This window comes from Euprymna scolopes, chromosome 29 (genome assembly GCF_053919585.1).
Source record: "Euprymna scolopes isolate OS-2025 chromosome 29, ASM5391958v1, whole genome shotgun sequence".
Lineage (NCBI taxonomy): Eukaryota > Metazoa > Mollusca > Cephalopoda > Sepiida > Sepiolidae > Euprymna > Euprymna scolopes.
In genome coordinates, this window is record NC_136510.1 from 76,552,908 (window position 1) to 76,624,996 (window position 72,089).

Sequence of the window (72,089 nt, forward strand, 5' to 3'; positions counted from 1 at the left end):
AAGCTGAGCGACAAAAAGTCTCCCCAGGTTTCCAGTACTCTTCACCTCTTTCGACAACATTTGCAAATAAATTTGCATTATCGCAACAGCTGATTGTCATTGATTTCTCATTGGCAGCAGCTATTGGTCTTCGCTGGGATTTGAGTGGCAATAAGCTTCCCCAATGTCCCAGTTCTCTTCGCACTTATCTGGCGGAGGTTTGGCCAGTTCCTCGGTCTTTCCTTCTTGACTCTACTTGGTTATTTAGTCTCTCTTTGGCGGGAGGAGGGGCAGTGATGTGGTAATGGGAGGATGGGGTGGGGTTAGAGAACTTATAAATATGAGGTTCTTGGTTCTATATAGCGCTTCGTGTTTTGCCTTTGCTGCTGTTCGTCTGGTCTGCGCTTGTTGCCCCTTTGTGTAAGTTTCCACATTCAAGGATTTTCCTTAATATTTCAGCAGCTTTCATTATTCTTGTTCATTGTATTTTTTCCAGTAATTCCTTTGATTCCAATTTCTCCCATTCTTTTTTCAAAATTTTTCGGGATTGTTCCTAGTGCTCCTACTATTATAGGTATTATTTTGATTTTCTTCATCTTCCATATCCCTTTCAGCTCTTTGGCTCGCTCTGTGTATCTGGTCTATTTCTCCTTTTCTTTGATATTCACCCTGTGGTCAGCTGGAACAGCAAAGTCTACGATTTGACAAGATTTTTCTTTGTTGTAAATTATTACGACACCCGAGAACGGACTCATAATGGAATGTTATTATAGAAGCAACCCTAAATATAGATACGGAGGTTATCGGAAACGAATGGAAAACTATGGGACTTTTCCAGTGACTACCATACGACAGAACAAAGAATTACGAACCAAGCAGGACTGATACTCAAGAAAGGCTGGCTATCAAAACTGGAATTAATAGAAATGCAGCGAAAAATAAATGAGGAAACTGAGGAAACTGAAACCACCCGTGTAGAAACCCTACAAGTGGAGGCCCCACCATAGAAAGAGGACCTGCGAAGACTGGGCCCTACAAATGTGGAATAATGAAATGGAGCTTACAGAGGATGAAACAAAGTATATGAAAAAAATAATGAAGCATGAAAAAACAAAGCGTCCATCCTTAAGAAACCAAGAGCAGAAGAAATTAAAAACGGAAACGGAGAAGGTTAATAAGCTCTTCCCACACATCACTACAGATACAATCATAGACTTGAACAATTTAATATACATAGGCGCCAAGATGGTAAGTATGAAGTTCAAATCAGAAAAGCAATCGGGAAAAGATGTACAGAAAAAAAAAACCTGGATAGGAAATGAGGCTAGAAACCCAAATCAACAAACATAAAAAAAAGTCAAAACGATAAATAAGAAGAAAGCGACATGGATGAGATGGAAATTGAAAATGTGGCTAGCATGGAGATGAAAGATCGTGGCTATGGCTTAGAGCTGGGTATCTAGCTAAAAGTATTGAAGCTTTTGTTTAAAACAAAAACTTCAATACTCAGCACAAAAGCATTAGGAACGCGACTATGCAAAAAAGGGTTCTATGAGAAGTTGTTGCTGCAGAATTTGTGGAAAGGTTTCAGAATCAATTGCGCACCTTGCAGCAGGGTGTAATGGATTGGCTCAGAGGGAGTACTGCAAAAGACATGGTCGCATGGGGTTCCGAATATACAAATAGGATCCTGAATAGAAGTGTGCGTTCTATCTCAACCATTAACAGTGGACCAGAGGTCATCTCGTCAGCATCAGACAAGGCCAAACTATTTGCAAAGAACTTTGCAGCTAATTCTACCCTATGCGACGAAGGCTATAAACTCCCCATATTTCCTCCTATAACACACAACACGCTAGGTAACATACAAATATCTGTGCATGAGGTCGGCAAGCTAATCAAGAACCTTGATTCCAGTAAAGCAACTGGCCCTGACGACATCCCAATTATAGTGTTAAAAAAAGCTTCAACCAGAACTTGCTCCCATACTTACGAAACTGTTTAAGCGTTACGAAACTGTTTAAGCAGTATGTCCTGTATTAAAGAATTCAGGTGATAAGTCATCTCCCTCTCAGTACAGACCAATAAGTCTCCTGTGTGTTATGAGTAAATTACTGGAATCCATATTAAATAGAGAAATAGTCAACCACCTCAGCAGAAATAAGCTTCTTAGTGACACACAATATGGTTTCCGCTCTGCAAGAAATACCGCAGATGTGTTAACGGTTATATCTCACAGGATTAGTGAATCTCTTGACAAAGGCTTCCTTTCTAGGGCAATTACTCTTGACATATCAAAGGCCTTCGGCAAGGTATGGCATAAGGGCCTACTTCACAAGATTTCCAGCTACGGTATAACTGGAAATGTTTTCTCAATCATTAAATCATTTCTCTCAGATAGGCTCATAAGAGTAGTGGTCGATGAACAAAAATCAGAAGCCTGCAGTATTAATGCTGGAGTCCCTCAAGGGTCAATCCTGGGCCCAACTCTCTTCCTGATCTACATCAATGATCTCTCTAAACACATACTTAAATCATTCGTTGACATATATGCTGATGACACGACCATCTACGACAACACATCAAAGGCTGTAAATGACAAAGTTCTCCCTGATTATCTCTCCTCTGATCTCGAGCGCGTGGTTCAGCGGGGGAAGACGTGGCTGGTTACCTTTAATGCATCTAAAACCAAACTCCTATCTTTACATCATCAACGCTCTGATTTCCATCGCAGGTGCTCGTCTGAACTCCAATCTCTGATCCCCCCTCGCCAATCTTTCACGAAAAACACCCGTCTAGCTGAATCCACTGTCAAAAATTTTCCCCACTCTTTGTCTGTGCCTAAATCAAAACGCAGATTTCATGAACAAAGCTTCTTTCTTAGAACTGCACACCTGTGGAACTCTGTTCTGTCTGCCTGCTTCCCACCTGACTACAACCTGGATGTCTTCAAGTCCAACGTCAACAAATTCCTAATGAACCGCCACCTCAAGTAAACACTTCAATAAATCTCCACACTAACGTACTGTACTTGCAATAACCCTTATCCCTGAGTGGCTTCCTGGCCTTGATAAGTGGTGACCACCGTGTAAAAAAAAAAGAATATACTGGGAGATTTGTAAGAAGATTGGGATGAAGGGACCTGGAAAGTGGTTCGAGAAGGTTCAGAAGCACAGGCATGACGGGGAAGAATTAGATGACTACAGGCCCATAACTTTGCTGAACACAGAGTTGAAGATTTTGGCCAGGATCGTAGCCAATCTGCTGCAAGGTTTTATAGGCGATCTGGTCGAACTTGAGAAAGAATTACGATATGAAGGGGAGATGGATCCAAAACAATCTACACCTGATCCGCACAGTGAGGGATAGAAGATGACATGGAAGCCGCATTGATCTCCAGCTAGTGGTCTGGGGTACAGTCAAAGGTCGCTGTTGCAGTCGCCTCTTGGCAGCAAAGGAAATATCCTTTAAAGGGTAGAGTGGAAGCGTGCGCATCTTACGTCTTTCCTCACATACTCTACTGGCTAGCCAAACTTTCCTCTGCCTGTGAAACACCTAAAAGCCCTCCGTCGTCGCCTATCCAAGATACTCTGGAACGAGGGGAGGCATTGGATGCGCAAACAGGTCTGTATTCAACGTCCTTGTGATGGGGGCTTGGGAATGGCCTTCCTGGGTCGAACCCTGAGGGAGGAGTCTGTGTGGTCGAGGCTGCCTTTCCCGACTGCGTCCTCGACCAAACGGTCGAGGCACAACGAAGGGCACGGGGCGACATACAGTTTCTCAGAGAATGCTGAGCCGCACTCAAGAGGCTACCTAGGTCCACCGAGCTTTCGAAGGCTTCAAGAAAGCAACTATATAAGGAATTAGTCGGGGGCGCCGATGAACCGCTCGTCGGGCGTCTGGGGTTGTCAGAGGATGAGCGCCAGGCGTGGGGATAATCAACAACTCCGAATTCTCCCTGACCTGGCGACTCTCCCGAAGCATCATACAACACAGTACCAAACTAATAAGTTCGTCTGAGTGTCCCCGCTGCGGGACCTCAACAGAAGAAACATCAGAACATGTTTTTTTCGATTGCAGTGAACTCCGTCAGTACTGGACGTATGTCAACAAGGTGACAGCGAGCATCTTATCCCACTAAACATGCCCCTGGTCGTGCACAATGCCAGGCTGCTGTGGAACGGGGAGAAATAATTGGTGTTTCTCGCGATCGTGGCCATAGCCAGAATGGTTGTGTGAACGTTGAGACTGAATGAGAAGTGTTCGGTTGAATCTTGGGCAGATCATTAACTTACGCGTTCTTCAAACACCAATTGAAGGTCAAGATCAGGACTGATAAGAAGCGATTACATCCTGCGGCTTTCGAAAGACGATGGATTAACACCGCGAGCCTACAAAGAGGAGCCAAGCTAGAGTATTTTTACCCTGCCTAGGCATGGTGCACGCGATTCCTAGTCTTGCTGGACCCTAGGTCTAGTAAAGATTTGATTTGGAAACAATAATTAGAAGTGATTGTTGCGAGTGAGAACTCAGCTAAGGATACCCATTAGACAAGTAAAAAGGGTTCAGTGACCAGGATGACTACAGATCCCCTCCTCCTCATTTTTTGAGTTGGTCTTGTACCTAATTGTTTATTTTTTTGACTAATATTTGTAATTTTACATTTGCAGAAAATAAATGATAAAAAGTTCAGTGTAGTATCTGTTCTGATGCTACACTTCGTCTTTTCTGTCCTCGGTCAGTGGAGGAGAGGTTCATGACTGAGACAAATTTTATTTTTGTTCCTATCCAGAGTGGCCCAGTTTTGGTGAGCCGAATTTCCCACACATTAAAAACCACCCTTGTGTCTAACTTATTCCAGTAAACGGGAATATTCGTACGTATACAGCTATTTTATTATTATTGGTCACTGAGGTTCTGTCGTTTTTATTCAAGGTATTTTTAGGTTTATTAAGGTTTTTAAAGGTGTATTTTAGGTTTTCAAAAGAAAATTTTATAACTTAATTTTTAGGTCCCATAGATCTTTAGATTTAAAGTAAATATATATGATCATTAAATATATATGTGTGTGTATGCATATATATATATATATATATATATATATATATATATATATATTAAATTTATTTATACAAACATTGACGGCTATATATGTGCACACATGTTTCTGTAATCACCCACGTTGGGGAGATTACGTCTTCAGACCAATAATTACCCTCGGAAACTGAAATTTCAAGATACAAAAACATTTTCTTATATCGTTTACAAAATTAGAATCTTGTCATAGAATAGGGGTTCCTCACAGGCTTTTATCATTTCTTATCTTAACTTCGGTAAGGGACAATTTTTATTTTTTTGAATTCTTTTTTATATTCTTTTTATAACCCTTAACGTATCTCTTCTTTTGTTTTGCCTTGTAAATTACTTGAGAAGTCCGACACTATGTCGTCTATAGCCAGCGGTCAGACTTTAGGTACTCCGCATATTCCCAACGATATATATATATATATATATATATATATATATATATATATACTAGCTGTACCTTGCCACGCGTTGCTGTATAAATAGAATAAAAAACGCATGTATCTAATATGTTTAAATTTTCAATACTTGTGAGTACACAATAATCTTGGTGGTTCCAGATTCAGTGCAAATGAAGAGATTGCCGACTCTAGAACACGCAACATATAATTGCCCATGTGAGAAACAATCAGTGTGTAAATATAAGCCACACAATTCTAATTCTTGTCCCTGTGCTTTGTTGATCGTGATAGCAAATGCCAGTCTAATTGGGAATTGCAATTTCTTGAATTGAAATGGCATGTCTGTAGGAATCATAGGAATGCGCAGAATCAGGGCATCCTCATCTTTGAAAGGCCCCGTCAAAATTGTGGCTTCTATTAGGTTATATTTTACTGAAAGACGTGTCATTACAAAGCTTAGGCTGGTTAATATTTCGCAACAGGATGATTGGCATGCCAATTTTCAATTGCAGTACATGTGGTGGCATCCCTGGCAAATCTAACGAATTCAAAAATTCTGTTGAATAGTTGACTGCTTCGTCTGCTTTAACAACAGTGTCGACGGAGTTGTATGTGACAAACTCACCAGGAATGTTCAACTGAATAGTACTGTTGAGTTCATGAACATCTTTGTTCTTGGGTGCAAGAATAGCTCGTTCACTCAGCCAACTGGGATTCTTGTAGTAAATTTGGATGCCCAGAAATACATTTTTAATCAATTCTTCTTTTGTTGTCACTAAATTACAGAAGGTTTGTGGCAATGAAATTCGCCCTGGGGTAAGATTAGCCGACACTTTTCAATTCCCAATTTCCAGCAATTGATTTGAAAATAACTCTGCTGATTGATCGGTTTGCTGCTGGACACGCATATTTCTAATCAAATGTAATGTTCTCACGTGTCGCCAAAAAGTGGAATATTTTAGGCAAGCGTTTATTTCATCTGCTGGTGTTGATCGAGGAATTATAGATAATGTTTGCCTGAAATCTCCAGCTAGCAATATTACTGCATTCACAAAGAGTCGGTCATTTTCACGCAAATCTTGCAATGATCTATCAAGAGCCTCTAGTTATTTTTGTGTGCCATTGTGCATTCATCCCAAACAATAAGTTTACATTTCTGCAATAACTTTCCCATACTCGGTGTTTTGGAAATGTTGCACAATGGAGTTTCCATAAATTGCATTTTTAATGGTAATTTTAAAGCCGAATGAGCAGTTCTTCCACCTGGCAGTAATGTTGCACTATTCCAGATGATGCAGGAGCTAAGATTATGTCATAATGTGATCGAATGCTTGCCAAAATTAATTTAATTAAAGTTTTACCAGTTCCTCCTGGCGCATCTAAGAAAAAAAATTTCTCTCACCCCATTATTGACAGTCTACATTACTTTGTTGTAAATGTCTTTTTGCTTAGGGTTTAGGTTTTTAATATTTAAATGAATGTACAACAAAAGATCATCTGTGTTGTAAGTTTGTTTCCGATGCAATTCTACATCAAACAAAGTCACAGCAGATCGATTCGATGATGTCATTCCCAATTGAGTAAGAATTTTGTTTGCAATTTCTAAGCACAAATTTTCAATCCGTATCAATGCCTCATTATAGATTTCTGCTGTAATATCCAGGTAGGTATTTGCATTTTCATTGCTTCTTCGGTGTAAAATGTCTTCGGCCATGTGTGATTTATATTTCTCCCATAACTCTATTGGAGATGAAGGGAGGCAAGTTATCAATATGATGGCCAACAATGCACGAATTTGAATCGGATGCGACGTGTAGCATGCATCATTAATGCATTCATCTCAGTGTCTGTCATTCTCCAATAAATTCAGAGCTTGACATGCACTGCGAAAAGTGGCATGTGTAACACTACTGACAATTTTTATTGTTGAAAAGACGTTGGACCAGGGACATTTACCAACAGCATGCGAAGAAAAAAAAACATTCGTCTTGTTTGGAATGAATAGTATACAGTCGGCCTATTGTGATTTCTTTGAACATTCCAGGGTGTCCGTCTACTATATCTTATATCTTCTCGTTTGCGTCGTTCAAATAATTTTCTACTCCTATTCCATATGTAATACATGGACACTTCCGAATAGAACAGTGTTGATGCAAATGAGTCATTTTGACATAACGTGAAAAAAAGCCGTTATTGTTGTCGCCGGTGGATTAAGAGATATTTGTTGCACATTCGAAGCTGTAAAATAAACGCGTTGTCTAGTTTCTAAATGTACTGATAAGTGAACAATAGCCGAACTTCGTTCATGTATGCGAAATGAAAGCTTCATTACTCCTTATATATCTTCCAGCTTGACTGTGAAAATTCATCGATATGTATGCTTGCATTCCTATCATTTCCTTGAGATTCCAAACCAAAAACTGCCATATCACTGCCTTTATTCATATGCTTTCAAATGTATTTGATGGACTTAACTGAGTTACAGTGTTCCACATTAATGTGTGATTTGTAGGCTTTTGATAGCAAAGATGAATATGGAACAACCCACCGGTTATCTACTTCAATGTCACCATTTCGCATTTGTATTATTGATGATTTACCGTCATTTTCTACTGACCTTCTTCTGTATAAAGGACATCCATCATTTCCTGTAACTGGCCGTGGATATCGCTAAGAACATTTTCCATCTTTTATGCATGGTGAATTTGGATTCAATATACCACAAGGTCCATGTAACATATTTTTTGTCACAACTTCATGCAAATCTTTATCAATGCTAGCATCAGGTACTTCAGCATATATTACAATGTCGATTTCATTTGGACTATAGAGCCAGATTAGTATGTGTGAGTCTGATAATCCCCTCTTTTGCCATTCCGCCGAATACATCCAGCAGCACACAGACCCAAATACTTTATGTTTAACAATGAAATCTATTAGCGATTTCAACTTTTGTCTGAAAACACGTGCTGTAATAATATGCCTATCCACTGATGATTGTCCAGGAAGTAATAGTTGTTGTATATCATCCTAAACAGGGTTGCATGTGAATGTAATGAATAGGTCGGGGCGGCCATACTGACGAACATATGCAAATGCATCTTGAGTGAACTCATGCATATGACGTAGACTACCTAAACATGAAGATGGCAAAATCGTTAGTCTTCCAACGCTGCTTGTATTACCATCAATTTCAACTTCATTTCGCAAATGAACATATTCTTCAGCGCGAAGGTTTGGACTGATTCAAACGTATGAATAGCAAACGTTCAGATTCCGTTTTTGCGTACATGTCTACGATGTATTGAGGGAACAAATAGCGGCATTTCAGAATGTAATTGGTTTCATTTTCCCGAATCATTAATCGGTATGAATAATAGTTCATTGCGCTGCATTTTTTATTTGTTTCTTCACCAGTAACTGGATTTATCATGTTAATATTGAAATGATATCCATCAGCACCATCCCAAAAAATGATTGGATATTGCAGAGCATCGTAGCATCGATGAGTTTCTGCAATGTTTGTCAATTGATCATTTCTCTTATGAAGAACAATATCCCTAGGTTGAAATTGATTTCCAACTACAACAATTGCCACTTCATCTATAGTTGGAGCATTGAATATTCGCGCGTGTTCTCCAGCAGGAGCTTTGTCAGCACGAATAACAATCTTGTGTGTATCCGATGGCATCATTTCAATTGCAGTTTTGAATAAACGCACTAAATTGTTTTTATTATGGAGCAGCTCTTGCAATTCAGAAACAATAGATGTTCTTGTGGCAGTTGAAATTCCACAGCGTACATTCAGTCCATCATTGTTATCACATTACATTTGTAGGAATTTATGTTGACCATCTGGGAAAGGAAGCACAGATCCAACTTTATGGTAAATTCGTCTTTTTACTTTAAAAGTTGGCATGAATTCAGCTGTAATGATTTCTGCACCAAACGACGTCATTTGGAAGCATGAGTTGTATTTCCTGATGTTCGATAGAAAATGCTTTGATTCAGCAGTATATCCAGCAAGCAAAGATTTTAATGGTTCTGGTGGTTCCTCAAGTTGAGGTAGTTTCATTTTTCCGTTGCCACAACACAATCCTTTAGTTTCTCCCTAAAATTTCAGAGCCTTGCAATAGGGACACACTCCAGTCATAGTGCCGATGTGAACATGGCGACTCCAACTATAATTATCATCAGAGTTTTTTGTTTTTGTTAAATCGGAAATAATTTTGCACTAATGAAAAAAAGAATGAACAAAATAAATCCGGTATAAACCGGAAGTTCATTTGTGTATTTTTTATTTTATAATTTTTAATTTATTTTTTAAGCGAGGAAAAAAGGAATGGAAAATAAGTTTTGTTTTTTTTTAAACAGGAAACAGTGAGGTGCGTGTATTTTTCTAAAAACATATATAAAGAATGGGAAATAAAAGTTGGAAATAAAATAATAAAATTAATTCATTTTTTTATTTAAGCAAAAAAACAATAATGGAAACAATGTTAGTGGCGCAAGTGTTTTATTTGAAGTTACTGCTAATGGGGAAAAGCGCATGTAAACAAAAAACAATGAATTCCTTATCAAGGCCCGAGGGCCACTCAGGGATAAGGGTTATCGCGTGTACAGTAATCAATGAGATAGTATTGTATTAATCATTAGTATTAGGGGTTTTGATAGAGTGTCTTACTTAAGGGGGCGGTTTGTCAGGAGTTTGTTTATGTTGGACTTGAAGACGTCCAAGTTGTAGTCAGGTGGGAAACAGGCAAGCGGCAGAGAGTTCCACTGGCGTGCAGTTCTAAGAAAGAAGCTTTGCTCATGGGATCTACGTTTGGATTTAGGCACAGATAAAGAGTGGGGAAAATTATTGACAGTAGTTTCAGCCAGACCGGTGTTTTTCGTGAAAGACTGGCGAGGGGGGGGGTACTGCTGCCACATCTGGGCAAGAGCTTATAAAAACAGCCTATCCTGCCTTGACAGAGTACAAAATAGACTTCGTGGTTTAGTGGGGGATGCCCTTTTCTCTTCCCTGCAGCCTCTCTCCCACAGAAGAGACGTTGCAAGCCTATCTTTTTTTATCATGGCAGGTGCACGTCTGAGCTCTAATCCCTCAGCTCCCCTCGCCAATCTTTCACGAAAAATCACATGAGTACTTATTGGTAGAGGATGCAGAACTGCCATTGTTGAACTCGACAGACAATAAAAAAATGAAGATGATGATGATGATGATGATGATGATGATGATGATGATGATGATGATGATGATGATGATGATGATGAAGAAATATGAAGAATAAGAAGGACACCAACAACAAGCTAAAGAATAAGGTGGAAGACGGCAATAAAAAATATGAAGAAGAATGAAATGAAAAAGAAGATGACGAAGAAGATGATGAGGAGGAGGAGCAGGAGTAGGAGCAGGAGAAGGAGGAGAAACTGAAGGAGAAAGAGGAGGAGAGAGAGGAAGATGAAAATTATGAAAATGGAAAAGAAGGAAAGGAAATCATAAAGAGAAGAAGAAGAAGAAAAAGAAGGAAAAAAAGAAGAAAAAGAAGAAGGAGAAGAAGAAGAAGAAGAAAACGAGAAGAAACAATAGGAGAAAAGGGAGAAAAAGAAGAAAAAGTAGAAAAAGAAGAAGAAGAAACAGGAGAAGAAGAAGAAGAAGAAGAAGAAGAATAAGAAGAAGAAGAAACAAAAGTAGAAAAAGAAGAAGAAGAAACAGAAGAAGAAGAAGAAGAAGAAGAAGAGGGGCGATAATGATGAAAAATGTGAAAAAGTAGGTGAAGAAAAAGAAAAGTTGTGTATGTGCATTTTTTTTTCATAACTTCTTGTGTGTGCGTGCTTCTGAGGGGATATACAACTGCAGGTATCCATGCGATATATCAATACGTCTTGACAATATATCGTTTCTCGAGGCCACACCATACGATACACCATACGACCCACCATACGGTCTTTCTTCACGATTCGCCTCGTTTATGCGATCTCCATCTGTAAGATTTCCAGTATCCTACTAAATGTCAAATCGTCAATTTCCGAATAAAAGTTCCGGACATGAATTTACGACCTGTCTTACGCAAGGTTATTACCCCTGAGTATTTGAGCTCCGATAGAACCGGAGACCACAACATGGGGTCCGCCGGTGAAGTGCGTGCAGGTGAACAACGGAGTGAGGCGGCGAGGGCGTTTGGCAACGGGTACTGACACCGGCTTCATAATGACGCGTTCATTCTGTAAGATTATCGTGTCTCCTCTTACCCCACGAGTTCCGTATCTCGCTGTATTCAAGTCATAAAGCAATATCTCGCGTTTAGAATGGCGTGCTGCTCAAATTTATTCAATTCTGAGCCTTTTATGTCGACGGTCATAACGCCAAAACGCGGGAATCGATGTTGCACGAGATCAGTTTTAAGATTCATGATTTAAACATGATACTTCTTTAAATAAAAGTTTGAATTCCATTGGTCCATATCAATTATATATATATATATATATATATATATATATATATATATATATATATATATATATATATATATATATATATATATATATATATATTTGTTTACCGATCTTGGGGAAAGAATTCCAACTAAGTGCTCGATTACAAAGAAAAAAACTTCTTTTCGATATAAGAGCTTAATATTTATTTATTTAAACGTAGAGAAGGTCAGAAATACATTGGTACCGCCCTTATGTTAGGCTATAAACCGACGGTATCAATGTTTTTCTCACTTTCTGTACGTTTAAATTAATTTTTTTTTTCTGACCTTCTGTACGTTTAAATTAAATTATATATATATATATATATATATATATATATAAATGCACGTTTAAATTAATATATATATATATTAATATATATATAATATATATATTTATATATATAGAGAGAGATAGATAGATAGATATAGACAGATAGATAGATAGATAGATAGATAGATAGATAGATAGATAGATATCGATGGATGTTTGTGTGTATCATGTTTTTGACTGGCAGTTCTCATCTGGTTTGATCACCTTTTTCCCTTTTTGTTTTGTTTTGGAATTCTGTGTTTTTATTGATATTTGATCGTCCCTGATGAGCAACCAAATAAATAAAAAGTCAATAGATTTCGCTATGCATTGCGAAACACGCGAAAGATATCGAAGAAGAAAATATAGAAATTCGCCGAAGAAATATCAAAATAAACAAAAATTATGATTTGGAAGTGATTCTTTCCTTTGGTAATTGTTGAAGTAAATACTTAAAATAGATACATAAAATTGTATGTAGGTACATGAAAGAATATATATGTGTGTGTGTGTGTGTGTGTGTGTGTGTGTGTGTGTGTGTGTGTGTGTGTGTGTGTAATGTTATATAGAAGTATAGAGGCGTCCGCGTTTCATCTCCACAGAGAATCGCCAGAATAAGAACATAGATTTTCTGTTTCTGTTTGTTTTATACATTCACGTGATGTTTAGTTTAGCTAACTAATCCATTAGATACGTTCTTATTTTTATACCATGTTTTCATGGAAATTGCTCCAGACAAGGCATGAAGCCATTTGATGTAAGGAGCAAAAAATATTATTTCTAGGGCAATACTTGCCAATAATAAATGGTAGATGGAATAGATTCTAATTCAGAAAACAGCAATTCTTCCCTTTTTGTCAGAAACATCACTCATCGAATGTGAGGACAAAATAACAAAATACGAATCAGCTGCCGAAAGATCGAGTTAACAAGAACCCCTTGAGATTCGAACCAAAAATGTCCGGACATCTTTTCTCAGTTCTTCATCCTTACATTTTCATAATTTTCTACCCTTTCTTTCATCGATGTTTTCATTAACCAATGACCGAGCTTCTCTCAAATAAGAGCGCGGTTAAACTTTGCCGGATATCTTTTTCTTTTGTTTTGTTTGAGTGGTGAATTTTGTGAATGTGGGTTGAGCTTATTTTAGCATGTACGTGATTGGAATAATTGCCTTTCTAATTATATGTCATTTATTGCGATTTAAAAACTAAACTAAAAAACATCTTATTTAATTTGATTTATTTACTAGCGGGGAAGGGGGCTGGCTTCGCTTGGGCGTAAAATATTCTTAAATATGATATTTTAATTAGTCCAGATTTCGTATATATTATTATAGTCGTGATTTCAGAAGTAAAAAAAAATGTATTTGGCAAGCCATCAACTAGAATCGAAACTGTAACATCCAAAGTCGGTAATGTATCCACTGTACCCACGTGACACGCATATAAAGTGATTAAAATTTAAAATTTAAAATTAACTAAGATGAATATGTGTGTGTGTGTGTGTGTGTGTGTGTGTGTGTGTGTGTGTGTGTGTGTGTGTGTATATATATATATCGAATCTCGCAAGATTCAGCCACTGATGAGTCGTAGACGATGAAACACGTGTCAGCGGATAATTATATTTTAAAAACAATATATATATATATATATATATATATATATATATATATATATATATTGTGGTTTCGTTGTATTTTGTTTGAGACAAAGCAGAAAGCAAATTACGAATCTGAAAAGAATTTCTATTGTTCGGTTTTTCTTACAAATAGTCTTAAACAAAACAAAAAAACAACATGGCGGCTAAAAATAATTCTTTTTTTTTTTGCTATCAAATCGACGCCATAGAACAGCACAATAAGATTCATAAGATACAACGATCTAAGCAGATTAATCGAAAGCTAATGTGCGTGTCTGTGCGTGTGAATTCATTGTCCATCCCTCAATCCACTTATTTCTATATACATTATACGTTTATACATTAATCACGACTGTTATTACAACGTTTGCAATCATAAAAATATACTCATTCGTTTTCCAAAAGTCCTTCGCTTTAAAATTCTAAGTCGTAGCCTTACGTCACCTAGAACATTATCCTACTTCCATTTTGAAGTTGGTTAATTTTAGGTATAACATTTAAGATTAAAAATACTCTTTAATTTTCTTTATGCATGAGTTTGTAGTTTTATAATAAGTATGATCTTTATTTGGGGGTATTATTTTACGTAATGTAATCATTTTTTTTATATCTAACAAAACATTTCCAAAAAGATGGAGTCTTTTGAAGGATAAAGGTTGTTTGTTTTTTCATAAATGAAATTAATGGAGTTTGATGAATTATGTTTTGTCGATAGTTTCTATTTTTGTTGCTGATGTATTATTGGAATTGTAAGTTGTGTTGATGTTATTGCTGGTGTTGGTGTTGTTGATGTTGTTGGTGGTGTCGTGAGTGGTGCTGGTAATTTATATTGTTTATGCTGGTGTTATTGTTGGTATCGTAGGTGGTGTTAGTAGTTTATATTGTTATTGCTGGTGTAATTGTTGGTGTCGTAAGTTGTTTTGTGTTATTGTTAGTGTTGGTGTTGTTGATGGTGTTGTTGGTGTCGTAGGTGGTGTTGGTAGTTTATATTGTTATTGCTGGTGTTATTGTTGGTGTCGTAAGTTGCTGTGTGATATTGTTGGTGTTGGTGTTGTTGATGGTGTTGTTGGTGTCGTAGGTGGTGTTGGTAGTTTATATTGTTATTGCTGGTGTTATTGTTGGTGTCGTAAGTTGTTTTTGTGCTATTATTGGTGTTGTTGACATTGTTGGTGTTAGTGTTATTGTTGGTGTTGCTGTCGTAGATGGTGTTGGTGTTATTGTTGGTGTTGGCGTTGTTCGTGTTGTTGGTGTTGGTTTCGTATATGGTGTTGGTGTTATTGTTGGTGTTGTTTGTGTTATTGTTGGTATTGTTGTTGGTGTCGTAGGTGGTGTTGATGTTATCGTTGGTGTAGGTGTTGTTGATGTTGTTGCTTGTGATGTTGTTGGTGTCGTAGGTGGTGTTGGTAGTTTATATTGTTGTTGCTGGTGTAATTGTTGGTGTAGTAGGTTGTGCTGATGTTATTGCTGGTGTAATTGTTGGTGTTGTTGGTGGTGTTTGTTTGCTGAGCATCATCTATGATGATGATTTTGTTGGCAATCGTTTCCCCAATATCTTCCTGTTAAGAATTATTTCTAAAAGGGCATCGGGTACTTACAAGAAGTAAGTACCCGATATCAGGTACTTATGTGAAGGCCCTAAGAGAAAGTGTTTCTGTGGAACGAACTGGGTTCGAACTTGGCACACTCAAGTTGTTATCTCACATCGTTAACCACTTAGCCACCATAACCTCCCTATTGCTGGTGTTAGTGGTATTGGAACTATTGGTGTTAGTGGCGTTGATGGTGTTGCTGTGGGTGGTGTTAGTGGTATTGGTGTTGGTGTTGTTAGTTTTAATGGTGCTGGTGTTATGTACTTGGTATTGATGTTATTGTTGGGGTTGTAGATGATGATGTCGGTAGTGGTATTGGTTCTGGTGTTATTGTTCGAGTCGGACTTCCCCATAGAGCTAACGAATACCCTGCCTGAGGATTGTTTGGTCTGCATGAAGTCCCTGTTGGTCACAAATGTTAGTCTTTTTACAATTTATCCACAGCACACAACGGCAAAGCTCGGCGTTTGTATTGGAAGTCGGGGAAGGTTTGGTCGACGACGACGACGACGACACGAATGTATACGGGTTTATACATGCATCACTAAGTGAAAATAGAACACAATGGCGTCACGAATTGATTGCTTGGGTGTTCAAGAAAAATAGGAAAAACTGAAAGAAAAAGAAAAATAAACAAAACGTTTATCCGCCTGTAAAACTCATCAGCTAACTCAAGCAAAACGAGAAAATTGTTTTACTAATCTACTAGCAAAAGTCAGAGAAATAAACAAAGAAAAGAAAAAATGAATAATCTAAACCAAATGTTGGCCATATATATTTCTATTCATGTAAACTTGGGTATGTGTATATTCTTACATATGTTTGTATGTACACCATTCTCTCCTAACCTAATTGACCCATCATTATAACTTTTGCAACAATTGCGAGCCGTAAGGGTGCGTAATGTGATAGTCGTTTTCTCGTAATAACAACAACAGCACATGCTCGTTGTAACATTTTTTTTATATTTATTTTTCTTTTAATTGCCCTTAGCATCACAATACTTTTATTTTATTTGCGTCCATGGACCCGTAGCATAGCGAATAAAGTATTTGGTATAAGTCAGCTATAAAGTTCACTCTTCTAGAGGTTTAAGGTTCAATACTCAGTGCGGGTGACACTTAAAATACAATTACGAAATTCGGTCATGGCTGTCGGATCGAGAGCATGCTACCCCATTATACGGCATAATCACGTTGACAAACTGGTTCCCGTAAGATCCTCGAAGTTAAGATACGTTGAGCCAGGTCATTATTAAATGGGTGACCAATTTGGGAAGTCCAGGTGCTGTATGTAGGAGGACGTCGACACCTCCCTGCAAAAAGTTGCAAAAACTAACGTAGTCATTTCCCCTAACGAGGATATACATGCGACCGGGGACCGCTTGTGAATTTCATACTCCCATGAAACTTCCTCCTTTGGAGGAAGCCGATTAAACCCTGAATAGGGTTGGTGCTGATTGCACACACACAAATGCTACCCCATCCGTGGATTAAATAAAGTGTTCCGTTCGAAATTCCGTGCAGATTTATAAGTTCAACAGAAAGATTCTCGAGTTCAAAAAAAATACACCTGAAGAAGGCCGATGTAACCCTCGACCGAAACGTTGTTGAAAATAACACCAAAGATGAGAGCATTGGTTTGAATAATTCAAATAATACGAATCATCAATCCTCATTTTAAAAAATTTGAAGCAAAAGCAAATTATATAATAGTAATATAATATTATTATAAAACTGATAGTTTGGACTGCTTGCTTGCTTGTTTGCACATTGTATGTATTGAAAATATATCATGAGTTTATTTATTAAGTAAAATGTGTCTTTTGAAATCGGCAGAAACAATTGTAGGAATAAAAAAGTTGTTTTTTTTCAAAGTAAACTCGTAAACGATAAAAAGACAGACAAATGAGAAAAGCTGTGATAGGAAATGTGAAATAGTGGGAGGGGAGTAGTAGTAGAAGCATAAGAGAATAGCGTTGTTTTATAGTCAGGTGGATTTCTCACCAAAACAGTCATATGTTATATATTCGGTGAGATATTAAAACAGTTATATTGTACTGAGAGTGGTGGCAGATATTAGAAAGATGATATTTTTTGGTTCTCCGAAAGACACCAGATTATATAACGTATAAATTGTATATATGTTTGTTTAGCCAGGAGAATATGATATCGACGTATCAACTGAGTCATGTTGTATCAGAGAATTATCACACGGGTATATTTTATAGTTCATATTACATAAGGTATCATTTTCTTATAAGAAGAATAATATATGCTTCATGCCTTTCTTTCTTCAAAAGTTCTTCTATCTTCACTACTGAGCTCCGTGATGAAACATAAAACGACCCACATCATAACCAATTGAGACCTCTGTTCTTCCTTCTCTTGTGAAACCACAGAACAACACTTTATATTTTTAAAATATAAATTTATTTCAGTTGTCTCAAATGGTCTTCACATGAGTCTTCATTTCGTCTACATGCGTATTCGTTACAGCCTCGCTTCCCGGCTTCAAGTACGTCTATTCACTTGCGTGACTTAACTCCAACTCCCGTCTATTCACTCTCGTGAGTAAACTTAAACTCTCCTCTGACTCTTCGACTGACAAAAATCTCCCGACTTCTTGACCTCAGTTCCGGTGACGTAACCGATTAAAAGACACGTCTCCTTAACGTGACCTCCTCTTACGTATGCTTGCTTAAGGTTATTTTGTTTATATTTAACCTAGCTAATTTATGTAAACATCCTCAGCTAAAACCGATTGCTACACTTTATTCTATAAAAAATGAATAACTCCCAATATAAACTATTTTAAGAATATCATTGAATAGATAGATAAATAGATAGATAGACAGATCGATAATAACTAATTAACTTTTTAAAATGTTAATTATCCAACAGCGTAAGATTATGGCGTAAATAAATAGATGACGTAAATAAAGACGAAAAACAAAACTTGAAAACTATTATAAAAATTTAACAGTAATAACTTGGCTCTCTATCACCACTACTAAAACTTTTATTTCTTTCATCAGTAATGTGCATGAACATAGTTCCTTTCTGAGTACTTTCTATCAATGAAATAAGTTGTAATCAGATTGCTTCCCTGTGGGTTACAATACGGTCATCTTCAAATCCAATATGAATAAACACTTGTTATAAACCGTTCTCATAAGTTATTCATGCTATTCATTATTCTCAATCCTCTAATAATATTAATCATCATGAAACTGTTGTTCTATCCTATTTCAAATCTTATGCTCGAGTGGCCTTTAGTCTTAATAAGTGGTGACTCAATAATAATATTCATATTGTTAGATTTTCATTCAAATCCATACAAAAATGTGGATTAATAGCTCAATATTGTTTATATTACTAGAATTTAAAATCTATAACTTAATAAATGTTCCGAGTTTACTTTTTGTTTTAAATATATATTTTTTTCTTACAATTGTTTCCGGCGATTTCAAAAGACGTGTTTACTTGATATTTAATAATTCTAATTTTTTTTATTTCTGTTTAATTTTATTGGATATTGTTGTTGTCCCGTAAGGCTCTGGAATAAAGACACAAACCCATCCATCCAGTGCGGCCGCAGCCAACATTGAATTCGCTACACGCGTTTTGTAGTGTAATTCAAATTTTGTCGGTAGCTGAATACTTGATGCTTCACTGGAAATTTTTATCGTGACGCCATCACTAGACAGGGTACCTAACACGGCTTAAAAGAGTTCCATCTACCCTCGAGAGAAGGATAGACCGCGCCAGTTTCTCAACCTGGTATTTTACCTCGCGATACATACAGCGCCTCGCCTTCCCAAATGGTCACTCATCTGGTACTGGCTAGGCTCAACGTTGTTTAACTTCGGTGATCTGACGAGAACCGGTGTGTCAACGTGATTGTGCCGTTTATTCATATTCGTAATATATTCGTAATCAGTAATCAGTGGAAACAAAATGTTGCAATATTTTTTAACTATAATGGGCACTTATTTATTTGCCGCCCACCTCGGCAAAATGTGGCACAAGGCCGGAAAGTGGGGATCCAGCAGGCTCCCCCTAAAGGAGGAGCACTCCTGCAATGGTAAAAATTGCTTGAGTAACCCCGTCGGCATTCCCCGGTAGGGGCGCCTCAGGTAGTAAGCAATCAACTTACTCCAAGGCCTGGGAGGGTGGACCTCCTAGGTATTACCCAGGCGGCGTACCTCAGTCCAACAGGTGCTGGGCGGTTCCCGGCCCCTCACCTGTTGGGCTGAGTGTCAAGAACGGATCCTTGACGAGTACTACTACCCTGTCTCCCTGCAGACGAAGCCGCTAGAAAACACATCCCATCATAGTTGGACTATAATGGGGTAGATATTTATTTGCTGCCCACATCAGCAAAATGTGGCACAAGGCCGGAAAGTGGGAACCCCGCAGGCTCCCCTAAAGAAGGGGCACTCCTGCAATTTTAAAAATTGCCTGAATAACCCCGTCAGCATTCCCCGGTCGGGGCGCCTCAGGCAGCAAGCAATAAACTAGCCCCACCGGAAAGCCCGGTGGCATGGCCTGGGAGGGTGGACCTCCTAGGTATTACCCAGGCAGGACTATAATGGGGTATGATCTCGCACAGTCGAGAGATTCTATTTATAAACGATGCTGCTAGGAACTGACGAATCGAATTAATTCATATTCTGCTACCAACCAATCAGAAACCAGAATTGATCCATAAAAATTAAACCTTTTCTGTAGCAACTTCGCATATGTTTTCTCCGTGTCAACATAGGAAGAATCTTTTGCTCTGTGGCTTCCAACTCAAGAACTGTCTACTGAGAACCAGTCACCTCCAGGACTTGTATAGAACAACTAACCATCGGCCAAAGGACATATTCCCACAGTCTTTACAATAAGTGGAACAGTTTATTATTCTCTCTAGAGACAAAGTGTAACTAGTTTTTTTAATGGAATAATCTGTTTGTAATATCATGAATATGAGCAATTTCGATATCTTCAATTTTGATATCTTAAATTACAATAGCTAAAATTTGATATCATTAATTTTAATATTATTTATTTGGATATCATCAATTATTTCTACCGCTTTATACAATTTACTTTGATACCATCAATTTTGATATCATTAATTTTTATATGACTTTTACATCATTAATTTGATATCTTCAATTTTTATACCATTAATTTTAGTATAATCAATTTCGAGATCTTCAATTTTAATACCATCAAAGTTTATGTCTTCAAATTTGATATTTTCAATTTTGATATCATCAGTTTTGATATCGTAAATTATATCATTAGTTTTGATATCATAAATTTTATTATCATCAATAAATTTTATTATCATCAATTTTTATATCTTCAACTGTGATATCATCAATTTTTATATGATATCAAATTTGAATATTATTAATTTCGATATCATGAATTTTGGTATAACCAATTTTGATACGATATCTTATATTTTTTTATGATCAATTTTAATATCATTAGTTTTAATGTAATCAATTTTAATATTAGTTTGGTACAATAATAATGTCGTATATATATGAGCCTGAAGAGTCCTAGAGTGGATGAAACGCGGAATATTCAGTGTAACTTTATCGCCATATATATTTTATAACTTACTAACTAGCTCTACCTACTATTGAGCACTTTTGAAGTAAATACTTAAAGTTTACAGATAAATTTATACTTTTTTATATTAATTTATGTGAGTAAATGAAGTAGTTATATATATATATATATATATATATATATATATATATATATATATATATATAATGAAAATTACAATTGAATTTACCAAAATGATCCAAGATGGTAAAATTAAAGTAAATTATAAATATTAAAGAATTAATATTTATAAAATTATCTCAGCCAGATATAAAAGCTCGATAAAACCAAATAGGAAATAGAGCTTATAATGTGAGCAAACAGTTAATAAAATATGTTAAAAAAACACTTTGAAATGAGTTAAAAACATATTTAATCTGAAAAGGAAACACTAGATAAATGGATAGTCCTTAATCCGCGGAGTTTCGAAGAAATACTTTCCTTCTCATCAGAGGGTAGGAATTAGCAAAATGCGGATCGGATTTTGCATGCAGAAGTATTTGATGAAACAACAAGTAAGTCAAAGATCTTACTTGATAACAAAAAAACTGAAGCTGAGGGAATATGGTAAAGAAAAATGTGATTACACACGAATGGATAGTCTGGTGGAAGATAAAAAATCCAGTGACGGTAAAGTGTTTTTTAACATATTTTATTAACTGTTTGCATATATATATATATATATATATATATATATATATATATATATATATATATATATATATATGTATATATATATATATATATATATATAGTTGAACGTCAAAAAAACGGCATAATTTTTGCACCAACCTATGCGAGCAAATTTATCATCAATTTTGATATCACAAGTTTTAATATCATTAATTTTGATATAATCAATTTTCAAATCATCAGTTTTGATATAATCAATTTTAATGTGATTAATTTTCATTTTATTTTATTTGGAGGGTCATCACTTATCAAGGCCCGGCGGCCACTCTAGGATAAGAATTAAGAGTAAGATAGATGGTGAGACAGCAAGATTCATCATGGTGTATTTAATGCAAAACATATTTTGTGTTATTTAAAATGACACTTCTTATTGCGTGTAGCTAATGACGCGAACATCAACCACGATACTGTTGTACTAAACTCGTTCCTTTTAAGTGCCTTAAAATTATAAAAGAGATAATTTGTTGCTGCTAGTGTTATTGTTGGTGTCGTGGGTGGTGTTGGTAGTTTATATTGTTATTGCTGATGTTATTGTTAATGTCGTAGGTGGTGTTGGTGTTATTGTTGGTGTCGGTGTTGTTGGCGTTGGTGATGTTGTTGGTGGTCTTGTTGTTTGTGTCGTAGGTGATGTTGGTAATTTATATTGTTGTTGGTGTCACACCTGTACAATTTTAATATCACCAATAGAGAGAAAGTTTGAATGCTTACCAGACACAATTCTCGAGTATCAATAGGGTCTTTATACAGGCGGTTGCCATATATAACATACTTATATTCTGGGGCACAAAAGGTCGCTCATTTTAATGGTACCAACCGCGTCTTCGTAGCTTTTAAACTATTTGAGTTTTAAAAAAATGACAAGGTCGTTCCAAATGTAAGGCATCCTATTTTTTTTTATTCCAAACTAAAACGTTGTCGTACCATTAAAACGCGCGACCTTTTGTTCTTCGGGATTTATTTTTCTACATAGTCACCATCATTCTCAATGCACTTTCACTGCGGTCGTAAAAGTCCGAGGCGCTTTTTGTCACTTACATGTCTGTTGCCATTCTGAAATCAATGTGCCAATCTCCTTACTATGTTGAAATCAGTTGCTTCGACTTCGTAAACGTTCATAACAATGTAATTTGCAATTCTCTCTGATCTATTCGGGCGGAATAAAAATATTAGGCATGACATTTGGAACGTCCCTGGTATATATCTCATAAAGACCTTAAGTGTTAGCTTCGGGAATAGCCCCCTTGGTTTCTGAAAAGTTATTGAAGTAAAGTGAAAATATTCTTCATGAGAAAGTCTTCCGGGTTCCTCGTTGGGATAGACGCTGACAAATTTAGGTAGATCTTTTGTTTTTAGCATTCATTTTTCGTTGCAAACCGTATTGTTCTTGACGATTGTGATGATAAATATTTCTGGTGTTACTTTCGTGTGCGTTTTTTTACTCTGTTCACACACAACAAAACAAAAGGCGTATTGTCACTTGGACGTAAGCAGCAATTATTTTGAACTATGTCAACAAAAGACTATGCAAGGAAATAAGATATCTGTTCACATTACATTTAAACTTCTGCGCGTTAGTACAATCAAGGGAACAGGAAACAGGGAAGAAATTCCAACGTCTAGCAGTCCAAGAGAAGAAGTTATTGTAGTAGAAGGCGGTTCGGAATCTATGAATCTCAACAGTGAAGGGGTGGGATTTTGCTGCTCGGGAGTTTTGTCGGTAACGTCGAGAAGGAGTAGAAGTCTTAGGAGTTCCTTAGGGCACATTCCATTAAATTACTTGGATGGAACAGGGGCTGGAGCTTAGCTTATAGTGCGGGACCTATTAGATTGGAGACCTTTTTTGGCTTCTTTTTAAACGACAGATAACTCTGTGGTGAGATATTTCAAGGCTGCCTCTTTAATGATTAAGAAAATGTCGTATCGTGGAGATAATTTGCCGCGTGTATCGAAAAAATGATGTTTTTAGTGAAAATGTTTAATAAGTTGTTTTTTTGTGTGTGTGTGTGTGTGTGTGAATCTGAGAATTCATTTTGTTTATGAAATTCAGACTTTATAATTACTAATGCTTTTATTTTGTAACTATGATGAAACCGTTCATATATATATATATATATATATATATATATATATATATATATATATATATATATTAGCAAAAGTACCCGTCGTTGATTCGGTTCAAAAACAGCCTACAGAAAATGGCCTCTGATTTATGAAAGTATGATATGTTATGAAAAGGAAGGGTTGTAAAGAGATAGCTTCGAATTTGGGGGTATCAAAACCAAAGCAAAATATGATGCAAGTAAAAATAATATAGATAAACCCCATAATTTATTATACCATACCTGTTCACACTGAAACACTTATCACAAATATTGTGTGGATCTATATTAAAAAAAAACTTGTTAAACTTTGTGACATATTTCCATTCTATGGAGGTCAGGTGCGAACGAACACCTCATAATTTTATCATACCATATTTCATCAAACTGAAACATAATTATCAAAGTATACTTACGCAGACAGATATGAAAAGTCTTTATTAAAGTTTGTGCCTATTTCCATTCCATGGAGACCAGGCGCGAACGCAGACCCCACAATTTTATTATACCATCCCTATTTAAGTTAAAACATACTTATCAAAGTATTCTTATGTACATCTATATCAAAAACACTTGTAAACGTTTTTTTTTTAATTTTTATTTCCATACTTTGTAGACCAGGCGCGAACGCAGACCCCGCACTGTTAATGAACCACCGTTCTGCCAGATCAAACATACCCATTCCTGTGTCTCGATACATCTTCAATCATTATATGTAATCAGTATTTTAAAATAGTCAACCATATAGGAGCCTATTCGTGGCCAGACACACACACACACATACATATACACACACGCAGACATTCAGCTTTATATTATATATATATATATATATATATATATATATATATATATATATATATATATGGATATATTCTTTTTCCTTTTTTCCATTTTTTCTCTTGTTCCTGCTCTCATAATCATTATAAGAATCCTCATAAACTGTCACAAACTATTTAATTACTTTTTTTTGCAAATATGATTCATTTCATATTTCTAGTTTCTTTTAATGCATTAACCTTCAAAATTTACAGTATATTTTACAAACTTTTCAGTTTTCGAAACTCCGGGGAATAACATCTTTCAAGTTTATTTGTACTCCATGTCGGATAATTACAAATTATGTACACGTTCTTCACAGATTTATAATGTCTTTTTTATACATACATGTTTCAACTACCAGATCGAGTTCACGATCTGATAGTTTCGTCAGACTTCGCAGATTGAATGTTTATATATATATATATATATATATATATATATATATATATATATATATATATATATATATATATATATTTACATATATATCTACAGGGTGGCCGAAAAGTCCCAGGACACTATACATGTATTTTTAATAAAACACAGTATTTTTTAATGAAACACACAGAAAATATATATATTCAACAAAAAAATAGAACTTTATTAGAAACAAAGCAGAAAACAACTAGAGTAATTTAGTGGTCTAGGGGATCAGTGAACCCAAACAGCAGCAATTAAGCGCTCCTCAACAGTAAATACACTGATGTCAGTCATAACCTGGAAAAAATAAATGCAATAAACTTTTTTAACAACATTAGAATATTAAAATTAATCATATTTAACAGCATTAAAATATAAAAAATAGAGTGTCCTGGGACTTTTCGGCCAGTGTCCTGGGACTTTTCGGCCACCCTGTATATAACAAAAATAGTAAGCAGTAAAAACCCGAAGAAAATGCTCAATACTATTGCAGAGCAAATATATATTTTTATTACCGTTTAAACATTTTTATTGTTTTGAACAGTTCATTCAAATGCGATTCAGATATCTAAGCCTCGCATCAGCGAATGTGACCAATGCGAAAAAGCCGTAAAAAGGAAAAGACTCACCTTGATTGGATTTACAATACCTGATAACAGCCGGACGAGAAACATGAAAATCTAAAAAGAGAGCTGACCCGTGAAGATTACGTTACAATCTCGACGAAAAGGAATACCGCATGATATGGTAGCAAGTGTCTGCTGTGTAGTTATAATTCGATAAAAACTGATCAACCGTACATTAGAACTGCGTTTTAAAGTAATATAAACGCTAAGTAATTATTTTAATTCGGAGACAAAATATAACAGCATGCTGATTGAACTTAAAACAGATGCCTTACTCACGACTAAAATGCTAGTTTTATTTTGATGTCTTTAACTTCTCCCCCCTACTTTTTCTGATGAGGAGACTATGTTTTAAAAGTGAAAACTTTTGTCAAATTATTGTTAATACTTATTGTCAATTTTAATAAAAATGAACATCGTTTCCGAAACGATTGTACAATTGAGTTGATTTTGTTTTCCTTTTGAAACAATTATGCATAGTTTTACTCAATATTAATATAGCTCTATCACATCTATACCTATTTAGCTAGTTATATATCTACAGTACAATGGGCACTGTTTTCTTTGAAAAGTATTAATACATTTACTAATGCATTAAAATAAGCTCTGCTCTTTAGACTCCAGGACTAATTCCCTTTAAAAAAATATAATATATATAAACACACGCACACACACACACACACACACACACACACACACACACATATATATATATATATATATATATATATATAAGAACAAATAATTAATAAAACATGTCAAAAACACTTTAAGCAAAGTTAAAAACATATTTAATTTTCAAAAAGGAGACACAAATTAAGTGGATTTTCCTTAATCTGCGGAGTTTTAGCTAATATTCATGTGTGTTCACAATGTGAAATGGGTAACTCACTCAAACAAAACCGATGATGAGGGGAGGTTCTCTCATCATTTTTTCTCCATTGCTTATGACCTTACTCAGATTGTGCAAGAACTCACCCGTGTTCTCGATACTGACGGGCAGTATGCAAGTCTCCTAGACCTCTTTCTCACAACTTGCCCTGAACTGTGTTCAGCTTCTGTTCTGTCTCCACTTGGATCTTCCGACCACTCAGTTATATCAATTAAGATAAAAATGAAATGTAATAAGTCCCCAGATGTACCTCTCCATCGTACAGTATATCGATACTCTATGGCTGACTGGGATAGCTTCCGCACATTTATATCAGATCTACCTCTGCGTTCTATGTTTAAAAAGGATGTGTCCTCTAAAGTATCAGACCTGACAGAATGGTTAATTGTTGGTAGAGACCGTTTCATACCCTCAAAAAAATTCCAACAAAAACCTAACAGCCAGCCGTGGTTCTCTCCGGAATGTGCTGCTGCTATTGCGCATAGAAATCACTTTTTCCACTGCTTCCAACGTAATAGATGTACTGAGACTAAAGCCGCTTTCAGAACTGCCAGCAACCACTGTAAAAAAGTAATAAAGAATGCAAGAGAGTTGTATGCTCAGTTCGTCAAGTCCAAAGTAGCTGAGCAGCGGCTTGGTTCCCACCAGTTTTGGCAAATAGCAAACAGAATCCTGAACAGAAGCGCGTGCTCTATCCCAACTCTCATAAATGGATCTGTGGTAATCTCGTCAGCATCATACAAAGCCAAACTGTTTGCCAAGAACTTTGCAGCTAATTCTACCCTTTGCGACCAAGGCTGCCAACTTCCAATATTTCCTCCTATATCAGAAAACATGCTATGTGATATACAAATATCTGTATGTGATGTTGCCAAACTAATCAAAAACCTTGATTCCAGTAAAGCAGCCGGCCCTGACAGTATTCCAATTATAGTACTCAAAAGACTTCAACCAGAACTTGCGCCCATACTTACGAAACTGTTTAAGCGTTGCCTTAAGGAGAAGTGCTTTCCGACTCCCTGGAAAACCTCATCAGTATGCCTTGTATTTAAGAATTCAAGTGATAAGTCATCTCTCTCTCCGTACAGACCAATAAGTTTCCTGTGTGTTATGAGTAAGTTGCTGGAATCCATATTAAATAGAGAAATAGTCAACCACCTCAGCAGAAATAACCTTCTTAGTGACACACAATATGGTTTCCGTTCTGCTAGATCTACAGCAGATGTGCTTACAGTTATATCTCATAGGATTAGCGAATCTCTCGACGGAGGTAACCTTTCTAGGGCAATTGGTCTTCACATATCTAAGGCATTTGATAGGGTATGGCATGAAGGTTTACTTCATAAGATCTCTAGCTATGGCATAGCTGGAAATGTCTTCTCAATTATTAAATCATTTCTTTCTGACAGGTTCATAAGAGTAGTAGTTGAGGGGCAAAAATCAGAAGCTCACAGTATTAATGCTGGAGTCCCTCGGGGGTCCATCCTGGGACCAACTCTTTTCCTGATCTACATTAATGATCTTCCAAATCACATCCTTACATCATTCGTAGACACTTATGCTGATGAATCTACCATCTATGGTAGCATATCTAAGTCAGTAAACGACCAAGTTCTCTCCGATTCTCTCTCCTCTGATCTTGAGCAAGTGATACAATGGGGAAAGAAGTGGCTGGTTACTGTTAATGCATCTAAAACCAAGCTTCTCTCTTTACATCATCAACGTTCTGATCCCCATCTGGCATCAGTTGAAATGAATGGCTCTCGTCTTGGGGAGGCCTCATGTTTTGACAAGCTTCTGGGCTTGACCTTTACTCCTGATCACATACATTAAATCCGTTGCTAAGGCCGCTGGAAAAATAGTGGGATTCTTCTATCGATCCAGTAGATATTGCACTGCTGATGCAATTCTCTATCTATATAAGAGCCAGGTACGTCCAAGGATGGAGTACTGCTGCCACATCTGGGAAGGAGCTGCTAGAAAGGATTTATCCTGCTTTGATAGAGTTCAAAATAGACTTCGTAGCCTTGTGGGGGTGTCCTTTTCTCTTCCCTGCAACCGCTTTCTCACAGAAGAGATGTTGCGAGTTTGTCTCTGCTTTATCGTTATTTTCATGGTAAGTGCTCGGCTGAGCTCCATTATATAGTCCCCCTAGCCAAACTTTCACAAGAAACACCTGTCTAGCAGAAAACACAATCACTAATTTCCCCTACTCTTTATCTGTACCTAAACCTAAGCGTAGATTCCATGAGCAAAGTGGAATTGTCTTCCGTTTTCCTGCTTTCCAGCTGACTACAAGATGGTTGTCTTCAAATCTAACGTAAACAAGTTTTTGATGAGCCGTTCCATATCAGTTAACAAATTTACCGAATCTCCATTACTAACGGTTGCTATATTCTCCAATTTCTACTTTACACTCTTTAACCCTTTATCCTCGAGTGGCCTCTGGGCCTTGATAAATGGTGATGCCTATGTAAAAAAAAAAGAAATACTTTCCTTCTCATCAGAGGGTAGGAATAAGCAAAATTTGGAATCGGATTTCGCTTGCAAAGTATTTAATGAAACTACAAATACGCCATAAAGTGGGGGGATTATTTCACGTGAATGGATGGTCCAGAGAAGAGCAGAATATCCGATAACGGTAAAATCCAAGAAAAGTTGGTAAAACTCCAGTATCAAGAAGTAAAAATCCAATGGAATCGCGTAGTAACGCCAATATTTCAACGTCATCCAAAAAGCAAAATTCCGTGTAATAATTTACAAGTTATATATATTGAACTCACTCTTTTTTTCTTTGTACCCATTTACTTTATAACAGTAGACGTGTGTCTGTGTGTGTGTGTAAATATTTAATCGATTAATGTGGATCCAGATTTGGACAACGAAAGATAACTCGGAACACGATATAAGTTTTGAAAATATATTAGAAAAGAAACAAAATACAGCGAAAAATGGTGACGTGTCACTAGGCTTACTTGTCCGCTGTATCTTAGAGTCCATGTCTCCGAGAGTACTGGACTTTCGATCTATATAGTATTTGGAAGAGTCCATCAATGGGTATGAAATCGTTCTATATTACAGATAAACGCTTAAACTACTGGTCACATATCACTGGCATTAACAGGAAATAGTAATCATACGCCAAAACTAATTTATAACGAGTAAAATCTTTGTTTGGATGGATAACGCGTATAAAAGTCCGCAAATTGTAATGCAAAATGTTTATTCCAACTTGCCGGCATATTTGTATTAGTTTGCGCACGCAGAAAATTAATCATAATTAAAATGTGTCTGTCGTGTTAGTTCAAACTGTAGGAAACACGGCTGGAACGCTAAATGTTTTGATTTTGATTCTAGCTGATGGCATTCAAGTCAATTTTTTCCTGTGAAAGCAGTACTATATATTAAGTACAATATGCTACACAATAGAAAAATGGCTTTGTAATAATAAATACGAAATCTGCATGAATTAAAATATATTCAAGTGTATTTTACGAGCGGTGTGGTCAGGCACTTTGCCCCTGTTAGTGTTTTTATAAAAACAATTTCTTTGATACGAGGATATTTTTGTCTTTATAGGTAACTACCTCGTATCAAGAAAATTAGTTTTTATAAAAAATAAATAAATAAAACTAGGAGAGGGAAGGTGCCCAACCTTGCCGGTCGTAAAATACGCTTAAATATATATAAAATATTTCAATTTATGATTGCTCTAGAATTACACATTAGGGTCGTCTAATATACATTAAATTTAAACGCTTGAGTTTAATTATACAATTTATATTGCATATAGCTTAGCTAATAAAAGTTAATATAGTTATAATGTCCTTTTAAGAAAGTAAAGTTGAGCACTCTTTAGGGAATTAAGAAAAAGCGGTCAATTTTGGCGTAAATGCAACATTCCGTCGTCGAATGCTCTGATATTTGACAAGAAAGTTCTTGCGGTTTTTAACTTTTAAATTCAGATGGACATATCTCAGCTCAAACAAAAAAATTATTGATCAAAATAAGTATCATCAGAATCAACACACTTTTGCCAACGCAGAACAAGTGCATTTATGTCAGTAACGTAAAAATCTTGCGTTCTGGTGGCGATGAAGTCGCTGAGGACGTTTTAATTATCGCTTAGATTTTTTAAGCATGCAAAAGGTTGTCGAGATGCTTGAAAAAGTATTAGTCGGTAGGTGAGAGGTCTGGAGAGTATGGCGGATGAGGCAGAGTTTTGTCGCCCAATTCGTTCAACTTTTGCGAGGTGGGTTTACCAACGGTCGGGCATTGCCGTGGAAGAGAATTAGGACTTTTCTGTTGACTAATGCTGGGTGTTGTTGCCGAAGTTTCTGGTGCATTTTCAGTTAACAGTACTTCACCGCTGTAATTGTTTCATCTGCATTCAAAAGATGTAATGGATGAGACCGGTTGCAGACCACCAAACAGTCAGCATGACTTTCTTTTAGTGCAACTCTGGCTTCGGAAAGCATCACGGAGCTTCATCGATGAACTGAACTGAGCGTCATCGGTTATAGTAAAGAATCAAATTTTCATAGCAAATCACAATCCGGTCGAGAAACGGTTCGTTCTTGTAGAGTAAAAGAAAACATTACGCTTCTTAACGTCGTTTCTTTTGGCTGTCGCTAAATTCGTGGGACACATTTATCAAGTTTTTTGTCTTTCCAATCTCTCTCAAGTGGTTGGAAATCGTCGTATACGTTACGTCTAATTCAGAAGCAAGTTGTCGGACAGTTGTGCATGGATTGGCTTCGTCTAAAACTCTTAATTGATCGTTGTCAGCATCCGATGGCCGATCACTACGTTCATCATCTTTAAGACTCTCATCGCCGTCACAAAATTTCTGAACCTACTATTGTGCTGTGCGTTCAGTAGTGGTTCCATGGCCAAACGCTTCCTTGATATCGCGAGCTGTTCCAGCAGCTTTTTCGGCCTAGCTTGAATTGAAACAAAAAAAATATGCGAGTTTTCGTTTCTTTTTTTTTCTATATTGTATTAGCCGTTCTGAACAGAAGACCTAATTGTTTTAAAACGAGTGTAATTCAAACGATTAGATAAAACGAAAAACGCTTTTCAAAATCTATGTATCTATTTATATATATATATATATATATATATATATATATATATATATATATATATAAAGTGAAAGTGTCTGTGTATCTGTGTATCTGTGTGTCTGTGTACATTTCCCTACGCAATAACTCTGTCAATTTTTAGTCTACAGACTCGAAATTTGATATATAGATTAATGAGATTTGGGAAAATCGATGTGATTGGTTGTTGGCCAGAAATTTAGCGATTAAGAGGTCAAAGTTCAACGATTTGACCTTTGAGAACTCTACCAAACTCCTCCGACAGTTTTGGGTCTACGCACTTGAAATTTTAGATATAGGTTCTTTGGACATGGATCTAACTTAATAACTTGATTTGAGCCCAAAACAATAAATTTGAAGGGGTCATAATAGGGGTCAAAGTGTAAAAAATTGACCTCTGCAGTCTCTTCCAAATTACTCAGACAATTTCTGGACTAAATATTCGAAATTTTACATAAAGGGTATTCAAAGATAGGGCAAGCTTTTTCATCAGTTTGGAGCGAAAAATTTTTGTTACCAATATATAAATGTATGCATGTATGTCTGTCTGTTTGCATGGCTGCCTTAAACTTACTGATAGTATCGTTTTAAGGTTCGACCTTTCATACGACAAATATCGAAAAATTGGCTAAAAACACTAATATCTTCCCCTTCAAGTAGGCACTTTTCTACACAGGGGGGGGAGGTCACTTTTTTCGCCGATATTTTTTAAAGTTATCCTCTCCTTTAGATTGTCTAGCCTTAATTTTTAAAATTGTCGCTTCCGGTTTTGCGGCGGTCCTAACAGCATAAACGTTAAGCTTTACCCGGTTCTTTTCCTCCTTTGCGGTACGGGTTCGAGCCTGCCTTCCTTCTACCACTTTTTTTTTTTTTTTTTTTGCTCAACATACACATTCAAACACCCGAGCAACGGCGGGCTGAAATGCTAGTACGTATATATTTTTGTTTAATCTATCTATATATCTATCTATATATCTATGAAAGTGAACGTGTCTGTCTGTCTGTGTGTCTGTGTACATTTCCCTACGCAATAACTCTGTCAATTTTTAATCTACAGACTCGAAATTTGATATACAGGGTACTGAGATTTGGGAAAATCTTTGGGATTGGTTTTCGGCCAGAAATTTAGCTTTTAAGTGGTCACCGTTCAAGGATTTGACCTTTGAGAACTCTACCAAACTCCTCCGACAATTTGGGGACTAAACACTTGAAATTTTAGATATAGGTTCCTTGGAAATGGATCTAACTTATTAACTTGATTTGAGCTCCAAAACAATAAACGTGAAGGGGTCATAATAGGGGACGAATTAAAAAAAATGACCGCTTTTTCCTATTTTTTGTTTTTGTTCAATATACCCCTACAAACACGCGGGCAACACCGGGCGTAAATGCTAGTATATCTATAAAAGTGAACGTGTCTGTATGTGTGTGTCTGTGTGTCTGTGTACATTTCCCTACGCAATAACTCTGTCAATTTTTAGTCTACAGACTCGAAATTTGATATACAGGCTACTGAGATTTGGGAAACTCGATGTGATCTGGTTTCGGCCAGAAATTTCGCTGTTAAGGGGTCAAAGTTCAATGATTTGACCTTTGAGAACTCTACCAAACTCCTCCGACAATTTTGAGTCCAAACACTAGACATTTTAGATATAGGTTCCTTGGACATGGATCTAACTTAATAACTTGATATGAACCCACAATAGTAAATTTGAAGGGGTCATAATAGGGGTCAAAGTTAAAAAAATTACGTTTTTTTTGTTTTTGTTTTTTTTGCTCAGCATACATCTGCAAACATCCGGGCAACGCTGGGCACCCATGCTAGTATATCTATAAAAGTGAACGTTTCTGTGTGTCTTTCTGTCTGTCTGTGTGCCTGTGTACATTTCTCTACTCAATAATTCTGTCAATTTTACGCCTACAGACTCGAAATTTGATATACAGGTTAATGATATTTGGGAAAATCGATGTGATCGGTTTTCGGTCAGAAATTTAGCTGTTAAGGGGTCAAAGTTCAATGATTTGACCTTTGAGAACTCTACCAAACTCCTCCGACAATTTGGGGACTAAACACTTGAAATTTTAGATATAGGTTCCATGGACATGGATCTAACTTATTAACTTGATTTGAGCTCCAAAACAATAAACGTGAAGGGGTCATAATAGGGGACGAATTAAAAAAAATGGCCGCTTTTTCCTATTTTTTGTTTTTGTTCAATATACCCCTACAAACACGCGGGCAACGCCGGGCGTAAATGCTAGTATATCTATAAAAGTCAACGTGTCTGTATGTGTGTGTCTGTGTGTCTGTGTACATTTCCCTACGCATTTCCTAAGGTATTATAACGAAAACTTATTATAAAATACATCATTTGAAATCAAAATCAAAAATTCCGCAAGAACTTGTTGGACATACCTAATACCACCAACATGGTAGTTATTATTTCCCTTAATACTTGTATTAATTTCCAGTGACCTTGAGATAAGATGGTAGCGTATGAAGTGACTGGGTTCGAATCTCCGACCAGCAGTAATCCTCGTTTACGACATTGGTCATGTGCCGAAATCAGAAGTTAAAAAGGGTCGCCATTTCTTAGCAAGGTCAACGCCATGTTGGCCTTATATTATAACAATAATAAAAAACACAGGATTTTTTTTTTTTTTTTTTTTTTTGAAAAATAAAGTGCTCTTGACTCGTTATTGTATTAGAAAAGTTTTGCTAGATTCTTTGGGCGTAGTTTGTTTTTAGCACTGAGTTTTCGTTGTAAACCTTTGTTATTCTTGGCGCGAATATAAATGTGATGATGATTATTTCTGGTATTACTTTCGTGCGTTTTTTTGATGTTTTAGAGTGTTTGTGTTATTGTTTGTTTTTACTTGTTTTGCTTTTGTCTTTTTTTATTTATCTGTTTGTCATGAAGGGAGGGGTTATTAATTCTGTTGTTTCTGCTATTCGTTTTTGTTTTTCTTGGCGATTAAAGATTTTCATTGCTTTAGAGATGAGTGATACCGTAACAGCTTTACCAGTTGTGTCCGTTAACAACATCTGCTTAGAACGTGAAATTGAAAATATTATCAAAAAATGATTCACCTGCGCCCGCAAAAATATATATTAGTGCCTAGAGCCGCATCCTACTTTTCATAAAAGAAAAAAAAACTAACCCTACGCATTTATGCTAACATATCTAAATGAATAAATGCAAAAGCGTTTGGGGGTTTTTCGTGCATAACTCATAAACGGAATACTGCTACTTAAATTAATAAAAAAAAACATATTTTCAATTAGTATATATATATATATATATATATATATATATATATATATATATATATATATATATATATATATATATACAGTACACACGAAAGGCACCAATATAGCTAGTCTAATATGTATAACTCTTTTAAAAACAAGTCATAACAGATTAATATTTTGTGTATTTTATTAGCAATTTTATTAACCTATTTTTTCTATATATATGTATTTCTTTACACACACACATACACACGCATACACACACACATATATGTATATATATATATATATATATATATATATATATATATATATATATTTCAATTATCCAGCGAATAGGAGAAATTTACTAGACAAAGGCAAATGTAAACTGCAGTTAAATATTAGTATGAATGTTTATATTTATCCCAACCAAATAAAAAAGCTCGATACGACGACCGTAAGAAGTAGATATTAATATAAGAAGCATAAATGAAAAACTCGTACGCTCCAATGCCTAACTTAGCTCAGACAATTATATCTTCTAATAAGAAGAAAATCAAAGAAGCCCAAGCAATCCCTTTCCCATTAGCCACTACCACTAAATGTAATTTCCAGAATAAGCGTCTGCCCTCTTGACAACAATTGCACACATAAAGGTTTATGTTTGCACAGTAACCGAGAGCCCCTTTAAACTCCTTCAAATAAACTCTGCCACCGGTTTACAACTGTAAATCCAAGGACAATCTAATAAAAATGAGTTAGATCAACACTCTCATCTAATGAACCTGCATGGAGACAGCACTGGAAGTATGAATAATGAGTAATTTTCCCCTGATAATTCCCATAATAACAACTTAGACAACCCGTCCCACCACGAAAACCCCAGTATTCTTTCCATACCCTACCCTACCCATAACAACTGTAGGATCCAAATACTCAACAACAGTAACCAGAATGCACCAAAATACATATATACATATATCGGATCTACTTCCACTTTAATTTAATGAGAATTTCAAACCACATGTCGTTATTTAACAATTTGAACACATATGTGAAACAGGAAACATATTTAACGACGTTATTAAAAAGAACTTAAATCTAAGAACACTTCTTTCTCAATTAAATGGGTAATTATTGGTAAATCCAAAGTCCTATACCCCAGGATCCAAATTCTGTCGCTTGTGCTTATCTGAGTAAGTTAGAATAATAACTTTCTCACAAAATATTTAGCTAATACTAGAAGCGAATTAATATTCCAATGCTAACATTAAGAAATATAATAACTTTGAAATAACTTCCTTTGCATCTTAACTACTGCCTAATAACTAGTACCTTACTTATCTCACCTTTTATGTTGAATAATGTACTGGCCCTTAATTTGCTTTATTGTTTCTATTGTTTACTTCTCACTAACAGGTTTAACAGTTCCATTAGTTACTAATAAGACTGTACATCATGCTATGAAACGATATGAATAAATTATAGTTTAAAAAGTGGGGATCACTTTCCTATATTAATTTTACGTAAAATAAACACCCACTTTATAGCCAACGTGGCCTTAACATGGGTGCTCATTTTACATTAAATTAATGTAGAAAAGTGATCCCCCAATTGTTTAAACAATAATGTGAAACCTTAAGGGCAAACGTCACATAGGCCATTACACAATTCGGGTTATTAGCTTTCCAACGAAGCTTTATTTGTTAAATAGTCGCCGGTATTTCGAACTTATAAAATTGCCAAAAATAGTGGTAAATCTATCTATCTATCGATCTATCTGTCTATCTATCAATCTCTCTTTATATATATGTATATATATATATATGTGTGTGTATGTGTGTGTGCGTGTGTGTGTGTGTGTGTGTGTGTGTGTGTGTGTGTGTGTGTGTGTGTGTGTGTGTGTGTGTGTGTGTGTGTGTGTGTACATTTCCCTATCAAAAAAATCTGTCAATTTTCGGTCTACAGATTCGGGATTTGACATAAGGTGTATTGAGATTTGAGAAAACTCTACCAAACTCCTCTGCCAATTTTGGGTCTAAACACTGAAAATTTTAGATGTAGGTTACTTGGACATGGCTCAAACTTTTTACTTTGATTTGAGCCCAAACAATAAATGTTAAGGGGTCAAAATTGGGATCAAGTTTTTTAAAAAATGCCACCTTTGCGGTCTCAAATTACTCAGCCAATATTAGTCTAGGCATTTGAAATTTTACATAAAGTATATTCAGACATAGGGCAAGTTTTTTATTGTTTTTTGCTGAAACTTTGAGTTGCCAAGGTTTCAAAGTTCAAAATGTTTTACCTTTGCACTTTCTAGCAAACTATTAAGGCAATTTTGGGTCTAAACATTTGAAATTTTACATAAATGGTATTCAGACGTACAGCAAGCTTTTTAATTAGATTTTAGACGAAAATTTGACTGCCAATAGTCAAAGTTGAAAGAGTTGACCTTTGCAGACTTTACGAAACTCCTCCGCCAATTTTTTTAGTCTGAACACTTGAAATTTTACATGTAGGTTACTTGGACATGGGTAAAACATTTAAACTTATTTAAGCCCAAAACAATAAATGTTAAGGGGTCTAAATTGGGGTCAAAGTTTTAAAAAATTCGACCTCTGCGGTCTCTACAAACTTTTTTCTATGGTAGTTAAGGAAGCCTATTATATAGAAGGTATTACCGTACATATTCACACCTTTTAATATATACATATGCACAAAAAGTTATGAACAGTACATAGGGCCCAAGAAAAGCAGGGCTGAACTGTTAATATACAATAATATAAAAGTGGGTGTGTGTTTCTGTGTGTACATTTCCGTACCCCACTACTCTGTCAATTTTCGGTCTACAGACTCGAAATTTTACATAAGGTGTATGGAGATTTGAGAAAATCTTTTTAATCGGTTTTCGGCCAGAAATTTGGCCGTCAAGGAGTCAAATTTCAACGTGTTGACCTTTGAAAACTCTACCAAACTCCTCTGCCAATTTTGGGGCTAAACACTTGAAATTTTAGATGTTGGTTAGTTGGACATGGATCAAACTTTCTAATTTGATTTGAGCCCAAACAATAAATGTTATGGGGTCAAAGTTTAAAGAAATTGATCTCTACGGTTTCTATAAAATTAGTCAGCCAATATTTGGTCTAAACATTTAAAATGTTACATAAAGTGTATTCAGACATAGGGCAAACTTTTTAACCGGTTTTGGGGCGGACATTTGGCTGTCAAGGGGGTCAAATTTCAAAGGATTTGACCTTTGCGGTGTCTAGCAAACTATTCAGCCAATTTTTGGTCTGAAAATTTGAAATTTTACATAAAGGCCATTCAGACATGCAGCAAGCTTTTTAATCAGTTTTTGGCGAAAATTTGGCTGACAAAAGGTCAAAATTGACAGAGTTGACCTTTGCAAACTCTACCAAACTCCTCTGCCAATTTTGGATCTAAACACTTGAAATTTTAGATGTAGGTTACGTGGACATGAGTCAAGCTTTTTAATGTATATATACATATGCACATAAAGTTATGAACAGTACATAGGGCCCGAGCAAAGTCGGGTTGAGCTGATATATATATATATATATATATATATATATATATATATATATATATAATGACATTTTTGCTATAATGGTTCAATAACTGGGACATAACTTTATTAGAATTGCAAAATTTTAAAATGATTAAAAAGAAATGAACCATATTCGGATGTTATAAAATAAGTTGATTAAAAAGTCGATTAAAAAAAAATCACAAATTTTAATGGAACCCGGGGCGCTTTTCGTCAAATTTTTCAAGGATATATGTCTGAATGTTATTTGTTTTTGTTTTTTTTTTTTGGGGGGGGAGCTGTAGAAATACTTTTACAAAAGGGATAACGACGAAAAAAAAAAACTAAATAAAATATGTCTCCCAAATAGTTCCAAAGGGGGGCTGAAACTGACGGCAAGCGCCTCGAGGACAGACAAGTTGGACTTAGTGCGTCCTCTGTGCTAAACAGAAAAACACTCCGGAGAGAATGTACAACCACAGTCCTTTTTATCTTCTAAGCATTGTCCAATGGCCGATTCTACTAATTGGGAACCCCTGGAAATAGGCTGATGCTCCCGGATGAAACGAGGAACATGCTGGGCGATTCTAACCTGAAGACGCTGGGTCGTTTTGCTTATATAGACGGCACCACACCGACATTGTATTTATCTCACCACCTCCTACTCTATGTTGATTCAGTGGCAAAGATTTCTAAAATTTATTAATCTGAGAGAATTTAGAGAAAGAGTGACTTTCTTTATTGGGTTTGACATCCAATTTACATCCGTGTGTTTGTAGACACCACAAACACGTATGTAAATAAGATGGCAGTGTAATACGTTTCTTTACTTTATATAACAACAATAACAACAACAATAACAACAACAACAACAACAACAACAGGGAGATGAAGAGTGCTAAGTGGTTAATGACACGAACTGACAACCTGAGTGTGCCACGTTCGAATCCAGTTCGTTCCACGGAAGTACTTTCGCCTAGGGATGTTGGTAATCTTCACGTGTCCCCACTTGTAAGTATCCGGTGTCTTTCTAGAAAGAATAATAACTAGAGTGATGTCGAGGAAGACGAATGGTAACAATAATCATCCGGCTGATGCGAAATTAATGAATGGTGCTCAACAACAGCAATAGCAGCTCCCCGAAATCCCATAAACTAACCCTTAAAAACACACACATGTGCGCGCACATGCATGCACATACATGCACACACACACACACACACACACAAACGCACACACGCATACACGAAAACATATGCGGGTGCACTAACCTCAGCAGATACCACAAGAGGAGAAAGGAGAATAATAATAAACGAGCAGGAAAAGCACTAACCGACCGTCCACTGAAATTGCAGATTTTAATATGCCCTTTTTGTCACTTCAACTCCAAAGAGATTAATTGATGGATACCAGAGAGAAATTAATGATAATCGACAGTTTCGATAACGCAAAATGATTTGTGATGGTTACCGAGAAAAGGTAAAAAAGTGCTTGAAATCTGAGTAGATTTGTTGTCACTCCAGGGGATCATCACTTGTCTGAAAATTTCTAGTGAGTAAACAATAAAGAAGTAAACAGACTTATTACTTTTAGTCACACAAGAAAATGTATTGAAATAGTTGTCGCAGTTTGTCGCACTTTGTGGACTTTCTGTTAGATAGATAGATAGATAGATAGATAGATAGATAGAGAGATAGAGAGAGAGAGATAGATACATACATACATACATACATACATATATACATACACAGATAGATAGATTAAAAGATTTGAAACATAGATAGCTCAATTAGCTATCTGTGTTTTATATTATGCTTCAATGGTGTTCATATCAATGTCGTGTGATTGTTTGTGACGTGTTACTAAAGTCTATAGTGAGCTTCTTCACTATCTGAACCATATGATCTTATATATATATATATATATATATATATATATATATATATATATATATATATATATATATATAACTATCTATTTCACGGTCCGTGATAATTTCGTCTGGGTGTTGATATGTGTGCGTGTGTGTCAGGCATAATTATATAAACACATGCATTGACGACGTACCTGTTTTTCTGCTGTCGTTTCTCTTCAGCCAACTCTTGGGGAGAACGATTCTGTGTAGAGAGAGACGTTTCAAAGAAGACCAAGATACTGTGTGTTTTTTATATATAATTTTTTTTTATTTGTCCCAGATAGATAAATAGCTTGATCGATAAAAAGATAAATAACAGATAAGGTAATCCATATTTGAAAAGGAGTATTCGACGATCTTCGCTTGGGTGTTTAGTTCTTACACGTTCCAGGTCTGAGACTCTCCCCCTCCCCGGGAGGAGACACCTTTCAGATCATCTTCTTCTGTTGACGTCCTCAACCCAACTCAACTATTTCCCAGCTAACCAGAACACGTGGCAGACAGACACGTGCCGTACTTCCGATTTGCTATGAGACTTCCGGTGCAAACTTGTCCTGTTTACAGTTTTCAACTGTTTTGACAATTTTATCAAAATATAGTTCCATCTCTTGTTTACTTCGCCAGTTAGATAGATAGATAGATAGATAGATAGATAGATTGATAAACAAATACTATGATAGATATATAGATAGATAGATAGATAGATAGATAGATAGATAGATAAGTAACAGCTAATTTCTCTTCTGTTCTTTAACTATATGACATATGTATTTCTCTTATACCCCCTAACACTATATTAATTTAACTACTCAGAAATTAGAAATAGACAATAATGTTTATTTACATTTTCCCTTCGCCGCCATCTTAAATACCTCTCGTGCACAGCTATATTTTTAAATAGAACGGAAAAATATCGTTTTGTTTCAACTACAATTTAAATAGATGATATAAATTGATGCGTTCATTATTGTGTACGTGCATGTGATTCTACTTTTTGTGTGTTTTGTTTTTACTAAAATATTAAGTAAACCCAAATGAGAGTGAAGCATTTCACATATCGGTTGAAAAGAGACGGAATACTTAAAAAATTACAAACAAGGGAGATAAACCAACCCAGATTTTAAATGGCGTGTGATTTGCACAAACATTGATATTTTTTACCATTTCTTTTTCATATATTCATATGATATAGTTTTTTTTTATTATTATTTTTTAGTTGGTTATATCATTATTTGCTTTTGCGGTTGTTTTATGCGTATTTATTTATTGTTTTAAGTTTGAATGTTCCTCTGGGAATAAATTGCGTGTCGCTTTCACCATAGGGTTTTTTTTTCTTCTGTCGTCTCTAATCAGACCCTATTCATTAAATGTCCGACAGATTCGACGGACAACGATCACATTCAACGGGAGAATGACTTTAAATCAAAATAAAACATTTTAACATGCAAGGAATAAACGCACAAGCGAATTCGCCGGGAGAGAGAGAGAGAGAGAGAGAGAGAGAGAGAGAGAGGCATTTTTTACGATTCTGTTTGCACAGCGTTTACAAGTAGTAAGATATATTATATTATATATATATATATATATATATATATATATATATATATATATATATATATAGTATTAAGGTGTATATTTATAATATATATATATATATATATATATATATATATATATATATATATATATATATATATATATATATATATGTTTCTAAAGGTATTTTTAAAATACTTGTAAGTCATCTTATTAAAAAATGCAATTTTCAAATAGGAAATAAAATATTACTCCAAACGATAGGTATCCCAATGGGATTGGATCCTGCACCATTTGGGGCAAATTTGTATTTACATAGACTCGAGTATATATATATATATATATATATATATATATATATATATATATATATATATATATATATATATATATATGTCATCACTATTAAAAACAGATATATCTAAAACGTATAACTTTCATGGATGTAGGAGATTTATAGATGACCTTATATGTATAAACGATAATGATGAATTCGAAAAAAATAAACATCTTATATATCCAAACGAATTAAAATTGAATTGTGAACATAGAGGGCAACAGGCTACATTTCTGGATTTAGATATAAAAATTGAGGATGGGATTTTTCTTTATAAAATATTTGATAAAAGAAACGCTTTCCCCTTTAAAATAGTACGTATGCCCTATAAAGATAGCACCTGTCCTGTTTTTATGTTTTATGGAACCATTATGTCAGAGTTTTTGAGAATAGCTCGCGTTACTTTAAAACTAACAGACTTTATACCACCAGTTTCCAGTTTAATAATAAGGATGATAAAACAAGGTGGGGATAAAAATAAAATATTCAAACAGTTAAATAAAGCATTTGTTCGTTATCCTGATGCTTTTGAATCGTTTAAGATAAACCAGACTATATTAATAAAGGAAATCCAAAACTATATTAGCAATGTATAAAATGTATTTATAATTACATATAATAAATTTATATTGAAAAAAAAATAAATAAATAAATAAAATGTATATATGTAAAAATATTTTTAACCTTTATATATCTAATTTTAAATAAGAGTGTAAATATACTAAATACTAATCATAGTGGGGTGATAAGTAGTTAAATGGATTAATCCTAATCTTATAAATACAAGACTGATAAATTAAAAAATTAAAAAATGTATCCATTTTAAATGTGGAAATTGATGAATCGCACAGGTAAGAAATTCATTGTTATAGTATGAAAAGGTTAGTAATTGCAATTAAGAATAGGAAATTGGATCAAATGTTTGTAACATGTCTTCTTCCCACGATTAAGGGTGGTGGTGTTTGATCAACACTGCTGGGGAACCATGATGTAATATACTGTTTTGTTTTTAAATCCCCGAAACAGTGTTTCATGGTAAACAACTGATGATCCCTTGAAAAATAAATTATTGGTATTATAGTAAATTCGAGAGCGAGTTGATGCAGTGATTGCAGGTGATTAAATGACTTACTGACTAGATGGTTTTCTAACGAATGATAAAAAATATTTATTTTGGTATAGTTTTAAAGGTTAAAAGCTTCAAAGACTATATATATATATATATATATATATATATTACTACTAGTAAGATATATATATATATTTATCCTACTCCTACTAATACTACTACTATTATTATTATTATCATTATTATTATATAATTATATATATATATCTTACAACAATTATTGTTTTTATTACAAGCAATATCTTAATACTTGTAAAGACTTCTAAAGACTGTGTATACAGAATCGTAGAAAATGCTCCCCTCCCTCTCCCTCTCTCTCTCTCTCTCTCTCTCTCTCTCTCTCTCTCTCTCTCTCTCTCTTGGTGAATTCGATGGTGCGTTTATTCTTTGCATGTTAAACTGTTTTATTTCGAGTCACAGTCATTTTCCCGTTGAATATATATATATATATATATATATATCCGTTGAATGTATATATATATGTGTGTGTGTGTGTGTGTGTGTGTGTGTGTGTGTGTGTGTGTGTGTGTGTGTTTATTTCTATACAAGCTTTCTTCTTTTTTCTAAATAATTTCTAGGTTGACCGGCCATAGTCATTCTAATACGCTAGTTTAATTCTGATGTATTTCCTTCCCTGTCCCCCTTTTTGTGCTAATGAGGAGACAGTATCTAAAATGTTTTTATTTGCTAATATTTAATCAATAAATGAATTTCGTTTCCGAAACGATCGTACACTTACTCTAATTTATTTATTTTTTTGTTTCTCCTTTTGATACTGATTTATAATTTCACCATTATTGATCTTTTATCCTATATATATATATATATATATATATATATATATATATATATATATATATATATATATATATATATATACTGAGTGAGTAAGAAAGATATAAACTAATATATAGATATATATCTACGTACTGACTAACTGGATAGATAGATAGATAGATAGTTAGATAGATAGATAGATAGATAGATAGATAGATAGACGTGGTTATAGAGGACTGACACGGCGTTTTGGCTAAAAGCAAAGTGCAGTACGAGGGGCGTGCAATAAGTAATGCCCCTGACCCACTTCCCATAGAAGCAGAGCAACGAAACTTGGCACAGTTATTAGTCTTTCTCTACATAGGAACCACCCAGAGTTATGCATTTCTCCCATCGCAGCTCTGGAGACCGTGTTTGTAGATCACCCCATCATCTGGGAAACGCTTTCCTTTCAAAAACAACTTCATGGCTGGGAAGAGGTGAAAGTCAGAGGGTGCAAGGTCAGGATAGTAGGGAGGATGGGGGAGGGTTTAATAGCCACACGCCCTTGCTTCTGATAAGGCGACATGCGAGTTGTGGACCAAAGCGTTGTCCTGCAGGAGGAGGGTACCTTTGCTGATCTTGCCCCGCCTCTTGATTTTGATAGCTTCCCTTAATTTCCTCAAAAGTGAAGCATAATAGGCTCCTGAAATTGTGGTACTACTACTCCGTCCTTGTCCCAGAAGACTGTGAGGATGACCTTGCCAGCGGAGGGCGGCACCCATGCCTTCTTTGGAGGTGGTGAGTCCAAGTGCTTCCACTGCATTGACTGGGTGTTGGTCTTTGGATCATAGTGATGGACCCAGGTTTCATCCTGTGTAATGATTTTTTTTTTAACTTTGACTCATCTTCTTGGCACATCTCCAAATTCATCCTCAAGCACTCGACGCGTTCTCGCTTCTGGAATGGTATGAGCAATCTGGGAATCCATCTGGCAGACATCTTATGCATATGCAAATGGTCATGAATGATAGTTTCTACAGACCCTGTACTAATCTTGACATCTTGGGCTATTTGGCGAATAGTAATGCGCCGATCTTCCGAAATGGCAGCCTCAACTTGACAGACAGATGCCTCATCAATGGCAGGGGAGGGGCGACCAGGTCTGGGAGCTGTTTCCACAGACTTCCGGCCATGTTTGAATTCACGATGCCAGCGTTTTACAAGGTTATATGATGCGGCATTATCACCATAAGTTTCTTTCATCTCATCAAAAGTCTCCTGTGGTGTGCGTCCTTTCAAATACAAAAACCGGATCACTACTCGACATTCAACAGGCTCCATTTCACACTTGACTCGGTTCAAACACCTGTAAAACAGAAACCACAATTAGTTCAGAGCTGTAATTTGCCACATAACCCGTAGAGATATAAATCATTGCACAGGCAAAATTTCAGATCAGACAACTGAAAGTGGGTCAGGGGCATTATTTATTGCACGCCCCTCGTATCTGTTCTTATACTAGACAGTTACGGATAAACGGAAAACACCACACAAGCCAACTGGAAACTGAAACTCGGCCCTAAAATAATTGGAACCAAAATATCGAAATAAAATATTAGTAACAAGACATCAATAATTATAATAAAAATTAAAAATAGACAGAAAAGAAATACAAGATGGTGTATATAGTTGCTGCGAAAATTTAGAAATGACTAGCAGGTCGCCGACGTTCTTCAATCGTAAAATACACTTTCGTATGGTATTTTAATTTACGCAGATTTCGAATCACAGAGGCAATTCTCTATTGACTATTATATTGTGCCCAATATATAGTAGTGATTTCCAAAGTTAAAAACAATAACTTGGATGCCATCAACTAGACAGATGATGGTGCCATTGGTTCTCCGTTGGAACCAGCGTTGGTTAATATCTTTGTAGGTTTTCACGAACAGGGTCTATTATCTGGTTTGCATAAACCAGACCTTTACTTTCGTTACGTCGATGACACCTTTTGCCTATTCGGCAACGAAACGAAAGCGGGTGCTTTTTTTTTTTTTTTTTTTTTTTGCATCTTTTCCAGTCCTTCGGTTTACGGTAGACAAAGAAACAAATTTTACTCTTCCGTTTTTAGATGTTCTTGTTTTCAAGACTTCTTCAGGTTTTCCTACTCCTTTTGTCCTACAAGCCAAAAATTTAACTTAATTAAGACTTTAACACATAGGGCCTTGATGATTTTTTCCAAAGCCAATCTTAATGACGATCTTAAATTCATTACTAAGACACTTTGCAACAATGGCTGCCCTTTAGACATTGTTTAATCTACTGTTAATCAGAATGTTTCCAATTTTTTTTAAATCTAAATAAACTGCAGTGAAAAGATGTCCTGTTTATCTTCGTCAGTGTGTCTAGGTAACAGCAGTAACCGATTTGCCAAGCAAATATATTTGTCTATACAGCTGTGTTATTTGCATGGAACCCATGCATTGTTTGTTTAACTAGACCTATGTTGTTATCCGTTTGAAAAGATGTTCTCCCCCATAATAATTTTATTTACTTATTTATTTATTCAGACGTAGTTGCAACGCGCACTATGTTGGGCGGACAACGCGGAGATTGGATTTTCATTTAAAACAACATCAAAGATTCGTTATGCACATTTTTCACCTTCGGATTTTCTGAGTAATACATATGCTTTTCGAGCACCTTATAAATAATAATACATAATAAATTACAGTACTGACATGTTTATGACCTTGAGTAAGTCGCAATCATCCTTTCATCAAAAAGATCTAGAAACTATTTTCATTAAGTTCTTGAGACATTTTCTTTGCAAGCGAAAAGAAAATCTCTTGTAACTTTTTCCCCCATTATATTCATGACTATTTTTTTAATCGCAATTTTCATCGATTTAGCTCTGTTAAGCGAGGAACGAAACCTGGTTAGCTAGCCTTTATTTTCATTGTTTTTAATCATCATGTGAATTGCTCTATATTAAGCCATAATTAAATTTTGTACCCCCAAAAAAAGTTCATATATATATATATATATATATATATATATATATATATATATATATATATATATATATATATATTCAGATAAATAGCACGGAATGTTTCTCCTTAATGAGCTTTTTTTGTAATTTTTCAATTTTTCGTCAGTCTGTTTTTTCTTTTGGTTGTTTTTCCAAGTACTTTCGACTAAGTTTCATCAGGCGAATTAGTCGTGCTATTTAATAATACTTGTTTGAATGAAAACATACTGCCTAAATACATTATATATATATATATATATATATATATATATATATATATATATATATATATATATATATATATATAATATGAAATTTAATTCTAAGTTATCTATGTATTCAAATGCTCACTCTGTTAAGCCATACATATACGACGTTGTGCGGCGAAAACGCCGTCTGTGTATGACTTTATTTCCTCGCCAATTGGGGATTGAGCTCCCTAGTAAGGTCAGTAAGGTTTGCTGCTTGGCATAAAGTATTACACTAAACTATTATATAGCAGATGTGATACGACAAAATCGTTGTCCGACTGTTTCGCTGTATCACAATTTGGAATAAACTAGCACCTGTCGTGAGTCAGAATCGAAACTTGATATTCTCTCTCTCTCTCTCTCTCTCTCTCTCTCTATATATATATATATATATATATATATATATATATATATATATGTATATATATATACACACACACACACATATATATATATATATATATATATATATGAATCGTTCATTTGTATCTAATTTTACGTGTCGAAAGAGGTATGTAGCATTGTAATCTTCAGTATTTAAAGGATAGCTTACCAGGCATTACCTCCTGGGAGTGTACTGACATGATTATATAAGGTTTTGCCCACGGTTCAGATTAGATCTATTTGGTGGAGTTAGATTCCCAACATTACAAAATTACAAAACGACTCCGTGCTTACGTTTGCTCTCTTGGGGAGACAAGTAAAAGGCAACCGTCTCCTTGATTTTCTTTCAATGCAAAACGAGTGAAAAAAAAAACAAAAAAAAATATATAATTGTGGGCCCATACAATTAGGCGGGAAATTGACTGAATCGTCTAATACGAAATTTAATTAAATAAATTCATTGTCGTAAACGTCAAAACTTACGCATTGTTTTCCCTTCCCCTCGTAGTGTTTATTTTTTTTTTTTACCTACTTTTATATTTATTTTTTTATTTATTCATTTGTGCTCTGCCTTTTCTTTCGTTTAATTTCATTTTATCTTTTATTCGCCTGTTTGTTTGTCTGTTTGTTTGTCTTGTTCTGTGCGCTTTGTTTGTTGGGAGAGTCTTGTGTTTCTTGAATCGCTTTGCTTCTATTCACAAAGGAGTACCGTTTCTTCTCGTTATTATTGGCAGTTATATAAACAGTACTCCTAATTCAATAGTGATCCGCCGTAGCGAAAGTACATTGAACTCGTTTAAAGATATCTACGGCCACGCATAAGTAATTGTATGAACTTCAAATGTACATTTACATACACATACATCTAATCTTATATTTGATTATTTTCCTGTTTTAAAAGACGTTGGTTAATAGGAAATTAAATAAAAACACACATGTAAAACTGCGTTTAGAAAACCATCCAAAGCAAAGAATAAACAATTTAAAAGAATGTTTGTAAATATATTCTGGCGAAAACTCGCCTTTAGCAAGATTTTTTTTTTCTTTCTTAAACCGCATGGTGGTTCTGTTAGCAGAACAACAGTGTTTATTTTTTATATATATAAAAAGTCCAGGAATGCTCTTGGCATGTGCTGAAAGGAATATTTGATTAGTTTCTAATATTATATATCTATATACCTATAAAGGGAAGATTTTTCTCGCTCTGACATTGATATTAAAAGCCTACATTTTCTGTCGGTATGTACTTGCTTCCCCACGAAAGCAAAATGTTAGGAACAGCGAAAGTGTTAAAATACAGCTTGCATGTCTAAAGTCAAAGGGATTGACCTGATGTTCAAGGAAATAGTACCAAACTAAAAATATCCAAACGTTGACACCACTATGAAATAATATTAATAATAATAATAATAAGAAGAAGAAGAAGAAGAAGAAGAAGAACAACAACAACAACAACAACAACAACAAGAGCGGGACCCTGCGGAAATTCCACAGTGATTTTTTAGATATATCTGTATAATTTACCACCAATGAAAATATTTTGTTTAAATTAATACAAGTATCTCAGTGGAAAACTACAAAGAAAACTAACTTTTTTCTTCGACATTAATTATCATTATATGCTAAATGTGTACTTTAAATAAATGAAATGAATATATCTCTTCATTTATTATAAATTGTAGCAATTTAATTCTTTTTAAAATCTCTCTCCTCTCTTATTAACGTAAAGCTAATTGTCAGCTAAACATTATCCAAATCAGTAAAAAAAACGAAGGTCATTTTTTGAGAAATATTTATTCTAAAATATAATGTTTTACTCAACAATTTGATTTCAGAACGATTTATTTTTACATGGGTGAAATCGAATTTGTTTTTAGAAGTTAGTAACATTACCAAGAAATGTCTGCTAATTGGACAATCTCACTATTTTAATACGTGTGAAAGGTTATAGTGTTTTATTATATAGATAATAATAATAATAATAATAATAATAATAATAATAATAATAATAATAATAATAATAATAATAATAAGGTACTTGTGCATTTAACGAACCAGACGTAACTCAGCATTTGCTCGGCTTTGTCCGACGCATGATGTCAACAGCCGGATATAATCGAGCGTTGCCGATTAAGCAGACGAGAATTTCGCTATAAATTGGAAGAGTGTCACAACACAAGAAACGCTTATTTGAAGAGAGTTAAAAAAAAATTGTTTTAAAAAGATAACTGACGAAATAATAATGAATATTACAAACCTTGCGGACCAGCTCCAGACCCCAGCGGCTGCACTAAACTTTTGCCAGCAACGGAAATTGTTGGCAGAAGAGAAAAGGTGTTTACATTTTGGCCAGGATTGTGTACTTGCAAAGAGAACAAGCCTTTCCGACGTTTACGGTTGGAGGTGTAGAAGTGTAACATGTCGTCGATGGACCTCCATTAGGATAGGGACCTTCTTCTCAAAATCCCGACTAACCATCGCATGTATAATAAAAATAATATACTTATGAGCGTTCGAGATGGCATCTACAAAAAATCTCCATCGCGAATGTGGGTTACGTTCTCGCCACACAATTGTGAATTGGAAAATTTTCCTGCGTGATATATGCAGGGACTATTTTCTTAGGAATCTCCGGCAGATTGGAGGCCCAGGAGGCCATACGGTAGAAATAGACGAGTCTGTTTTTAACCGCAGAAAACACAACGTCGACAGACTTCTGACACCAGTCTGGGTCTTCGGTGGATACGACGCTGCCGAAAAGGAGGGTTACTGGTCACTGTACCAAATAGGAACGCCGAAACCATCCTTCCACTAATAGATAAAAAAAAAATTCTTGTTTCTGGCAAAAAAAAAAAAAAAATGTCCTTGTTTCTGGCGAAAAAAAATGTACAAATAATCCTTGTTCCTGTCCCCCCCCAATGCTTTTTATTGCCCTTTTTTAGGCTTTTTCCATTTATTTGACATAAAGAGTTGCAAAAAAAAAAATATTAACTTTTACGTGTTTAAGACATAGACAATATGTTTTTTACGTTAAAGATTGAAAAAAAACAGTTCAGACAAAAAAAAAGTTTCCTATTATTTAACAAAAAAACTTGTTTATATGTATTTATTTTGAAAACAGAAAACAATTCCAAACAATAATAATAAAAAAACAACATAAATGAACGGTAGGTTTTTGCTTTTTACTTATTTAATTTTTTTATGTTTCTACATTTTACAATTTCATTGTACAGTTATTTTGTGGTAGCGTTGTTTTTATTTTATCGCCAACGCTCGGTTTCATCCGGTTGTTGACGTCATGCGCCGGACAAAGCCGAGCAAATGCTGAGTTACGTCTGGTTCGTTAAATGCACAAGTACCAATAATAATAATAATAATAATAATAATAATAATAATAATAATAATAATAATAAAAGAAGAAGAAGAATGCACTAGTAAAATACTTTGGACCGTTCATAGGGTGGACTAAAGAAGAACTGAGCTCGATCAGAAGGCCAGGGAATTCATAACCATGCATAATGCACTATACCCAAAAAGTCTACGTGAAACGAAAAGACGGCGGGAGAGGACTGGTTTGTATAGAAGACTGTATGAATGACACAAAAAAAGAACTAGAAAAATACATGATGCAAAATACTGAAAAGATAATTATGGCAGCGAAAGACACTGAAAAAATCAACAAGACAGAAAACAGAGAGCCAAAAGATAAAACGAGGAAATAGAAATGAGAAGAGAAGCAACTACACGGAAGATTCATAAGAATGACAAAAGATGAGAATAACGAAAACACATGGACATCGATGCGAAAAGGACACGTAAACCGAGAAACTATATCCCTAATAACTGTAACACAAGATTACTCGATAAGAACCAACCACATCAAAGCAAAGATTAACCAAACACAAGAAAGCAGCAAAGGCAGGCTCTGTAGACAAAGAGGCGAAACGATAAACCATATAGTAAGTGAATGGAGCAAACTGACACAAAAGGAATATAAGAACAGGTACAACCTGAAGGGTAGTACACTGGGAATTATGCAAACAACTGCATTTTTAACACACAGGCAAACGGTACAAGAATAAACCGGCAATAGTACTTGAAAACGAGAATCACAAAATCCTATGGGACATGTATATGCAGACGGATAGACCGATGTAAGCAAGAAGACCGGGTGTCGTAATAATTAACAAGAAAGAAAAGGTCCGTCAAATCGTAAACTATGCTGTCTCAGCTGACCATGGGGTGAATATCAAAGAAAAGGATAAACGAAGCAAATACACAGAGCTGAAAAGGATTTGGATGATGAAGAAAACCAAGGTAATAGCTTAAATAGCAGGAGCACTAGGAACAATTCCGAAAAGCTTTGAAAAAAGAATGGGAGAAATTGGAATCAGAGGAATGGCTGTAAACACACAATGAATAACAATAATAAAAACAGTTTAAATATCAAGGAAAACCCTTGAATGCGGAGATTAACAAACATGAACCACATGTGCGGACCAGACAAACTGCTGTAGAGGCAAAACATGAAGAAGCGTTGCATGGAACTAAGAACTTCCGCTGGACAAGTGCGAAGAGAAATGCGACTTTGGGGAGGCTTATTGCCACTCAAATTCCAGTGAAGACCAATGGCTGCTGCCAGCGAGAAATCAATGGTTAACGGCTGTTGCGATAATGCAAATTTATATGCAAATGTTATCGAAAGAGGTGAGAGTACTGGAAATCTGGGGAGATTCAGCTTCCAGGAAACGCCATAGGTTGTTTTCAAATAGAGATCTTTGATGACCTGTGTGAAAGCCCGTTGTGAACCAATAATAATAATAATAATAATAATAATAATAATAACAACAACAACATAAAAAGGGATGACGTTGGTTAAGTAGTTAACGACACGGATTGAACACGCCAACATGTCAAGTTCAAATCTAGTTCATTTCTGAAGGGGCGGTAAATAAAATAACAATAACAACGACAATAATAGCAATAATAACAATAATAGCAAAAATAACAATAATAATAATAACAACAATTAAAAGAACACATGAGTATTACTCGTTCGCGCTTAATGCAAATGCTAAATGGGTTGTACGCGTTCGTCTCTGTTGTTGAATGCAAAAAAAAAAGGAAAAGAAAAAGAAAATATAAAACAAATATGGAAAGAAAACATCAAAGGGTTTTCGCATTCGACAAGTAAATCCAGACGGCTTTTCATTGGCTTAATGAGAGTGCCAGAACGAGGCTGTAGAGGTGAGAGAAGTAAGGGGAGGGGGGGATGACAGCTCACACCAAAGAATCAATCTTAATTCTTTGACTTTGAAGTTATCACTAGACGAGCAACAACCTAACCCTAGCCATCCACTAAAATGCACACTTCTGTATTGTTGTTGATTTTATGTGTGTGTGTGTGTGTGTGTGTGTGTGTGTGTGTGTGTGTGTGTGTGTGTGTGTGTTTCTTTCTTGCTTTGTTTTGGGATTTTTTTTTTTGTTCTTACGTTCTTTGTCTTTCTTTTTTCTTTTCTTTTTTTTGTTCGTCTTTTGTACGCATTTTTACGGTTTGTGTTTCTTGTCGATTCTTCACGCGGTGAAACCAACGGAGTGTTCTGCCTCTTTTGAGTTCGTTGGGTGTGTTTTCTGCTTGTTTCGAGAAATGGCGGTGCCGATTGAAAGCAAAATAGCGCACCCTCGTGTGTGTTGCCGATTCTTGGTCGATCGAGAAGAATTTGTGTTGTGTTGGTGGTGAACGAGGTGAGGGGGTGATAGTGGGATATGATGAAGAAACTATGACATGGGAGGGGAGGGACTCGTCGTCTCGCTTGAAGAGTGTTTAATTTGTATTAGACTAGTTGATTACTAAAAAGACAGGGAAAATAGAATTACCATGACAAGCAGAAGAGTAAAATAAGAAAAATAAAAATAGGAAAAAGAATAGAAAAGTAAAACAATGAAGAAGAAGAAGAAAGGAAGGAAGGAAAAAGAAAGAAATTTCTTGGTGTAGATGGAAAAGAAAAGAGGAATAATAATAATAATAATAATAATAATAATAATAATAATAATAATAATAATAATAATAATAATCAGAAGAAGAAGAAGAAGAAGAAGAAGAAAGAAATAAACAAACAAATGTCTTGAAGTAGAAACAGATGGGAAAATAGAAGAAGAAAAAGAAGAAGAACAACAACAACTACAACTACAATAACAAGAAGAAACGAGAAATTTCTTGAAAAAGAGTGGGAAATAATAGAAGAGGAATAATAATAATAATAATAAGAAGAAGAAGAAGAAGAAGAAGAAGAAGAAGAAAAAGAAGAAGGAAAAGAAGAAGAAAAAAGAAATAACTAAATGGGAGTAGACAATGATGGAAGAAGAAGAAGGAGGAGAAGAAGAAGAAGAAGAAGAAGAAGGAAGAGGAGGAGGAGGAGGAGGAGGAGGAGGAGGAGGGCATATTTTTTTGAAGTAGAAACTATGGAAAAGAAGAATAAGAAAGAGGAAGGAAAGAAAAAACTTATTTTAGAAAAAGCAGGCAAGCAAAGGAGACAAAGAAAAAAAAAAGAAATAGAAATTCTTAAAGAAAATAAATAAATTTTCTAAAGATGAAAAAGAAGAAAGAGAACAATTTTCTTTAAGAAAAAGAAAGAAAAAAATGATTCGCAATTTTGAAATTGACTTTCCAAGCATTTCAAGAATTCGAAGTTGCTATTTTCTGAAGACATTTCTAAAGAAAATAAATAAACAAGAAAACGAACTATGCTGTCTCCCGTCATTCCACGTAAGCAAACGAGATGAAAGGAAGCGCATCACATATCCGATGGATAAGTCAACATTTGATATTTTCCACATGAACTCAGAATGCAAGGAAACTAAATGCTTTTTTTTTTTTTTTTTTGCCTTACATTTAAAACCTCCCGGCAACGTTATTTTATTTCCGGTTGTAACAGTTCGCACGTTTCGCCATAGATTTCTTTCATCGCATGGGAAAATCCAGCATAGAAATAAAGTTAATAAAAGATAGATTGAAGAGTTTACTTAAATATATCTAGACTAGATAAAAAGTGACCCGTCGGGTCATCCATTGCGCTCGGGTTATATTCTTCGAATCAGAAAAAGTAAGTTTGCAAAGCTAATTATTTATTTTTAAACAAAAAAAGAAAATCACAGAATTAATGTTCTCTCTCACTCGCTCACACTCTCTCTCTCTCTCTCTCTCTCTCTCTCTCTCTCTCTCTCTCTCTCTCTCTCTCTCTCTCTCTCTCTTAGTTTTATATATATATATATATATATATATATTGCACGGAATATTGAAACGCGGAATATTCTATGTAGCTTAATTGCCATATATATTTTAAAAACTTACTACCTAGCTCTACCTATGTATTGAGCACTGTTGAAGCAAATACTAAACATTTACGCATAAAATTATATTTTCATATATTTATTTATGTGATAAATTAAGTAGTAATACGTATGTATATATATGTGTGTGTGTGTGTGTGTGTGTGCGTGTGTGTGCTTTATATAGATAGATAGATAGATAGATAGATAGATAGATAGATATGTAAGAAATTTAAACTGATGAAGAATAAAAGTTTACATTACTTATTGAATCATTAAATGTACTGATACATAAAATATAACAGTAAAAGTTTTGGTTCATGTGTTCAAAAGAAGGGCCAATCTGCTCAACAAAAAAAAAAAATTTTTAAGCGCTTAATTTGTGAAATTTGGCCTAAAAACATCGCGGGTGACAGATTTACTAGAACGCTGCATTATAAACAAATATTTAAATATTGATTTTTTTTTATTTTTTTTTTGCATTTTGAGAGAAGTGGATGCGAGAAAGAGCAGAAAGATTTACTTCTTATTTTCAGAGTTCGTAAGTGACTGATAACGTGTATAAAATTATTAGAAGACAATGGAAGTAACCCTGAGTCTCTATTTTATCTTCTGTGTGTCCAATATCTACGTGCCACGACTTATAAATTTTTTTCATTTTTTTTTTTAAATTAATAATGAAAGCCAATTCTTGTAAATTAATTACATTTTTCTTCTGATGTAAAGCGTTGTTTCTTTGAAAAATCATGGTTAAAAGGACTTTTCATAAACAATTCTCTGTTGTACTATTTAAACAGAATAAGGTATTTAAGTTTACATTTGTTTTATCATCGTTTTCTCTTCTATAATAATGCTCTATCCAAAAGTATTGAGCATACTTTTATCATATTAGGAATTAATTGGTCAGCTCTGGGGTACGGTACGTCCAGAGTCATTGGCTGGTATATTTCAAACATACTATCCAGATCCAACAATCATTTTATAACACGAAAAAATATATGTATATATTTAATTTTTCAAATTTTAAATATAAATATTTTTTATAACTAGGGTTATCACAACAACATATTCTTTTCATTGTTTTGACTCTCGAGTATATATATATCCGACACAGTTTGCCACAGTTAATCAACCGAGAACCACATCACTCTATATAAAAGCATATAAGATATTAACGGATACACACTCGAGAGTCGAAACAATAAAAAGAATATGCTGTTGTCATGGCCCTATTTAAAACGTAATGTACGGCCTAATCACGTTGAAACACCGGTTCTCGCCAGATCACCGAAGTTAAGCAACGTTAAGCCTGGTGAGTACCAGATGGGTGACCATTTGGGGTTCTAGGCGCTGTATGTGCTTTCCGCATATCTCGAAATTGTTTCCAGTCGTCCTGAACCTCTACTTGACACTGGTATTCAACAATGTCGACTTAGGAGGTGTGGTTGGTGATTGCGCAACTCTTACCACAAAAAATTTACTGTGGGTATCCATAGTCTGTCAAGACTGAAGTAAGCCTTTAATTTATAACGCAAAACGTTTTGTAATGTCTCGATAGTGTACAAATAGATCTGTACTAAAGTTGGCCAAAAAGTTATTTTTTTTTAATGTCATCTTACCGGTCTACTAAAGATCGTTTTATATTCTTATTCTTCAAATCCTTTATTTGGTGTTGCGAGTATGTTCACGTGAGTGCGTATTAAGTGTCTGAGCAGAAGAATTCTTACATTTTAGTTTGTATTTCAGAATATGAATTGAAAGATCACGCAGACCACTACCGACATCTGATACTTGCTACAGAAGAGAGGGAAATTTTATCAAGGTCTGTTTAGAGATACACCATGTGTGTGGGAGTAGCGAGATATCTGTTCACATTACATTTAAACCTTTGCAGGTTAGTGCAGTAAGAGAAAGCGAAAACAGGAAGAGAATTCGAAAGTCTAGCCGTCCGAGGGAAGAAATTATTAGAATAAAAGGCTTTCTGGAATTTAGAGACCTTAAAAATGAAAGGGGTGAGATTTTGCTGCTTGTCAGGTTAGTCGGGAGTATTGACATCGAGGAAGCACAAGTACCTATGAGTTCATTAGAGCATATTTCATTAAAGTATTTGTAAAACGGGCATATGGATGCGACGTTGTGGCGATGGGACAAAGGTCAGAGCTTGGCCGATGGTGAGAGATCTATTAGATTTGAGGTTCTTTTTTGGGGCCAATCATGTCCAATAATTGACGTATTTTCAAAATGCAAAAGTATATCTGTTGGGGGATCTTTTATCGAATACATGTCGTTTAACCTCTGCACCTTCCCTCAACCTTATATCTCCTGTCTTCCATTCAACCCTGGAAACGACTCTGTTTTACTGAATTGGGTTATCATCGTGCACTCTATGTCACACTTGTCAGAATTCACACTAGTTCACTTAATCACTTCTAACGTAGAGTCCCTGATATGTAGCAATAGGTTTACGTTATTGTGTGTAGTAAGTTTCTGAGTGAAAGAGTTCTTACATTCTGACTTTTAATTCAGGCTTTGAAATTGGAGTTAAAGCCGAGTCCTATTAATCTCTGATGCGTTTTTTTTTTTTTTACCACAGAAAAGAAAAAAATTACAGAAACTTGCATAAAATATTCCATGTGTATGGCGAGAATTCTGTTACAGAACAGTTGTGCAAAAATGGTTTGCTCGATTCTGAAAAAGAGATTTTTCGGTGAACGATGCTTTTTGCTCTGGCCGACCAAAGATGATTGACAGTAGCTCATTGAAAGCCGTAGTTGAACAATATTACGGTTTGACAATTACACAAATCGCAGACATGCTCAAAATTTCCAAATCGAAAAATGAATTGCATTAATATTCACAAAAAACAAACGAATGCATTTTTCGGCCAATCTGATACCAACATAAAGGCACGAAACATCTTGCATCACGTGAAAAAAAGAAAGATAACAAATTTATATTCTTTAAAAATGAATTCCAATAATAGCGTGTCAAAACTGATTTTATTAGTTTTTGTTACGATTTTGTTGTTATTTTGCTTGTTTGTTTTTGGTTTTTCTATTTGTTTTTTTTATGTTGTTTTTTGTTCGTTTGTTTTTTTGTTTGTTTTTTGTTGTTGTTGTTGTTGTTTTTGATTTTGTTTTGTTTTTGTTTTTTTATATAATTTACCGCGACCGGATTTTAAAGGTGGGGCGGGAAATCACCTCCCAAAGTGATGAAAGTACTTTTTTTCCTAGCGAGAGCTGCGTCGTGAATTAGACACGGAAATATTTAAGACACGAACAACGAAAGGTGAATCTATATACACACGTATTACCGTGCTGTGATGAACGATCTCGAACCACCAGAGAGTTAATACCGTTAAATTGACCACCTGCAGAGGCTGAGCATCGTGTATCTCACAAAGAAAACGCGACTTGCATAGCATATTTTGGTAAAAGTCCAGATTCACGTCGGGGAGAAATTGTAATTTTTTTAAGTATAAGCGATAAAATTGTGTGTGGGTTTTTTTTTGTTTGTTTTTTGGTTGTTTTTTTTTCTTGTTGTTTTTTTGTGTGTGTGTGTTTTTTTTTGTTTTGTTTTTTAGATTATTCGATAATAAACCTTTTAGAGTAAATGCAACGTCTTCAATCATGTTTTCAATAAACCAAATAAAAATAAATCTGCACCCTGCCTTAAATTTACATCTCCCGCTTTCCATTCAACCCTGGAAATGACCCTGTTTTACATATCTAGGTTATAATCATGCACTTATTGTGACCTTGTAAAAATTTATACTAGCTAACTTAATCGCTGCTGGCATAGGGTCCCTAATATGTAGCAATATATTTACGCTAATGTGTGTAATAAGCCTCCTTGCTTTTAATTCGAGCCATGAAATGGAAGATAAAGTAGGGCACTACAAATTTCTGATAAAAATAAACCAAATAAAAGTATTTGCTCCCTCGCCCTATGAGATAAGGTTGATTTATTGCTAATCGCCTGTGACGCCTCTACCGGGGAAAGCTAACGGGCTACTAAAGTATTTTTGCAAGCCAAAGGGATCTTTCACAAGAGCGTTGGCTTTCAAACCCCACTTTCTCGATTTTGTATCACATCTTCCCGCCATGAAAAAGATATAAACATACAAGCCGGCCGTTCTCCGCAACTTCAATTAATTAGAAACTTTGGACTGGTACATGCCAGTCGAGGCTCTGTTCTCAACAATCAGTCCATCAGTTCAATGGTCTTTTATTTGTCAGGTTGTGTTATTAGTCCTGGGTAGTCATTGTGCTACATATTTGGGACCTGACGTTGGTGACGATTAATTCAACTAGTATGGACTCTGACATGAGTCACACTGACTGCATACTAACTCATGTTATGTATTCGCTGCGGTCGGGTGTTAAAAATGCGCTTTTCAATCCATATAATTGTTAACATCTACTTTTGTTGCTGGTCCACGATATATGCACAATGACAGCGTGTAAAATACAACACAGCTGATCTATTAGAAAACATATTGTTCCTATTTCACACCGACAATCAGCTTTGGATTTAAAGTTATTACTGGTATTTTGATATCTCTGAAGGCGCGTGAGGTGGGCGTGGATGTTAGCGGTGAAGAAATGTGTTAGGCTTGCTCTTTCTCTCTGGCCGACTGCTCTGCTTTCTCTTTGTGACAATTTATATAAACATTTCCTCCCCATCGGAATGTTTAATATTTCCTATTATCTATTGCTTCAATCTTTTGGTTGATATCTTCTCACATATTTCTGGGTTAAATTATGCATTCCAATAGACATTGGTGGAAAGTCCCGCATTCCTCACATGGAATCTATCTGCGTGTGTACAACTCATCGAATGTTTCTCTTCCTAGAGTCGCCTGTCATTATCCAGCACTCAGATCCATAAAACAAAACCGTTTCCAGGGTTTAATGAAAAATGTGTGACGTAAAGTTTAGACATGTGGTAGAGATAAAAAGCAGTAGACAAAACAGAGACAGGATAACGAATGGCGTCACGTTTTCGAGGTGAGAAACTAAAGTTTTAAAATCAATCTTTCAGGGAAGCGTACAGACAAGACACCGTCAATAATGTAGAAATAATCTTTTTGGAATGCTACCTCACTTCTCTGCCCGTGTACGTCACTACTTTCAGTAATTTTGAAAGCAAGCAATTAGCTAAGAAGTAAGCAATAAGCTAAGATAATATTAATCTCTCTCTCTCTCTCTCTCTCTCTCTCTCTCTCTCTCTCTCTCTCTCTCTCTCTCTCCTTTAGTTAATTCTCTCCAACCAGAACCATTTGCGAAAAACTCTCAACAAACGTCTCCTTGTGTCTTTCCTTTATGAAAAGAGTTTTATTCGTCTTAAATAGACGAGAATGTCGCCGATGACTTATGAAAAGAAATGAAAAGTGTATAACAAATCAACACGTATAAACGTATGTATTTGTTATTGAAAATGTTACGCTTGGAAGTGACTCCTCTCATGCATTCTCTTTCCTCATTAGGGAGGAGTTTATTGCTTACTGCCTGGGACGCTCCTACCTGGGAATGCTGACGTGGCTACGCAGGTAATTTTCAAATGCAAGGGTTTTTTTTTCTTTAGGAGCAGTGGCTTGACTCTACACCTTCCGATTTAGTACCGCATTTTCCTGTGGTTGGAAGGAAATAAAAACAAACAGTTGGTCAGCTGCTTTTTATATCAGAAAGTAGGCAGCTATAGCATTAGTTGTCTCCTCCTCTGTTGGGATGACGCAGTGTTGTGTATAATTCTACCATCTACGAGATGCCAATCAACTCTGCTGGTCTGACTTCCTCACCTCTCCCACACCTCACATTATCCCTCAGAGACTCCCTGATTTTCTTAAATCTCTTATGCCACTCAAAATCTGATGCTTGATTCATGCAAGATGGTCCAAAAGCAGTCTGAAACATTCCATACGTTTCTGTGAACTTTTTTATAAGTTTAAAACAGAATTTCATTGCATATCGCTCTTATTTCCTTCGTCCAGATTGTACTTTTAAAATTCATCAGTTTTGACAATCAGGCTTTCAATTCCTTCTGTAGCTTTTCATTTTAACCTGAAATTTAAAAAAATTGTCAGGCATCTCATAAGATACATAGCGATAACATACTGAATTTTAAAGAGTCTACGACAATTTTAAATGCCTGTAAAAAAGGCTCTGGGAACTTATTGAAGAACCTTGTACATCCTCCTTAGTTTTAATTTCTCTCTTTGAAAAAAGATTTGTTTTATTGTCTTTTCTTGTCTCCTGCTTTCCTAACTTTGTGTCACATCTTTCTGCAGTAGAAAGGAAATAAATACCATGAATTTGACAGACCAATAATTGCCGTACCTGCTCCAGGCCATCTTTGTTGAGTGAATATCTCTCTGTGTGTGTGTGTGTGTGTGTGTGTGTGTGTGTGTGTGTGTGTGTGTGTGTGTGTGTGTGTGTGTCTTCATTACTGCTATCCTCCATCTTACGGACAAACATCTTCCCCATGTACAGAACTGACGGGCGACTTTTTAACATCAACAGATTTAGGGCCAAAGGTCGAACGAACACCATATCCATTATGGAGCTACAGTATGCAGACGATAACGCCCTTGTAGCCCTCTCAGAAGAGGACCTACAGTGTACACTGGTTGCCTTCACGAGGGCGTACAAACAGCTAGGACTAACAATTAATATAAAAAACACCCAAATCCTCCATCAATCACCACCAAACAGTACTCCAGTCTCACCCCAAACATCTCCATCGACAACGCTAGACTGGAAAATGTGGACCACTTCCCATACCTAGGCAGCATCCTATCATCAAAAGCCAACATAGATGATGAAATACAACACCGTCTCAGCTGTGCCAGTGGGGCTTTCTCAATGCTAAGGAAGAGAGTATTTGAGAACCGTGACCTTCTGGCAAAGACCAAAATCATGGTATATAAAGCTGTCTTGCTGCCCACTCTTCTCTATGGATCGGAGATCTGGACCACATACAGGAGGCACGTAAAAACCCTTGAGACGTACCACCAAAGATGCCTCCGAAAAATCCTCAGAATTAGTTGGAAGGACCGACGCACCAACACCAGCGTCCTGAGTGAGGCTGACATTCCCACTATCACCGCTACTGTTGCTCAACGCCAGCTCAGATGGACTGGTCATGTTGTCCGAATGCCGGATCTACGCCTCCCAAAACAGATTTTCTACTCTCAGCTTGTTGAGGGAAAGCGTGCCCAGGGTGGCCAAAAGATGAGGTATAAGGACAACATCAAAGCAAATCTAAAGCGGTTTCACATGGACCTTGAGACATGGGAGGACGTGGCTGGGAACAGGTTGGCATGGAGGAGCGTTGTCCACAAAGGTGCTGCGCTTTATAGTAGTGACCTAAATCAAGCTGCTGAGGATAAACGCAAGCACAGAAAGGACAGATTATTAACCAGACACACCCAACCCCACCCCACCACCACTACCTTTATCTGCCCAAATTGCTCAAGACAAATTGGGTCTAGGATTGGGCTCTATGCTCACCTGAGGACCCACAGAAGCCACAACGGAGGACAGTCTTACTCGGACACGAGTGACCGCCGATGATGATGATGGGGGTGTGTGTTTGTGTGTATGCGTGCGTGTGTCTGTGTGTGTACATTTCCCTACCAAACTACTCTGTCAATTTTCAGTCTACAGACCCGAGATTTGACATTAAAGGGATTGAGATTTACGAAAATCTTTTTCGGCCAGAAATTTGGCTGTCAAGGGCTCAAACTTCAACGATTTGACCTTTGAAAACTCTACCAAACTCTTCCATTAATTTTTGGTCTAAACACTTGAAATTTTAGATGTAGGTTATTTGGACATAGATCAAACTTAATTTGATTTGAGCTCAAAAAAATAAAGGTATAAGGGTTAAAATTGAGGTCCAAGTTTAAAAAGATTTGACCTCTGTGGTCTCTACCAAACTACTCAGCTAATTTCTTGTCTAAACATTTGAAATTTTAAATAAAGGGTATTCAGAGATAGGGCATATGCACATAAAGTTATGAACAGTACAAAGTCAGGCAGAACTGCTAATATATATATATGGACTCTCCCATTAATTTCGACAAATGAGATTCCACTACAACACAGATGATTCGTTTATAGTGGTAAAGGCTTTGTGCAGAACCAACCACACATTTTGGTATTACTGCTAATCTTTATCAGTGCAAATGACTGCCACATGACAGAGCATCCATTATACCGCAGGTATTTATATCAGAGTCTCCTTCGTCTAGATGCATGTCTCCCAGTGAATTAATGCGCCCCCAGATATCAACCTGGAAATTTCTATGACTCGGCGCGGTACATACAGCGCCTTGCCCATATACGGTACAATCACGTTGACACAACGGTTCTCGCCAGATCACCGAAGTTAAGCAACGATGAGACTGGCTTGTAGAAGATGTGTTACCATATATATATATATATGTATATATATATATATATATATATATATATATATATATAAGGGCAAAATAGATTCACTAGTTGATATAATAATTAAGTGATTGATTTTTCGCGACGAAACAGATACTGTCAAAAATTGTAAATGTCAACTGAATTAAAGGAATAAATCATAAAATGGTCAACATCATGAATTTTGGAATATAGACTTTTGTCATACATTCACTATATGTGTGTGTGTATGTGTGTGTGTGTGTTTTCTGAAGAGTATACGTAAGGAAAAATTCAGCGTTAACATACATATATTGATTGTTACAAGTAAACGCATCAGATCTGTAAAAAAAATGTACCAAATTTTGAAAAAATGATGGTTAAGACAAATAAAACCTTGGAACTTTGTATTCCTTTATGTATGCTCTGTTATCATATTTCTGAACAAAAATGTATTAGTTTACACATAGAGTGAAATATAATCGCAAATGTGTGTATGCGTTTGTGTTTATAGATAGAGAGAAAGGGGAGGAGTCCTAGAAGCAGTTCAACCTTCTTTTTCTTTAATTTATAATTCCAAGCTCTTTGTTGGAAAAATATTTTGCTTGCTAGTTGTTAATTAATTAATCTCTTATAATCATTGTAATAGTCTGCTTCAAAGAACTCACTCTAGTCCTTATATTATTTTGGGGATTATCGTTTGTTTACCATGAAACATTGTTTCGGGGATATATATAAAGAGGAGAGACATAACATATGAGAAATATTTTGAATCAAATCTCCTCTTGCTGTTATTTCAGATCATTTGATACCATAGCAGCAATTTTTAGTCGCCCCTCCATCAATGCCAGAGGTTTGGGGGAAATATATATATATATATATATATATATATATATATATATATATATATATATATATATATATATATATATATATATATATATAGCTTAATGTAAAAGGAAAAGACAAAGATCAATTCCACAAAAGATATTCTATTTTCACTGTTATTAACAGTAATTTTGAATTTAATTTTATCACAACTATTGATAACATTATATTTAATGTTTAATTTTAATGTTTACTTTTAATTTCGCCTTTATTTTTATTTTATTTATTTTATTTTATTTTTTTTAATATTCAATTTTACATCTAATTTATTTTCAGCTTTATTATTACTACTATTATTATAATCGTCATTACTATTATCTTCCTTACTATTATAATTACCCTACTATTGTTTGGTATATTTTACCACTCTCATAAGTAGATATGGTTCCCTTACTCCCCCACTTTAACATCAATATGTACACTTAACCTTTTACATCAAGTTATACGCACTCATAGTCATTGCCACCCTAATCTCCGACCGCCCCCCCCATGATCATACTCCCTATATCATAACAGTAGAAACCTATAAATATATTGCCGCATATTATCTTTCAGTTTTACAACCTTACATACCCCTCAATTTAATCAAAATTACCCACTCCATAGAAAATAGACACCCCACAAACCGTTAAATTAAATTACAACACAGCAACAATACACACCCTATTTAACCATAATACATATACCCCTTAATCTCAATACTATGTTAAAGACCATATATATTCTTATATATCATACTATATATAATAAGCTTCTCCTTATTTAGAATTTAATAAAGCTTCCCACAACATTCTATAATTCCTCTTAATCTTTTTCATCCCTAACGAATCTTACGCTAGACGCCGCATCTCCCCCATGCTACCTAGCATCTTCTCTACTCTTCTGATGAGAAGTAATAGGCTTCGAAATGCCCTGTCATAAAGAGTCTCTTCTAGCCCCTAAATTTTGCCTGTATTCCATTATTCAATAAATGATCCATTCTATATCTACCAATATATAGTTTTGTAACTTCATTTGATACTCTTGTTGTCCTATTATATATATACTGTGTCAATCGCTTTATTTCAGATAAGTAAAATATTAATATTTCATTAAGTATACGTCACAACAAAATGAAAATTATATCATCAAACGACTGCTTTAAAGTTGGTTATTTCCAAAAACTTTATATTCAAATCCATGCGATATTCACGAAGTTATGACATTGTATTCTTTATCGAAGAATTCTCAATGTCCATGGCTTTATTGCAGGTCTCTTAAAAATGTTGTTTTAGGGCAAAAATACAATGTCTTATCTTGTTAATTTTACTTTTTATTATATTTTTCTGCCTCATATAAATTAATTATTTATCGACATATCGACCATTTTTTAAATGACTTAAAACGACCTTTTTGTCCTTCAAGGAAGTCAATTTTTTTATCTTAAAAGGAGTTATGGCTCTAGCATATCAACTATGTTCCTCCACAAGGCATCTGATGTAAGGATGTCATTTGGAAGATCATTTTTTTTTTTTTACACAGTGATCACCACTTATCAAGGCCCGGAAGCCACTCAGGGATAAGGGTTATTGCAAGTACATTACGTTAGTGAGGAGATTTGCTGAAGTGTTTACTTAAGGGGGCAGTTCATTAGGAATTTGTTAACATTGGACTTGAAGACATCCAAGTTGTAGTCCGGAGGGAAGCAGGCAGACGGAACAGAGTTCCACAGGCGTGCAGTTCTAAGAAAGAAGCTTTGTTCATGGAATCCACGTTTTGATTTAGGCACAGATATAGTGGGGGAAATTTTTCACAGTGGATTCAGCTAGACGGGTGTTTTTCGTGAAAGATTGGCGAGGGGGGGCCAGAGATTGGAGTTCAGACTAGCATCTGCCATGGAAATAACGATAAAACAAGGACAGGCTCGCAACGTCTCTTCTGTGGGAGAGAGGTTGCAGGGTAGAGAAAAGGACATCCCCCACTAAGCCACGAAGTCTATTTTGTACTCTGTCAAGGCAGGATAGGCTGTTTTTAGCAGCTCCTGCCCAGATATGGCAACAGTATTCCATCATTGGACGTACTTGGCTTTTATATAGATAGAGAATTGCATCAGTAGTGAGATATCTTCTGGAGCGGTAGAAGGATCCCACCATCTTTCCAGCGACCTTGGCAACAGACTTGATGTACGTGTTCCATTTCAGATCAGGAGTAAAGGTCAAACCCAGAAGCTTGTAGATCATTAATGTAGATCAGGAAAAGAGTTGGGCCCAGGATGGACCCCTGAGGGACTCCAGCATTAATACTGTGAGCTTCTGATTTTTGCCCATCAACTACTACTCTTATGAACCTGTCAGAAAGAAATGATTTAATAATTGACACATTTCCAGCTATACCATAGCTAGAGATCTTGTGAAGTAAACCTTTATGCCATACCCTATCAAAGGTCTTAGATATGTCAAAAGCAATTGCCCTAGAAAAGTTACCTCCGTCGAGAGATTCGCTAATCCTATGAGATATAACTGTAAGCACATCTGATGTAGATCTAGCAGAACGGAAACCATATTGTGGTCACTAAGAAGGTTATTTTTGCTGAGATGGTTGATTACTTCTCTATTTAACACAGATTCAAGCAACTTACTCATGACGCCCAGGAGACTTATTGGCCTGTACTGAGACGGGATGAGCGATCACCAGAATTCTTAAATACAGGGCATACTGATGAGATTTTCCAGGGTGATGGGAAGCAATTCTCCTTAAGACAACGTTTAAACAGTTTTGTAAGGATGGGCGCTAGTTCTGGTTGAAGTGTTTTGAGTACTATAATTGGAATACCGTGAAGGATTGAGCAATTTCAGTAAGAGATCTTAAAATCTCAATGCGTAATATTTAAAACATAGACCATTTCACAACTTCAGTATCCAGAGTGTCCCTTTTTGGGAACTAGATTTTCAACACATTAAAAATCCATCTTGTTTCTTTCAATTTGATTTATAGGTTAAACTGTCTAGTGACACTTTTGATCGAGCTTTGTAGGTAAATGGTGTTCATAATGATGACACAGCAAGGCTTTTTTTCCCTTATCCTTACTCTTTCATCGTCACCCCCAATTTCTCCCTCCTTTCCCCTAGATGCAAAACGTCGTGTGTTTTTTATCACTTCCCAGGTGAACGGTAAATCTCGAACAACTCTCTCATTGGAATGGTCATATTGGGTTGGAATAAATTTATAATGAAATCGGGGTTTTTTACGTATATATATATATATATATATATATATATATATATATATATATATATATATATATATGAACAAATGATTAATAAAACATGTTAAAAGATATCTTGAAAAAGTTAAAAACATATTTAATTTTAAAAAAGGAAGCACAAGATAAGTGGATAGTCCTTAATCCGCGGAGTTTCGAAGAAATACTCTCGAATATATATATATATATATATATATATATATATATATATATATATATATATATATATATATATATATACGTTTTATTTTTTATTGCCGTATTTTTCTGTTAAAATACGATAATAAAAATAAAACGCATATTTGCTCTACAACAGTATTGAGCACTTTCTTCAGGTTTTTATTAATTACCATTTCTACTATATATATGTGTGTGTGTGTGTGTGTGTGTGTGTGTGTGTGTGTGTGTGTGTGTGTGTGTGTGTGTGTGTGTTTAAGAATACACTAATATATATGTACATATCCATATATGAATGAATATTTATCTATACTGAGATGAGAGCCTTATGTCTGCTTTTTTTTTGTCTGCTTGTACGTGTCAGCAACTGATTTTAGTCTTAACATGTACGTACGTGTCACCTCTTATTAAGACTCAAAGGCCATTCGAGGATATGGGTTAATGTTTTAGGATTGGTAACAAGGGTGGAAATTAGTCAGAATGTGATTATTAAAGAGGACAGCTCGACATTTGTTAACAATAAACTTTGAAACGATCATGTTGTAGTCAGCTGGGAAGCAGATCCGTGATATTGTGTTCCATTTTCTAAAATTGATCACCTAGCTATGCAGATTGTCATGAGAGAATACTATTATCTGTTGTTGCTTTTTTTCTCATTGTTTGTGATTAGTTTGCTTGGCTGTGACTTCATAAACTGCCGGCACTTCTGCAGTATAACATTCCAAATTAAATTTAGAAAGCCATTCTTGACATAAGGCGAGAAGAAGGCTCTTACGCAACTGTCCTAAAATAACAATTAATTTGCCCATGGATGTTAAGCTGAACTAGTGCCAATATGTCCCCCGGATAGAAATTTTAAGAGAATAGAAACAGGGTTTTGAGTTTACTTTCGGCAGCCTAGTAAATCTCACTTCCCTTTTCTCGTTTACTTCTCACGTTTCATGGGCACTGTTTATGACAAATGGGGAAGAATTGCTGTCTAGGTCGAAATCTGCTAATATCTTATTGTTGGCTATTTTTATTTTTTATGTTTTTTTATCGCTTACATCAAGTGTCTTCATGTTTTGTCTGGAGCGATCGCGATCAAAAATAAATGAATGAAAGCGTACAACTTGTAGGAGCTTCAATGAATTCCAGAGCTGGGGTATTGGTTTCCGGCGGAAGGGGAAGGATATCTCTCGTCAGCAACGATCGCATGAGCGGTGTCACAGGCGATGTCTTTATCGATGCTGATTTCGTTAATCGCATAAATTGCCGTAATGGAAGACATTGAAATAATTAGGATCGATTCTCTAAAGATAACAACATTTGAATACGAGAACAAATAGCACAAAAGACAGAAACTGTTGTATTGAGCTGAATTTAAGAGTCACTGTCGCTGCCACAATAAATCAATTATAGGAGCAAGTGGACTCATGAAAAAGAACACCCGATGAACAAAGTGCAAGCGATATTCAAACAATTGCACTTAAATCGAGGGTTAGAATCGTAAAAAGATCACTCGGTTGGAATATATAAAATATCTGGCGAATGTTTGGGATCCGGTAGGGTGCCCCATCCCCAGCTTGAACAAACTGATAGGAAAATTGAAAAAGGTGAAATCGAACGAATCGATTAGATTTGTCAAATTCGTTTAATGTTGATAACCAATCATATAGTTCCGTTTCTTTTTTCTTTTTCTTTTTTTTTTTTTTTTTTTTAATGGTTAAATAATTGCTTCATTTCACACACAATGCTAAATGTTTCTATTTTTCCTTTTTTTCGACTAGGTGAGAGGAGGTGTAATTAAAAAAAAATTTTTTACATCTTAGTGTTTTGGAAATTTATTCTGCTTCTTGTTTTAGGGATTTTTTTTTTTTTGTCTTTTTGTTTTGTTTATTTTTTTGTTTGTTTGTTTTGTTTTGTTTTTTGCTTTACGGAATTTGTTACTTTTTATTTTTAGGATTAAATTGTTTAACTTCTTTCGAAACCGGAAGTGGTGATAACGCTTATTAATCAAAGAAAACTAATTTTCTCACTTGACCACGACGTACATATCGACAAAATTGCTAGTAAAAATTCAGTATTAATTTTTTTAATTACATAAATGAAAATGAGATTAGAGATTCAAATATCGTAGAAAAGTCACACAGCACGCGAGACGAAAATATCATTTTATTGTCCTTATTAAATCAGAGTAAAACCTTAAATATTTAATATATTCTAGGGATTAATACTATGTTGTTAATTAATAAATTTCGTATTAGGTAATCTGCTGTCAATATAGCAATTGATTAAGTTCCTTAACTTCAACTTTTCCTTAAACACAAGAAGTATATACATATGTGTGCGGGAGAGAGAGAGAGGAGAAGTGGTTTACAAATATATATATATATATATATATACTCCTATAAATTCGTTTTTCTTTTGTGTGCACTGATGTTCATATTAAGAACCCTTTTTTCTATTTATTTAATGTATTTATTTGCTTCCCGCCAAAGCAAATTAGGCACAAGGCCGTTTTTAATGTGGGGTAAAAACCAGCTCTCCTAAAAGAAGGCAAAAAGGGCGCAGCATCTGCAGAACAGATACTACACTTTGATCCCGACCTGAAGGCCAAGAACAACAGAAAAAAGGCAAGGTATTTATATGCTTTCCCACCGAGCAAATTAGGCACAGGGCCGATTTTTAATGTGAGGAGTGAAGGGGAAATGGGGACCAACTCCCCGGGAAGTAGGGGAGCTGGATAGTGACAATTGGTATGAAGGGTTGCCCCTACATTGACCAAGGTCTGATATGTGGGGTTACCCCCACATATGGTCTTTGCTTGCAGTATCTGCCGGAACAGATACTACACTTTGAGGTATCTATTTGCTCCCCCACTGAGCAAATTAGGCACAAGGCCGATTTTTAAAGTGAGGAGTGAAGGGGAAATGGGGACTAACTCCCCGGGGAGTAGGATAGTGACAATTGGTATGAAGGGTTGCCCCTACATTGACCAAGGTCTTATATGTGGAGTTGCCCCCACATATGGTCTTTGTTTGCAGTATCTGCCGGAACAGATACTACACTTTGATCCTGGCACGAAGGCCAAGGACAACAGAAAAAAAACCTCTTTGCTATTTATTTAAATATTTATTCAAAAAGAATTATCTTACACTTTACAAAATTTTTTAAATAAAATATGAAAGTTAATCTTTCCAAATGTGGTATGAGGCCAAAAAGGGTGTGAGGGGAGAATGGGGGTCGAGGGTCGTCCACTTGGTCTATTCCCTATAACTAGTTGCAGTCACCACAATAACTCATGCACTCTAGGGGCTGGATCTACTTAAAGCCCCAGATGATATGAACAATATTTACAATGACTTAAAAAACGACCCTGGTGTCTAACTCTGTCCCGTGGGGAGGCATAGTAAATAGGTACAATGACTTTTTTTTTTTTAATTTTTTTTTTTTTAAACAATAATTTTATTTACAATGAAGCAATGAAGGTGATGCGTATGATATATGACGGATGAAATTGTGATGCGTATGATATATGCGGGTGATGGACGGGGGTAATGAGAGCCTTAAAACACCCCAAAATAAAGAAAAATAACAGTAATAAAAAACAAATGAATCAAATAAAACGTTAAGCGATGAATGTGTTAATAAGGGTCCACCCTTACCTATTTAATTTTGAAATGCTTCCTGTTTTCCGGTATCAGCCGAAAACAAGGGAGCACTTCCTAAGAGGGAATGGGCACAACTACGGACAAAATAATTCATCTGCAAAAGATCTAGCTAATTTGCATATTCTTTTAAACATTAATTTTGATTAATTTCCTATTAGTTTTTTTCGGTTTTCTTATGGGATGATCATCTTTAGTTAAGTATTACGTGTAATTATATTCATGCAGATATTCTATATGATTTATACATGTATAATATTTGAGTAAAAATTTTATAGTAAACACAAAATTGTTTCCATATATATTATTGTATACGTATATATTTTTGTTTAATCTATCTATATATCTATCTATATATCTATGAAAGTGACCGTGTCTGTCTTTCTGTATGTCTGCGTACATTTCCTTACGCAATAACTCTGTCAATTTTTAGTCTACAGACTCGGAATTTGATACACAGGGTACTGTGATTTGGAGAAATAGATGTGATTGTTTTTCCGCCAGAAA